The sequence below is a fragment of the Molossus molossus genome, unplaced genomic scaffold, assembly GCF_014108415.1.
Source record: "Molossus molossus isolate mMolMol1 unplaced genomic scaffold, mMolMol1.p scaffold_m16_p_9, whole genome shotgun sequence".
Classification (NCBI taxonomy): Eukaryota; Metazoa; Chordata; class Mammalia; order Chiroptera; family Molossidae; genus Molossus; species Molossus molossus.
Window position 1 is genome coordinate 108,244,043 of NW_023425403.1, and position 72,089 is coordinate 108,316,131.

General features: G+C 44.4%; 2 pseudogenes; both read right to left on the reverse strand.

Moving 5' to 3' along the window:
• Positions 1-5,970: 5,970 nt before the first annotated feature.
• LOC118622489 lies at positions 5,971-11,180 on the reverse strand (annotated as a pseudogene).
• A 13,407-nt stretch (positions 11,181-24,587) lies between these two features.
• LOC118622490 lies at positions 24,588-50,212 on the reverse strand (annotated as a pseudogene).
• Positions 50,213-72,089: the final 21,877 nt, after the last annotated feature.

The following is a 72,089-nucleotide window of genomic DNA, read 5'->3' on the forward strand; positions in this document are numbered from 1 at the left end:
AAAATATACTGGGTAGTGCAAACAACAGATCATACATTACAAAAGGAGAAGTTATTGAACAAGACAGGAAATTAGCAAATAAAAAAGATGAATTAAATAATACTATCAATCAACTTGACCTAATTCATGGAACACTCCACCCAAAGGCATCAGAATACACATTCTTTTCAGGTGCATGCACAGTATTTACCAAGATAAATATATTCTGGGTCATAAAAAGGTCAATAAAGAAAACAATTCAAGACATACAAAGTATGTGCTCTAACATTAGAAATTAAGTTAGAAATTAAAACAGAAAAATTCTCCAAGTATTTGGAAACAAAGTAACATATTTTAAAATAACTTATAGGTCAAAGAAGAATATTATTAGAAAGTATTTTTAACTGAATGAACATGAAAACACAACATATCAGATTTTGTGGAGTACCACAAAAACAGTACTTCAGGGGAAATATAATTCCATATATAGAAAATCCCAAGGAATCCACAAAGAAACTATAAGAGTTAATAAACAAATTCAGGAAAGTTGCATGATACAATATCAACACATAATCAGTTGTGTTTCTTCAACAAATGATTTGCAAAAAAAATTAAGGAAAGTATTCCATTTACAACAGTATCCAAAAGAATAAAATACCTGGGAGTAAATTTAACTAAGGAAGTTAAAAATGTGTACATGGAAAACTGCAAAACGTCACTGAAAGATATTAAAGAAGACCTAAATAAATGGAGAGACATCTCATGTTCATGGATAGGAAGACTTAATATTATTAAGATGGCAATACTATTCATCATAATCTATAGATTCAATGCAATCTCTATCAAAATCCCAACACACTTTATTTGCAGAAATGAAAATACTAATCCTCAAATTCATATGGGTCTGAAAAGGGCTCTGAAGAGCCACACAACCTTGGAAAAGAAGAACAAAGGAACAAAGTTGGAGAACTCATATATCCTGGTTTTAAAACCTGCTTCAAAGCTATCATCATCAAAACAAGTGGTGGTATTGACATAAGAATAGACAAATAGATCAACAGTGTACAACTGAAGATCCGGAAATACACCCATACCTGTATATCAAATTGACTTTTGACAAGGGCACTGAAAACCGTCTGTGGAGATGCATCCGTCTCTCCAACAGATGGGCAGAGACAGCTGGATGTCCACCTGCAAACTGATAATTGGTGATAAGGGAGAATACTCAGTACGTCCGTTGTTCAGTTCAGTGTCTTAACCAGATAACCTCAATAAATATTATGTTTAAAAGCTCGTTTGCCATACTTGACATGCATCTTAAGTTTGATGGGAACTCTCCAAAAGCCAAAATATTAACGTTCCCAAACCAGAACACTGAACATACATCAGTTCAGCATGAAACGTATTTTCATATCTTAGACTGAATTCAAGTCTGGAAGCCAAGACTTGAATCCGATTTCTACCAGGTGCACCTGAACTTGCCTTTCAAACCTCACTTCCTGGTCTCTACCGGGCATGATGCACCCTGTCCTGCCCACATAATGCCCGCCCCTTTCTCCTCTTCTTTCGACCAGAAATGCCCTTACTTCTCACCTCTGACCCTCACTTCTTAGCCAGAGTTCTCCCTGTCACCTCCGGGAGGACCTTTCTTCTTTTTTAAAATATGTTTTTATTGATTTTTTAGAGAGAGAGGAAGGGACAGAGAGAGAGAAACATCCAGTGGCCGCCTCCTGCACGTCCCCTACTGGGGATCGAGCCTGCAACCCGGGCGTGTGCCCTCACCAGGAATCGAACTGGGACCTCTCAGTCCATGGGACGACACTCCATCCACTGAGCCACACCGGTCCGGCCGGAGGAACTTTCTCTAATGCCGGTCCCTGGCTGTCCCTGTCTGCACTGCTCTCTGGAGGCCCCCCAGACGGCTGCTGTCTGGAGGTGTGACTGTTGCCCTGCCCGCAGGGCTGGGGCTTCGCGTGTGTTCAGTGCGCCAGGCTCTGGCAGCGCGCTCTGCTCCGACAGCAGTAGGTGTTCCACAGACGTCTACGGAATTTCGGACACAAATGGGTAACCGGCTGAGACCCCGGGACAGAAGTGTGAACTGCTTCCTGCGGCCCTTACCTCGAACCAGAGAGGCTCTGCCCTCTGCGTCGGCGTGAGGTCCATCCACACCAAACTGGACGTCACAGACGTGCCAGGGGCCAGTGCGGCTGGTTTGCGACTTATAGACAAGTCACCACTTTTCACTCCCGATCGCCAGCCGGACCCCTCAGGTGCTCATGTTCACGGAGCTCTTCTCAGTCACGGAGTCCGGCCTCCGCGTCGCTGGGCACTGGGGGTTTCCTGTGTATGTGGGGGACCCGGAGGCGATGGTGCAAGATTCACGACGAGTCACGTTCCTTGCTCTGCTTTGTCGATTCTCCAGTCTGACATTTAAATAATGAGAGGTCTCACTAGGGACTAGAAAACTGATTTTTCTTGCACATGTTAATTTTATGCAGAGATAAATGAGGGCAGACCAACGGGGCAGGCGTTCTAGGGTGCCCAAGCAGTGCTGTGTTTTCAAATGATGCCTCTTAACTCACGTTTCTGGTGAGCTATAACTTGCCTTATTTTCTCTGAGCTACATGGCACCCGTAGATTAAGTAATAATAGAAATAATAACAATAAGTAGAAAGAATAGTACTAGAACCAGTACTAATGGAGTAGAAATAATAATATTATTTTCTCTGAGCTACATGGCACCCGTAGATTAAGTAATAATAGAAATAATAACAATAAATAGAAAGAATAGTACTAGAGCTAGTACCAGTGGAGTAGAAATACTAATAATATTATTATTAATGTGATATTAGTAATTATTGAGTATTGACCTCCTTCTCTGCAGGCTGCCGTCTTACCGGCAGGTGACAGCCACCACCCATGCTGACAGTTGACTCGGGTGTTTTGCAGCTGTGGTCCAGCAGAATTTGGAAGCCAGGCAGTAACTCAGCCCGTGCTGTTTACTGGAGATGATGTATTTATTTTAATATCTAAAGTTAAAAACTTTTCCTAAGCCTTCTGAGCTATTATTGGATTCCAAAGCTAGCAAGAGAAAGTCGAAGAGAGTGTTAGTGCAAGAGAGCCAGAAAGAAGCCTGAAATGTGTTTTGAGTAAACGTTGAACCTACGGTCGGTCATGTGACCTTCATCAGCGAGCTGATGGACCCAGGCTACAAAGAAGCCCAGGTTCCTGGGAAGTGTGTGGGCTCCCACGTCAGACCTGCATCTTTCAACCCCCAATCCTCTTCGTGGGAGGAACGAGGTGTGTACTGGGGCGCTGACAATACCTAAGTCTCAGCTTCTTCATTGGGACATTGGGGACAATAATGGTGGCCGCCGTGTGCAACCCTAGAGAATGAAATGAGACCATTTGTGTAAGGGAACCAGTACTCGGCATATCGCAGGCACCGAAATCTGTGGGGTGACTCCACGTGTTTCTTCGTCTTTTTATTTCTATATTATCATTTTGTATATAATCTTCTCTTTATTGTTTTAGATTTCACTTTGTTTCTTCTTGCTTATCTCTCTCATATCCCTTCATTCTCTGTCCCCTTTTCTCTGTCTGTCTTTCTTTAACTTTGCTCATTTTATTTTTTCCATTTTTTCTTTCTATTCCATGTATTATTTTATTCATTTTTATTACTTTTTTTCTTTATTGATTTTAGAGAGAGAGAAAGGGAGGGGGAGAGAGATAGAAACATGGATGAGAGAGAACATCGATTGACTGCCTCCTGCACACCCCCCACTGGGGATCAGGCCCACAACCTGGGCATGTGCCCTGACCGGGAATCGAACCGGCAACCTCTTGGTGCAGGGTCAACGCTCAACAACTGAGCCACAACAACTGGACCATTTTATTACTTTTTAAAATTATTATTATTATTTTATATACATATATATTTTTCTTCTCTTCTATTCTTATTTTGTTTCTTTCTCTTCTCCACCGTCTTTTCTTTCACATTCTCCTCTTTCATCTCCTCCTTTCTGCTTTAATTATTTTGGTCTCTTGTATTATAGTATTCTTTATTTTCCCTTTCTTCCTCTTCGCTTTTCTTATTACTTTTCATTGGTGGTGGCGTTGTATTTGTTCTAATTATTAGCTCTTACTCTGTGTGTGTGTGTGTGTGTGTGTGTGTGTGTGTGTGTTGCTTTTGGTTTTGTCTTGCGTTGTTCTGTCCACCTGTATAACAGTTGCCATAACATGATGGGTGTTGAGCCTCGTAGCCACCCAGCATGAACTCCAAGCCCACCCATGAAAGAGACAATGATCACGAGTCAGTTACACCTGGGCAGCGTGGCTCAGTTGGTTGAGCATTGTCTCGTGCACCAAGAAGTTACCGGTTCGATACCTGGTCAGGGCATATGCCCAGGTTTCGAGCTTGATCCCCAATAGGAGGCATGCAGGAGGCAGCCAATGTCTCATCAATTTATTCTCTCTCTCTTTTCCTCTCCCTAAAATCAATAAAAAGTATTTTATAAAGAGCCAATTACAGCAGAAAGGCCTGTATAACCCACACAAGGGACACTCCCGGAGCACCCAGCTCAGGTCAAGGACACTGCACCACTGCGCCCACAAGACGCCCACTGCTGAGAGCCAGCACATCAGAGCTGCAGTCACAGCAGACCTACCCCGTAAACAGAAGCACAAAGAGGGAGCCAAAACGGGGAGCCAGAGAAAAAGGTCCTACAGAACAAGGTAATTCTTCAGAAAAAGAGCTAAATAAAATGGAGATAAATAACTTATCAGATATGGAGTTCAGAGTAAGAATTATAAGGGTGCTCAAGAGCATGAAAAAATACATAGAAGCCATGAAAAACAACCAGTCAGAAATGAAGAAGGACATAGCTGAAATACAAAAACACACCGGAAGGAATAAACAGTAGATTCAAGAAGGCAGAGGATGGGATGAGTGGATTAGAAGGCAGGGTAGAAAAAAATCACTCAATCAGGAAACAAATAAACAAAAAAACCCACAAAATACTTAAAAAGAAGGAGGACAGATTAAGGAAGCTTCGGCACAATACGTAATGTAACAATATCCACATCATAGGAGCACCAGAAAGAGAAGAAAGTGAGCGAGGATTAGAGAACCTGTTTGAAGAAATAATGACAGAAAACTTTCCTAACTTGGTGAGGAAAAAAACTACACATGTTCAGGAAGCACAGAGTCCCAAGCAAGAAGAACCCAGAGAGATTCACACCCAGACAAATCATAATTAAAATATCAAAAATTAAAAACAAAGATAGAATCTTAAAAGGCAATAAGAGAAAAGCAATTTATATCTAGTCTATTTTATCAGATATGAATATTCGAGCCGTGTTAAAACTTTCAGCTCTGGATGATAGTTCTATGAAACAAAAGCAAGTGCATTATGGATACAATAACACCATTTTCAGTGGACTCCCAAAGGTGATAATGGGCTTTCATTAAACATAATAAATAATGCAACCTAGAAACAAAGTACAGACAGAATTGTACTGTACGCATTAATAATGCAATGTTTCTGTCCTTGAACTACATGAAGTTTCCGGGGACAATAAGTAGTCTAAGACAACACTGAGGATCTCTGGTTTCCTCAAAAGAAGTTCTCTTTCCATGTGTTAGCCCAGAAGACAGAAATGCAATTAATAATCTAAAACACATTCCCAGATCTTTCCTGAGCGTTGAATAAAAAACAAATTGAGGCATGTTCAAGGTACATTTTTCTAATGTTCAAAATACGTATTTACGAAATCACTTTCAAGTTGATTTATGTAAGATAATTGAAACAAAAGGTTTAATGAAAACTTGTGGTATACAATGTACTTGTCTCTAGAAAAAAACTTATTTACAAGTTCTTTTAAGTAAATGTAGGTTTTAAAACATTCATTATGCACTGCTAGCATAATAAAAATGGGTTTTTGAAGAATAGCTCAAGCACCCAATAAAATCTTATGAGGTGAACAAAATTTTTAAAAATAATATTCAGAAAATTGAATATGCTTACTTGCTTGTTGAGTCATTGAGTGTCTAATCTTTTCAGCTTTGGTGATTAACTTCTCCTTTCTCCTCTTCTCATCGTGAGGCTGGTTCAGGTTCACGTGCCCATCTACCAGAATCTTCTGCCAATGTCTCTGTTAGTGATCCCAGGAAGAATAGGAGTTCCCAGCAGTGTCCCTTGTTAATTCCCACATATGCACTTACTACAGCTCGAGCATCCTCAAGAGATTTAAATCTCTCGTGGCATCCCGTTCCTCCTCCTACAAATCAACGTGACGACCTCTGAGACTGCTTCCAAAGCATCCCCGACCTTTTCCCTGCAGGGTAGAGGCTCAGTGGCAATGAGCTTCACAGTCATGCTGCTCGAAAACGGCCCAGCGCTGCATTAGTCCTCTCCAAGGGGCAGGTGTATCCCAGAGTTATCAGCTACTCCATGGTCTATTTCCATTTCTGACTCCAGTTTTATTGGTGTTTTTTTTAAGGAAGTCATACTGGCTTTCTGCAGTAATAAATCATTTTTTCTCAAATCCATTCGTTTGCTCTTGGATTGTACTCTCAGTAGAATAACCTCTTCTCCCGTCCTGCACCTCTCCTTGCGTTTTTTCTTTTTGCTTTTAAGAGTGATCTTTGATATCTCCCGTCTTCTTTTCCTCTTCAGTGGAGACTTCTAAATCGACGTTTTATTTGGTCACTGCCGAGACTTTTTCAGGTTCTCTTTCTGGGTTGTTTCTCTGACTTTGGATCTTGAGTTGGGCATCCTGTATCCCCAGGGCTATTTTGTTTCTTCCTCCCCGCTCTGACCAAAGGTAGACAGTCACTTCAGCTCCAACTGCTTTTTTTCTTCTAAGGTGCCTTTGGGTTCAGCACCCTCCTCTTTGGAGCCTCAGACATGGTCCTGGGTCTTTCACTTTGGCATGGGCACTGTCTTTCTTCTTCACCTGGGCTTTCTTTCTTTCTTATTCTTTTCTTCAGCTACTCTGAAGGGTAGGATAGGCATATTTTTCACTGTTTTAAGAAATATCCTAGGTTTCCTTGGTATTTCTTATGATGGGTTGTTAAGAAATTCAATAGCTTTTGTGGCTTGTTCTTTTCTTTCAAATCCCACAAAGGCAAATCCCTCTGAATCTCCAGTAGACTTGCAGCGTGGTACACTTATATAAACAGCATTGCGATATTTCCCCAACAGGCCATCCATCCAGCGGTGCTTAGGGTTGTTGGGATGTAACCCCATATACACAGTCTGTTTATCCTTATCTTTTGGTCTTTCTGAAAAGGTTAGTAACGTTTTTAAAGGGTAAAGGTAAAAGCTTGCAAAAGGCAGAAACTGCAAAAAAATGCTTTGCTTGCAGGACCTTGGCTCAGCCTTCTGTTGAGTGAGGATTATTGGATTATGTGCAAGACAATGGATCACCCAGCAGATGCAGGACAAGGTACCAGACCAGTCCAACTGCAAAGCAGACAATGAGCCAGGCAGAGTAATTCAGCAGGAACTGCTGGAAGCTAAAAGCAGAGTATGTAACCTCCACCCAAACTGTTATTCAAGGCTGACCCCTTTTGAGGGTCATTCGGCCTGCACCCAGGTTCATGCAGTAAAATAATTTTGCTCTATATTTGCCTTGCATTTTGGATATGATCTCCCAGGGCTCAGACCTTTTACTTTAACCAAGAAGCTTTTTCCTCCTGATTCTTGTGCCTTCTAAATCCACCTCTAAAACAGCTTACATTTTCAGTGCTCTGGCTATTAACTTTTCATCGGTGGTCAGTTTCTTCATTTTGTTAGAAGACCAGATATCAACATATCCATCTCTCGATTTTTAAATCTGCTCTTGAGTATATCTATCCCTGTGAAGATTTGCATCTTCAAACCAGAAGTCTACTTGCTCAGTGATACCTGCAAACACCAGTTTAACTCAAGGATGCTTCTTGTTCTCTACCTCTTTTTTATCTTCAGGACTTTCCTCTTCCATTGCCTTTTCTTGATTTCCTCTTTCCGTCCAGGTCCCAAGAGACTGTGTCCTTGAGCCTGTTCATCTCCTGAGTCTTAACCGCCGTGGCTGTGATTACGTCATAGGATAAATGACAAAGCTCTCTAGGATGCTGCAGAAACACCCAATGTACATTTGAGTTCAATTTCCTTAGTTTTGTGTTCTGTTTGAAAAAGGGGGGAACCAGTGTACATCATAAGGTCAAGGGCTTATAACAAATAATGCCCCATGTCTAGAGACTTGAGCACCGATGTGTCAGGTGCACTGACACGGCCATTTGAGAGGAACGTGGCATGAGAGACCCTCTTGACCTCTTCCCTCGAACGATTTGAACAGTTATAACTCAACGAAGGATTTCCTGCTCAGTGCACACATACACCCGAGGGATCTGCACGTAGACGTTTCTAAAGGTGGAAAAATTGGAACCAACTGGGGAGGCAGGTAGAGAGAAGGGCTGAGATGAGCTCGGCACACAGCCCTGAGGCCAGGAGCTCATGGCGGACTCGGGAATTCAGCTGTGGCAGGTGAGCATCCCGCAAGAATGAGCAGTACCAGTGGCCGATGAGCCTGCAGACCTGGGCGGTGCCATGGCACTGGGTGCTGCTGCATTAGTAGCGTGGTTGGCATTCCAGCAGAGAAACAGAGCTTGCCACCCTTTGCCTGGCGTTGGGTTAAGAAGCATGTTAGCCGCAAACCCAATAACTGGTACTAGAGAATCACTATTTTCCCTGAATTCCTCTGTAATTGGTTCCTGGTGGGGATGTAGGGAGCAGCCTGCAGAGGCCTGAGGTCATCATTACCAGGAGGAAAAAACAAAGAAGACTTCTGGGGTCCCCCAGCCCATCCCTCCGTGCCCCACAACATTATGGCAACATTGACAGCAGCCAGAGACACTGTGGTGGTCAGCATTGTGATTTCACAGAGTTTAAAAGTTGTGATTCAATGCCACCTACTAGAAAATAATGAAAATATCTCTTCATATTAATCTGGTAGAGAAATGCCACTCATACATAGATGCCTAGACAGAGAGGAAATCCATCAAACCCATGAATAACCAAGGTGGTGAGGCAGCTCAGAAAGAAAATGAAAAGTCTCCAGAAACCAAACTGGAACACACGGAAATATGTGATACAAATGACGGAGAATTCAAGGTTGCAGTTCTGAAAATACTCCACGAGATACAAGAAAATGCAGTCAGAAAATTTAATGCACTCTGAAAACAAACCCATGGACAAAATGAGTGCTTTGCCAAAGATATTAAAACTTTTAAAAAGAACCAAACAAAAATTCTGGAGAGCTGGAACTCAGTAAGAGAGATCAAGAATGAGCTAGTGAGCACGGGAAGTGGAGCTGACCAGATGGACCAAAGAACTGATGACACCGACGATGGGAATCTAGAGATGATGCGGAGGAAAGAGAGAGACCGGAGCCTAAAAGAATGAGAAAGCTCTATGAGAACCATCTGACTCCACGAGAAAGAGAAATATAAGAACAGACATAACAGAAAAAGAAGAGAGAGAAGGGAATAGGGAGCCTATCAAACAAATAGTTGATGAGACGTCCCAAATCTATGGAAAAATCCTTAGATCCAAGAAGCAAACGAACACCTAATTCCCTCAATCTGAAAAGGCCTTCTCAAATGCACGGTGTGCTAAAACTGTCCATAACCAATGGCAAAGAAAGAATTCTCAAGGCAGGTGGTGAAAAGAAGAAAGTAACCTAGAAAGGTCAGCCCGTTATGTTATCATCAGACTTCTTCACAGGACTCTACAAGCCAGAAGACAGTGGAACCAAATATTAAGCTACTGAAAGAGAGAAATTACCAGCCAAGAATAATATATTCAGCAAAGTTATCTTATAAATACGAATGAAAAATAAAGACATGTTCAGACATAGAGAAGCTGAGGGAATTTATCACCAGGAGACCTCCATTGCAGAAAGTACTCAAGGGGGTTATTCTATCTGAAACAAAGAGCAAATGGTCACAAAACTACAAGATCACCAACTAACCTACAGCATAAGCAGGGATAATTTGTGACAACAGAGCATAACAGGGAGGGGAAAAGGTCTGAATTTGCCAAGGAGGATGGAGATCAGATGCATTAAAAGAAAAAACTACTGTATATATGAAATTTTCTTTTATATAAACCTAATGATAACTGCGCGCACACACACACACACACACACACACACACACACACACACACACCTGAGACACATAGCTCAAATGAAGAGGAAAGAAGTGTGCAATACCACCAAACAACACACTGAAACACAAAGAACCAAAGGAGACACAGCTGCCAGAAAACAATGACAAAATGACTATGCAACTACTTATCTACCAACATGGCCATAATTTAAGCACCTAACAAACTTTGATGACCATGTGGAATAACTAGGATGCTTACACATTTTTGGTGGAGTATAACATGGCAGAATTACTTGGAAAAATTATTTGCATATTTCCATTAAAACTAAACATTACCTGCGCTATGAGCCAGCAATTCCACCACTAGATACATAAATAAGAGAAATAAGTGCTGACATTCACCATTGGAAAGATACAAAGATATTCAAAGTAGCTTTATTCAAAAATAACCCCAAACTGGAAGCAACCCAGCTGCAAATCAACGGGAGAATGAATGAATAAACTGTGATTGTGTAAGCACAGAACCAGCGTAAAATGGTCCTACCTGTTTCTCACAAGCACAGACCCAAACCACGAGTCATGTAGCGGAAGCATGGACAGAGAGAACGTGAACCCCCGTTGCACCCAGAACCAAAGTTCTGTCCCTCTCCACATGGAACCAAAAGACAGAGACACAACTAAAACTTTAATACTGAAAGCTTTTCAGAAGAGAAGGGTCCATTGTCCAAGAAGATTGGGTGCTGATGCCTTTTATCACAAAGGGCCAGGTTCCAAGGCCCCCCGTTGAAACCCGCCCCAGCAGTGCTTCTACAAACCTCCCTCTAACCTCAGCATCCTGCCCTGGATCCTGGACCCAAGGGCAGATCTGGGCTTTCTCCTCGTCTCCCGTTTGGCTTCCTCTGGAAATGAGCTCTTTCCCTGCTGCATGCTCAGGGATTTTACCGCACGCTGAGTACACGCGCTTGGGTGTGGCTGCAACGTGTTCGTACAGAGAAATACTGCTATACAGTGAGGCGAATGGGTGAACTCTTGGGATGCACAGCAACATGGACGAATGTCACCGATACTGTGCTGAGTAGAAGAATCAGACACCAAACATATGTATGGTTCCCTTTAGTTCAATGGCAGGCCCAATTAATCAATAATGATAGAAGTCATAACAGGGGTTACCTCTTGGAGGGTGTGCCTTGGGAAGGGACACAAGAGAACCTTATGTGATGTGGGAAAAGTCCTATATCTTGTTTGGGATATGGGTATATGACTGTATGTATGGGTTTAAGAAATCAAACAATACATTACACATGACTGAATTTTACATATTTTACTATATGCACATTATACATAAATTTTAAAACTCCATTGGAACCTCTAAATCCATTAGATATCTTCTGCTGAAATAATTGGAAAGATATCAATAAGAATATACAATACATTTATTATTTTTTAATGAAACAAAATGTTTATCTCAGATTCAGGTGGAAAAAATTCTCAAGTAATATTTGGATGCCAGAATCCCCCTGCAGTGACTAAAGTTTCCAAAACACCAATCAGAAAGAATGCACCCCTATGTACATAGCAGCACTATTTACAATAACTTAGATCTGGAAACAGCCCAAGAGCCCATCAGTAGACAAATGGATAAAAAAGCTGTGGTACATGAACACAATGGAGTACTATGCAGCTGTGAGAAAGAAAGATCTCTTATCCTTTGAGACGACATGGAGGGACCTGGAGGGTATTATGCTGAGTGAAATAAGCCAGTCAGAGAAAGACAAATATCAAATGATCTCACTTACAGATGAAATCTAATGAACAAAATACACTGATGAACAAAATAGGTGCAGAGGCATGGATGCAGGGAACAGAATGGCAGATCTCAGTGGAGCGGTGGGGGAGGGGATGGGAAGAGATTAAGCAAAGAACATGTAATGCATGTATGTATAACCTGTGGACACAGACAATAGTGTGGGGAGGGCTTGGGGTAGGCAGGGGCTGGGTGGAAAGGGAGGGGGTAAATGGGGACATCTGTAACACTGTCAACAATAAATTTTTTTTAATCAAGTTATTAGTCTTTATCGAAGCTATCTTGTTCCACTTATGTTCCCACAACCTTCTTTCTTCCTTTGAAATCCTTGATGAGTTTAATGTGTTTTCTTCAAGGTGACCGGCGCCTTGTCTCGAAATAACTGTCTTCTCTGCTGGGACGTGGAAGATCACTTCGTAAGCAAAGCTGACAGATGGGAACAGCAGTTCTAACCCACGAGAGACGGCGGGTACTTGGGAATTCAGTCCCGGTCTTAGCCGAGACCTGCCGGAGCCTGGGGAAGGAGAGCAGATGGAGCGAACGGACTTCTGCCGATGAAGTGCTCAGAGGCCGCGCTGGTGCTAACCCGGCCCGCTCTGCAGAGAGACGGGGACGCGGTGCCCTTGGGGTCTCAGCGCGACAGACGCTCATCCGAGCGCAGGGCAGACACCTCCTCCGCTTCCCTACCAGGTTTCCAGGGCAGGACCCATGTCACAAAGTCGCTGATCGGCGCTATCCTGGGGACTTCATCGGCAACAAGCAAATAAGGGTCGGACACGTACTACCTGCCCCAAACATTGCTGTTACTGCCCAAATGGGAAGAGAATGAGCGAGAAGGGCGCAGAGCAAAGGGTTGCTGGCTGGGGACGCAGAAACGCGGTCAACGTTTTCCTTAAGTACCGGGGTTCTTTCGTGAAACAGGACACCTGTCCCTAAAGAAAATGGCAGATCTCATACATTACGGTTATTTTGTGGCTCTTCTCAAGAAAAGTACTGTAGTCTAATTGCTACTATGTCCAGCTTACCAAGGACAAAGGCTGCAGAGAAGCCAGGACGCACACACTCCATGCGGTGTTTCCAGCATGGTCCGGGGTGGTGGTGTTATTAGCAACGTTCTACGTTGAAAAAATCCAATTGATTCTACATCGAAAAGGAAGTAACCCCAGGTGTATGATTTACCAATATAGAACAAAATACACAAGGGGTCTCTCTAATCAAGATTACAAACTGCACCGGCTGGTGTGCTCAGTGGTTGAGTGTTGACCCTGCACCAAGAGGTGGCTGGTTCGATTCCCGGTCAGGGCACATGCCCAGGATGTGGGCCTGATCCCCAGAGGGGGGCGTGCAGGAGGTGGCCAGTCGATGTTCTCGCTCATCAATGTTTCTATCTCTCTCTCCCTCTCCCTTTCTCTCTCTCTAAAATCAATAAAGGGAAAAAAATTTTAAAAGATTACAAGTTGCGCCCTGGCCGGTTTGGCTCAGCAGTTAGAGCGTCGGCCTGCGGTCCAGAGAGACCCGGGTTCAGTTCCCGCTAAGGGCATGTACCTCGGTTGCAGTTTGTCCCCGGCCCTGGTTGGGTCGTGCGGGTGGCAGCCACTCGATGTGTCCCTTTCACATCGATGTTTCTCTCTCTCTTCCTCTCTCTCCCTCCCTCTCTATCAGAATAAAAAATGGAAAATTGTCCTCGGGTGAGGATAAAAAAAAAAAAAGATTACAAGCTGCATTTGTTAGTCCTTGTATTTAATCAGCCACAGTGTTGCAGAGAGTAAAAGATGTATGAGCAACCTTTACCCCGGAGAAACTGACATTTGCAAAGTAAATTTTACTCTGATGCTCCTCAATTCATGAGAAAACTATACATATTGGTCAAATAATGTCACAGCCAATTCTTTTAGCTGTCCTCATCCTTGGGGACGATTTAAATTCTGAGTTTCTGGGTTCAGTAACAACATTATAAAATGCAGTTATGCTTTGAACTATGGGAGGCTAGAATCTAGTTGTGTCATGTTTGATACAAGAATGAAATAAACTTTGTCCGCGTCAAACGAGTTGCTTATACATGGAAATATTGGCTGGAGCGGATCACTTCGTTGGTACGAAAGTCTGAATGTAGAATGAGGTCCCCGGAAGGAACCCGTGGTGATTCCTGACTCTCTGCTTCCATACAAGGGTTCCCTCGTCATCCACACTGAAGCAAAAATGTCCGGGCTCCCCACCAAAAGCTGCCCTTTCTCCAATGAACGCATCTGCTTGGGAGACAGTCCTGACTTATAAGCCGAAATCTGCGTGTTCTGCGCTTTCCCGTCTTTTTGTATATAATTGCCTGTTCCTGTGCATCCCCTTAAAACGTCTCCCAGTCCCCTGGTTCCCTGAATTACCCACTGAACACGTTTTTCTTTCTTGGCCTTCTGTCTTGAGGCACTGAAGTCAGGACCATCTCAAAGCGGGCGTCCAAGATTCAGAACAACATTCCGGAGGTCACCAGGCCTGTGAGACACCCAGAGGGGTTATCCCTTTCTGTGGTTTGGACACCACCAGCCTATTCATTCCATCAGGAACTTTTTTTCGTAACGACATCCAATTGTTGGCTTACGATATGGACAAGCAAAACCCTCCTATCTTTCTCACCGTTGCCAAATCACCTCTACCCATTCTGTCCTCAGGCTGGTCAGTTTTTTGTTTTGCTTTTAATTTTAATTTTTTTTATTAACTTATTTTTGTTACAGATGTTTCTCCTTTTTCCCCATTGATACCCTCCTCCCAATCCACCTCCCCCCACCCCCATCCCCAGCATCGTTGTTGTCTATGTCCATGGTCATGCATACATGCATATACGTTCTGTGGTTTATCTCTTCCCCCCACCCCAACCCCCTCTTCGGAGGTTTGTCAGTCTGCACCCTATTTCTATGTCTCTGGGTCTATTTTATTCATCAGTTTGTTTTGTTCATTATATTCCACAAATAGGTGAGATCATGTGATATTTGTCTTTCTCTGCTTGGCTTGTTTTGCTTAGGACAATACTCTCCAGGTCCCTCCATGTCGTCTTAAAGGCTGCTCGGTTTTGTTTGTTTTTTTAATCCAAACTCAAGGACTTTTTTTCAATTTTTGTTCAGATAGAGTGGGAGGGAGAGAGAGGATAAGACAGAGGGAGAGAGAACATTGATGTGACAGAGACACATCAACTGGCTACCTCTTGTGTGACCCCAACCAGGGCCGGGGACAAATCGCAACCAAGGTACTGCCCTTGACTGGAATTGAACCTGAGACTCATTGGTCCACAGGCCAACTCTCTAACTGCTGAGCCAAACCGGCCAGGGCAGGCTGTTCAGTTTTTAAAGGTAAACACGGAGGAGAACAGTTGGCTTTGCCTGTCACGTCTGCCTGTCAAGACTACTTTGAATCTTGGTTTACCATCGATGATATTCACCCCCATTTCCTGCTGTCACCATCTCCAGACTTGATAAGCATGTCTTCAAGTCTTCATGAAGTCACTGATGAAAACACAGAGCTCATCTCTGAAGATTGTTTTCCCAGTTCAGGTGCTTCTTCACCCAGTATTTCCGAGTACCTGCTATGTACCAGAAACCATGTCAAGAAAAAACAATGGAAAAATGTATTAACATATAGTCTGTGAAACAAATAAGATAGGACCTGGGACTGCAGAGAATTATCCTATTTAATAGATCATACAGCGTTGCTGATATTTCAGGGGGAGAATGTGTAAGCAGCAATCATTCTATGAAACTTTGATGTTTTCCATTATATTTTACACAAGAGTGCCCTGGGAGACTTGCTCTCTGGTAGATCGTCGTACCTGAAACATTACCAAAAGATAAAGGGAAGTTAGCACGACCAACATTATCTTAGTAAAACCGCATGGACCCTTAGTGGGCATCACACTATTTGTAAATGGGGCAGGAATACAGTCCAGGGTTCAAATCCTAGCTCGTTCCAGCATCTTCTAGCTGTGTGACCTTGAACAAGTTCTGATTTCTCTGACACCGAGTTCCTTTATCTGTGGGAAGAGCAATGAACACCTCACACAATTGGGATGCGGATGGAATGAGGTAAATATGTGAATTATTGTTTAAAATTAGTTTCCTTTTTCCTAAAAGTTCATTCACCATTTGACAGTCTCTTTAATGATTTTTCAGACCTAAATATTGTTGGTCTGTGTTCTGAGGTCAACCACTTCCTTGTTTGCAGATTAGGATGACCTGTCTTCCTCTCTGGTGTTTGGCCCCTCCCCATCCTCCTTGATTTTGCTGACATGTGCTGTGGTCCCTCTTGGCCCTGGGGTCTTCTTTGTCTAGATCTAGAAATGAGAGTGACCAAGACCTTTTCTACAACTCCTTGGTTAAGTTAGGCTACAGTGTCTTTTTCTTTATTGATTTGAGTGAGAGAGGAAGGGAGAAGGAGAAAGAGATAGAAACATGGATGAGAGAGAACATCGATTGGCCGCCTCCTGCATGCTCCCCACTGGGGATCAGGCCCACAACTGGGCATGTGCCCTGACCGGGAATCGAACCAGCGACCTCTTGGTGCAGGGTTGACGCTCAACCACTGAGCCACACCAGCCGGGCTACAGTTTCTTTGTTGTATGTGTTCTCTACTTTTCTATTCAAATTCCTCTTTCCTCTCTAAAAACCATGAAAATAAAAACAGTAACGAAGTTGTTCTGTCTTCTGAGAGTCACTAACTCAGATTAGCCACACTCACTTTACAGCTAGGGGCGTGTTAGCCTCGTTGATGCAAAGGCGAGTGAATCTACACGTGCGGGTTTGATTTTCAGCCATTTGTGAGGGAATAAAGTCTCCCAGCTGGTGCCCCCCAATCTTTTCAAAGTTTGGTGGAGGGAGGTGACGTGTTTGACAGACGATGTACAATTTATCCAGTCCTCTGTTCCTTTCTCGGGTTGTGTTTGCATATTCTTACTCAACATTGTTCAAGTCGATAATATTTACACGTTGCTCAGAAAACATAATTTTCCCGGTGACTGAATGATCCTTCACCAAGGAAATAAATGTAGTGCTCATTGCGGACCCCCAACCCTCATAGTCTCTCTGTGTCTGAGTTGTTCTTTTTAAACTTTTTTTATTGTCTGGATTTCGTCAGTTTGTTTTTCCAAGAAAATGACTCACGTACTGAGCTCTGAGCTTTTTTCCTGAGGCCTGTCTGTTATCCGTCTTTCCGCGTCTTCACTTAAAATGTGCCTCTGGGATCAGCATGAAGAAGAGTCTAAGTCCCGCTGGATTGAGCTCTCCCTACAGGCTTATTTACTTGTTTATTTCTGCTTTCTCCTTGAAGTTTAATAGCTCAGCTACAACAGGTATCACTGTTGACATTCTCTATAAAATTTTGTACAGAATCCACTCATTTTTCAAACTGTGAAGTTTTCATTTTGGGGAGTTCTCTTGTATTTTTTCTTTGAATGCATTTTTTGTTTGACTTTTTTGGCTTTTCTCCTTCAAGGCTATCGGGGATCTTTAGGTAGGACCCTCCTGTCTGTGTCCTGTATCGAGTAGCTCCTTTCTGATTGCACACTCTGTTTTTCATCTCAGTTTATTGTGATCATCTCCAGCTGTTCCTCTGATTTTCAGGAGTTAATTTGGATATGTTCTTTCTTTTCCTTGGTGGTTTAATTTTAGTTATCAGCCATTGTCATACATTTTTCTTTACTTTGCAGCCGGGTCTTCATCTCATTCAGTTCTTTTGACCTCTCTGTCTTCCAGCTTTTAATGTTTTCCTTAAGTTGTTCGGGGGCAAGAAGCAGTTGGGTTATATTTCCACCTGTCCCTTGATCTATGTTTTATTCCGGGTCCCGTGTTTTGTGGTGTATATCATGTGTTTGGGATTTTTGTTCAATTTTACCAGGTGCTGTAGCAACTTTGCATCTTTGCTTTGCTTTTCCACCCCGCTCGTTTTGGGACGTTTCTAAGCATTCTGTTGCTCTTGTCTCTCCCACCCTCACCCTACTAGAACGTTTTCTGCTCGCAACCCAGGACTTAACGTACTGTATTCTAATCACTCTTCTACGCCCGAGGCGGTGACGGGAGGATGAGGAACTCAGTCTGCATTCAGACGGTGTTAGCCACCGACACAGGTCTGTGCCCTGGAGCTGGAGAGAGTCTGACCCTGAGGAGAGCATCCTCAAGCTTTTCATTCTGCCTGCGGTGCCTCCCTGCTCCTTACACTGGTCTGCTCTCCACACCTTGTCTCTTCCCGCCGGTCACTTCCTAAGTCCTCTGAAGACGGCAGACAGAGGAGGCTGTGGCCTCACTCTGCTTCCTTCCCGCTCTGGGGGCGCTGGCGTGTCATCGCGGGTCTCCCCAGCATGCCCACGGCCACCGGAGGAGGGGGTACGTTACGGAGCTAGGTCCACTGCCCCCTGCGCTCTGCTCCCAAACCGGCCTCTTGCCTTAGTTGCCAAGTTTCAAAGTTCACTGCCTTTTCCTCCCCAGTCCCTGTTAGGATGCCACCAGGAATTCTGTTGTCAGAGTTGGCTCATTCGTTTAGCTATTGGGAAAGAAAGAAGCTGGGTGCTACTTCAACCCGCATTTACCGGGAAGGCCCCAGAGCTGGGTGTCGGGGACACAGCAGACATCTCGCCCTGGCCCCGGAGACTGGAGAGGGGGGACTGCGGCTCCCAGAGCCCAGATCTGTCCGGAGCCCGCGGAGCCCGCGGCCTGAGCCCCCAGCTGTGCTGGTCGCTTGGAAACTGATTGGAGGCCCATTTTAGCAAAGTGAACAGATCACCGGGTATGTCTTTGGGTACTTTATGCACATCTAGCTTCGTCTTATTTTTCTTACCCTTGTTTCTCTTTATTTTTTCACTTTTTAAAAGATCTTGCTTTAGCTGGCCAGTGTGGCTCAGTGGTTGAGCATTGACCCGTGTACCAGGAGGTCGCCAGTTCGATTCCCGGTCAGGGCACATGCCCAGGCTGTGGGCCCGATCCCCGGGGGGGGGGGGGGGCATGCAGGAGGCGGCCCATCAGTGTTCTCTCTCATAGATGTTTCTATCTCTCTCTCCTTCTCCCTTCCTCTCCCTGAAATCAATAAGGAAAAAATATTTTTAAAATAAAAATACCAGATCTTGCTTCACAGTGTCTGTGAGTAACCTCCGCTCCTTTGCGGAAGGGGTGAGGCCAGCTGTCAGCCGCTGCACCCCTATCCCTCCTCTCTCTGCCGGAGGTCCGAGGCCTCGCCTGGTTCTTCTGACTGACGGGCCTGGGCACCGCTGCTCCGCCCTCGCCGGCCGCTCCTTGGAGGTCCAGGCAAGCGTGAGCTCTGCGGTTATTCTCAGGGCTGATGCCTGATGCTGCTCTTGGTCACCGGCCCTTCCTTCCACCTCTTTGCAACGCCCCTCCTCTGACACCTGTTCCCTCTGCACCCCAGTCGCAGCTCCCCCGCAGCCGAGGCCCTGCCTGCTGCTGCAAACCATCGACACACAGGACCGCAGCGATCAGAGACTCCACGTCGCCGGGCTTCGAGGACGAAGGCTGTGTGAGGGTTTGACATGGTATCTGAAACCCGGCACTGAACAGGAGCCTAAACATCATTTTAAAGTTCTGACATTTGCATCATTTTTTCTTTAAATAAAAGGAAACATGGCAGAGAAGGTTAAAATCCCTTCCACAGAGTCTTCGCCGCCGCCCCTCCCTTGGCTCGGACCCCACTGGCATGGATCTGGTGTGTACACGTGAGTCGGTTCACAGTTTCGTGGATGTAGACGTGCCCGGGGCCGCGCGCAAACCCCTAACCCGCAGGTCAGCTCCCCTGCCCCCTGTGCGAGGCTCCGTTGCTCCTACCAGCCTCAGCCTGGGTGCTGGCTCCGCCCTTTCTCGCCTTATCCCCAAGCAATTCTTTCTTTGTGTCCCCACAGCATCAAAGTTTTCCTCTGTCGGTTGTCCCCACGGCAAATGCGCTCAAACTTTTCTCTGCGAACAACAACCCTGATCCACACCCACGCCCTCCCCATCCCTCTGTTCTCCTGTCTGCTCGGCCGCCCCCTCCCATCTGTCTAATTCCTCTCCTGCTGTGCCGTCCAGGCCCCTCCCCTCCCCTCCCTCCAGCTCTCAGGGAGCAGCGCCCCGATGCCTCATCGAGCCTGGACCCGTCCCCTTCGACTCAACCCACCGGAGGCATCTCACATCGACCACCCTGCGCGGCCTGACACCTTCCTCACCTGGCTTTGGGGACACCGCTCTTCCTTCCCTGAGTCCTTTCTTCTCCTCACTGGCCGCTTCCCTGGCACCCCCGACCTCTGAACAAGGGGCGCCGGGCTCCCTCCCTCTGTCTTTATCTATATGGGTCCCTCAGTAATTGCACCCAGTCTGACGGTCTCTACCAGCCGTGCGCCAGGAACTCCCCCGAAGTGCACACAGCTCTCCGTCCTCACGTCTCTGCTGGACGTGAGACCTCTCCCCCGGGACACTTCGGCACCCGGGTCCCCTGGCGCCGTCCTCCGAGCGACTCCTCGCCACTCCCGCGTGGGCCCATGTTCCCCGAGGTCGGCTCTTTCCCTTCTCTCCGCCGCTGGAAGTCCTGTTTCGGGGTCACACGCTTGTCACTGCCTCGTGGCACTCCCCGCCTGCGTGAGCACAGTCCAGCCGCTCTCCGAATGGTGTTCGTAAACTTTCATCAGATCCCGACTGGGGATCGCGTGCTTCAGTCGTCCCTGCCTCCTACATTTTAAAAACTCTGGACGTGGTATTAAATCCTAAGAAAGGAGCCTTAAATATTAGACAAGGACTGTGGAGTTATCCATTTATTCCTTCCTTCTGTCCATTTTTGCTTCATGTGATCTCAAGCTCCGTTAGGGGCTCATACACATTATAATTGTGTGCAGCTGGGGACTTACCCATTTTCTTGCAACAAATGTCAGCAGAGGTAAAGATGGCTATTTGGTTGCACTCGGGCACCAGAAGTCTTTACTTCAGCTTTTTGTTTATACTTTTTTTCTTTATTGATTTTAGAGGGAGGAAGGGAGAGGGAGAGAGAGAGAGAAACATCGATGAGAGAGAACATCAATGGGCCGCCTCCTGCACGCCCCCCACTGGGGATCGGCCCACAACCTGGACATGTGTCCTGACCGGGAATCAAACCGGCAACCTCTTGGTGCAGGGTCAATGCTCAACCACTGAACCGCACCAGATGGGCTACTTCAGCTTTTTAAATCTATGAAATTAGAAAAACAGGACCTGCTCAGAAAGCTTAACGATAGCTTTCAGAATGGTACCCCACTCTGCTACAACTTTTCCAGTGACGTCTGTCCACAAACTTAGATGTGATGAGATCTGTCATTAGGACCCCATTACTGAATGTAGTTTGGTTGGAACGGCCTGGGAGGCGGGAACCTTCGGTCCCTGCTGTACTCCAGGAGCAGCCATGACCCTTAGGTCACTGCCGGGGATCCAGCAGCATCCTCTGGCCTTCAGGCCTCATCTGGCCTGGGGTCAGGCTCTGCGCTGCGGTTCCTGTTGCCGGTGACCCCAGTGGGCGTGATTTCTGGTGTATCACCTTAGCGAGGGTGAGACCCAGCTCCTGCCCTCCTGGGCCTGGTGCACGGCCCTCGGGGAAACACCGACCTCTGCTCAAAGGGTCATGGTGGAAAACCTCTAATTCTCCAGTTTTTACAACCTCTAATTCTCCAGTTTTTAAAACCTCTAATTCTCCAGTTTTTAAAACCTCTAATTCTCCAGTTTTTTTCTTTGAAAAAAAATAAAGTGCTACTTTTACAAATTAACCATTGGCTTTTTGTTGCTTTGGATTTAAATGTTATGCACGAGTGTGGACATGATGTCAAACACTGGACCCTTTGTTTACAGTGGGTGTCCGTCTGTCCGTGTGGCGCAGGAAGCCTGGCTGTCGCTCTGTAGGTAAACTAGATCTTTTACTGTAGCCTGTGCAAGAGCTCCAAGTGAGAGGAATAGACGGCGTCAATCAGAATTTCAAAATAGTGTCCAATGACACTTTGTTTATATTATATAAGCCTGCTAGATATATTACATCATATTAGAATGAGGACATTTTTGCATTTATCTTCAGATAGAGTGAGAGGGAGAGAGGGAGGAAGAGAGAGAGAGAAACATCGACGTGAGAGAGACACATGGACTGGCTGCCACCCACACGACCCCAACCAGGGCCGAGAACAAACTGCAACTGAGGTCCGTGCCCTTGGCGGGAACCGAACCAGGGTCTCTCCGGACCGCAGGCGGACGCTCTAACCGCTGAGCCAAACCGGCCAGGGCAGAACTTAAAGGTCTTGTGAAGACGACGTGGTGCCTCCATTTAGCAGCAAAGGGGACACCACCCTTTCCCGACCTGCACTGGTGGCCCTGAAGCTTGAAGGACATCGCAGAAACAGGGCGCAGACGGCTCCTTCCCGCTGAAGGGGTTCCGCAGGGAACATTCGGGCAAGCCCGCCCCGCACAGCCTGCTCTGTGCAGCTTCTCACAAGTCACATCGCCAGCGACGGAGGTTTGCTCCCACGTCCAGGGAACGAGGACACGGCCAGGGCGGCGGAAGGACAGGCCTCCTGCAGCCGGCTGCGTCCCCCCATCCTCGGCCGGGCACTGGGCGCCCAGAGCAGGGCGGGAGGACGCGGGCGGAAGGACGCTGACATCTGGGGCGCGGGACGGGCCGCTGCTCACCCGCCGGGCTGCAGGTGGGCGCTGGCTGCAGGTGGGGGAGAAGGGACTACCCCCTGAGGGCGCATCGCCCCCCAGCATCGGTGCTGAGCACCCCCGGGCATTGCCTAGGACGGGATTAAAGCGGCTCAGGTGGAAACCAGCGGTGCCGGGATGCGTCCTGCCCACAGGCAGCTGGACTTGGTGGAGACTCGGACCCTGGCCTGCTCCTTGAAGCAGTTTGGCTCCGGGAGCAGAGAACAGGGCGGGGGGTGGACGAGTGTCGCGGGGAGGCCTGCCGGTGGCCAGGGCCGCAGGTGGCGCTGGGCTGCTTGGGGTCCAGGTCTGCTTCTCCTTTCCTGTGAAGCAGCCCAGCGCCGGGCGGGGCCGGGACATCTGTGTGTGGGGAGCTTGTGGGTCCGAGGGCTGAGGGGTGGCTGCTGAGAGATTTCAGGGATTTCACACTCCGCCTCGCCCCCTGCCCCGCTCCCCACGCGCGGATCTTTTCCTAAATAGAGTCAGTGCTCATTTCTCTGTTATGTACTGAGGCCCTGCTCTGTGCCAGGCGTTGGGAGCACAAAGATCTCCAAGGCACAGACCCTGGGTGCTGTGCAGCCGAACCAGCAGCCACTGCCCCGGGTGGGCAGGGCCGGGTGGGAGTGTGCGTGCACCCCGCTGATGCCCCGGAGCACCGCGAGCCGCCTGTGACGTCAGGAAGAAGGGAGCTGGACCTCAAAGGGGGCTTGGGGCCTGGAAAAACGCACCACGAGGAAACCCGGTTATTCACAGTCGATTTAATTTCTTTTATGGCTGAAAGAATGACAGACACCCCCCCCCTTTTCACGGTCGTGATTGAAGAAAACGAAACCCTTTCTGAGGATGGAAATGTGTCACAGAAAGTGTGACTATGAAATGGGCTCACTCAGCTTTCAAACGCACAGAAACTCGCTTGGGGAGGAACAGAATGTAACTTACGCTCAAGAATATACGAATATTTTGTACCTGAGTGACACCCTGAGAGGGACACTAAGACTGCTGAGGCGCCCTGGCCGATTTGGCTCAGCGGTTAGAGCGTCAGCCTGCGGTCCGGAGAGACCCGGGTTCGGTTCCCGCTAAGGGCATGTGCTTCCGTTGCAGTTTGTCCCCGGCCCTGGATGGTCGTGCGGTGGCGGCCACTCGATGTGTCCCTTCACGTCGATGTTTCTCTCTCTCTATCTCTTCCTCTCTCCCTCCCACTCTATCTGTACAAAAAATGGAAAAATGTCCTCGGGTGAGGATTAAAAAAAAATAATAATAAATAAATAAATAAATAAAAAGACTGCTGAGGACATTCTATGCTGTATGGCTTACAGTTTCGTCTCTTTAGTTTTTATTGATTTTAGAGAGAGAGGAAGGAAGAGAGAAAGAAATAGAAACATTGATGAGAGAACATGATTGGCCGCCTCCTGCACGCCCCCCACTGGGGATCAGGCCCACAACCTGAGCCCTGACCGGGAATCAAACTGGCGCCCTCTTGGTGCAGGGTCGATGCTCACCCACTGAGCCACGCCGGCCAGGCACATTGTCATCTTTTTAAGGGAGGGAAAGATGGGCTTCTACCACCAGGCTTAGGAAACACCACTTTGCAGTTCATTTCCTCTGGAAATGTGTTAGTGCGGAAACAGCCCCCTCACTAACACTGATCACAAACTACACTCTGCAAACAAACGCAGACAGCAAAGAATCTACCATAGCTCAGAAGCAACAGCCCCTCCCAGTAGCACACAGACAGGTCCCGTATTTCCCGTTCAGGGTGTGAGGAGTGTCAGTCATTCTCTGTCAGTTTTCCCGAGACCTGGCGCGCAAGCTTGGTCCCGTTCTCCGCGGATGGAGTGTGTGGTCTCACTTTGCCCCGTGGATCATGGATCAGAAACTGGGCCAACAGTGCAGGGGGTGCTGGAGCCACACATCTCCTGCACTCAGCTCCACTCCAGGGGTTCTGTCGAGTCACCTAGGTGAGGCCCCCCTACATCTGAAACTCACCCTACTTGCGTGTGGGGCCCAGAAGGCTCCGCCTCGTCACTCCTTGGAGAATGATGTCATCTAGCAAAGGAGTCGCCGGTTCTTCTCCATCTTCCTTGTCCAGTCAAGGAAAAGATTCCTAGTTCCCAGGTCCCTTCTCAGATGACCCTCCCACAGAGCGCAGGACCGTCATCCACTGCTTCACACTGAGCAAAACGACACCAGCCACGACTCCCTCCCACCGGGCAACCCCGAGCCCACCCTGCCAGGCTCTTACAAACTTCAGATTGGCCCACCGGGACACTGGATTTAAGGTCTCCCTCGAAAAGTGAGATCCCACTGGGCTCAGGGTCACAAAGACCATGGCTTTGGTGGCCTCCTGACTCCAAAAGATGGCTCAGGTCCAGCGAGTGCGGGACGGAGATACAGACGAGCAGATGTCAGTATGGGACTCGGTCCCTTTTCTAACCTTTACTGTGGAGAATATTACAAATGTCCCCCATCCCCCCACTGCCCCCTCCACCCAGTTCTTGCCCCTCACCAGGCCTCCCCCCCTCATTGTCTGAGTGCATGAGCAATGTGCACATGCACGTAAGTTCTTCGATTAATCTCTTCCCGCCCCTGAGATTCGTCAGCCTGTGCCCTGCTTCCCGTCTGTGCTTCTATTTTATTCATCAGTTCATTTTGTCAATTATAGTCCACAAATAAGTGAGATCATGTGATACTTGTCTTTCTGTTTGGCTTGTTGCACTCAGCATAATACTCTCCAGGTCCCTCCATGTCGTCTCAAAGGACAAGAGATCTTTCTTTCTTACAGCTGCATAGTACTCCATTGTGTAGATGTACCACTGCTTTTTGATCCATTTGTCTACTGATGGACACTTGGGCTGTTTCCAGACCTTAGCTGTTGTAAATAGTGCTGCTACAAACATGGGGGTACATATATTCTTTCTGATTGGTGTTTCAGGCTTCGTAGGGTATATTCCTAGAAGTGGGATCACTGGGTCAAATGGCAGTTCCATTTTTAATGTTTTAAGGTAACACCATATTGTTTTCCATAGTGGCTGCACCAGTCTGCATTCCCACCAGCAGTGCACTAGAGTCCCCTTTTCTCCACACCCTCGCCAGCACTTGTTGTTTGATGATTTGTTGATGGCGGCCATTCTGACAGGTGTGAGGTGATACCTCATTGTGGTTTTAATCTGCATCTCTCTGATGATTAGTGATGTTGAGCATTTCTTCCTATGCCTCTTAGCCATTTATATGTCCTGTTTGGAGAGGTGTCTATTTAGTTCCTCTGCCCATTTTTTAATTGGATTGTTTGTCTTTTCTTGATCTAACTTCACAAGCTCTTGAAGACATTCCGAAAGCTCTTTCGTGTGAAATCCCAGCAAAGCTGCCCTCGGAGCGGATCGGCGCGTTCTGTCCATGGTGAGGTTTGGCTGAAAGAGTCCACTTTTATCATCTGCTCCTCCAAATGCCTTCCTCCCTCCAAGGCAGAGCCGGTGAGCTAGGCAGCAATGCAGGCTTTGAAAAGGCTTGACATGTGGTTTCTCCCATCCAGACTCTGAGGGCCACTTGGCTGTCAACATGGGATCCGTGGAAAAGTTTCCAAACCTGCAGTGTTTGGGTCTAGTTTCTCCTTTCAAATGGTGGCTGGTGTGATCATTAGGTCTTTCGCCTTCAAAGTTGCCATGACCACATTGGGTTCTGCTTCTCCGGCACAGTCTTCCAAGCGTCCGTTCCCGTGGTCCTTCCTTGTCCCTGGAGCCGAGCGGGGGACACACCCGGCTGTTCTAGGACCTCGGCCTTCCGGGCGCAGGAACCCCTGGGGCAGCGGCGGGTACCCAGAGGACACGCCTCCACCTGGAGTTGAAAAGTGTCGATTCTCCAGAAAGCAGTTTGAGGGGAGGGCAGGACACCCTGTTGTACCCAGTTGTGAGGGGTGGACCTTGGCACTGTACCAAGCAAACCTAAAAATAAACACATCGGTTTATTTGGAGATGCTTGTCTGAGTGAGCAGGGGCGGTGTAGAGATGAACACTCTCTAAATTTCATTTGGGGAAATTTACCCCCTTGGTCTCTCCAGACTGTGACCTCCGGGGACCTCCCCGATGGGCGTGGGCTCATGGCAACCCACTGGGGAGGGGCAGCAGCCTTGAAAGCTTGTCCAAGCGGAGGCAGCCTGGGGGCGTCCCACCCCTTCTTCTTCACCCTCAGTAGGCGCCCCTAGGTCACCCCGACAAGGAGAGGCAGGCGCAGCTGCTCCCAGGGAGAGACACCGCCTCGTCCGCCACCGGGGTGGGAGCCGCCGATGCTCCCCAGCCCCCTTCCAGGCGAGCACCCTCGGGACTAGCGCCCTCTGATGGCCCCTCTCCCGGGGCCGTCTGTCTGTCCCTGCTGCTCGGTCTCGTCAGCACAGCCCGCTCCTTCCGGTCCTGTGTTCTCACCTCCTCGGTGCAGCCGTCCCCAGGGCTGGCACCCCGCCACAGTCACCTGGAGCCCAGGTGCTTCCCGTTGTTCCCTTCCTGCTCTTCAAGGAGCACCCCCTCTTTCTCGGTTTCTTCGCGATGAACCCGGGGCCCTGGCTGTCTGTGCCTAGCCAGTGTCTCCCGACGCTGGACCGGGTCGGGCTCACTGTTCTCCTTCTCAAGCTTGGCAATGAGATGAGGTGGAAGCAAAATCGGTTTTGAACTAAATCCATTTGCAAGTCGGATGAGTTTGGAAACGTCCCAAAGTCAGTTTCTCATGGGCGAACTGAGCCTTTGAACAATGACTAAGTGCCTGTCACGGGGCCAGCGGGCCAGGTATACAGGCACCACTTAAGTGCTAGATTCTCTTCCTTCCCAAAACACATTTGTTCCAGAAAATGTCACGGTTCTTTCCCTGAAGTCTGTCCTCACAGCCCAACACGCGAGACCACGTTTGTGCTGAGCGGGGCTTGCAGAGAGGTTCCGGCAGAACAACACGCAGGCTCCGGGTCCCGGGGGCACCCTCTCCCACGCATCCGTCCCGGCCTCGGGGAATAACTTCAGTCACCTGCCTGTCAATAAAGTCCTTTCCATAAGAAGTCCTATTTCAAAAGAACCATTCCTGGTTTTGAAAATGGGTTGATCACTGGGGTGAAGACGACACCACGGCCACGTTTTACTCTCCGATTCCTTCTCCCCATCCTCGATGACAGCTTCCCTGTCACTGACGGCGACTTTCTTGCAAACATCTGGTTTCATACCTACCTGGCTGGAGGCTCGTCAGAGGGCTGATCCCGCGTGTTCGAACAGGAAGCGAACGGCCAACTCGCAGCTTCCCCTCTGCCCTCCACCAGCTCAGGTTGCCCTTGGCTCCGAGCCCCAAAGTGCGGAAGAGTAGTTGTGCTGAGTCTTGTTCTTTCTCCACGTTGTCTCCTGGCTCCTCAAATCTGGGGTAAGAGAGGAGAGGGAGGCAGGCAGAGACGAACGTCACTGGTGGTCTCTGGGGGGTGCTGGTTGGGTGCCCCCCCCAGCGGGCAGGCATACAAGTGCAGGTTTTGACACGGGTCATTGCAGGTTCTTGGGAGCTGCCCCTTGTCCCAACCCCACGCCTCCAGGGTGCTCTCGTCTCCTGAGCCGGACAGCGCGCTCTTCAGAGACCTTTAGAGGTCTCGGTCTCCCTTCGCCCCCGCTCCTGGAAGCCCCCCCCAGCGCCTCTCGGGGCTGCAGCTGCTCCGCTTAGTGGTCAGCCCCAGAGCAAGGTCCCTTTGGGACTGTTCCAGCGGTGACCACCTTCGGTCCTTGAGGGACATGCATCTTAGCACAGAAAATGGGGAGGAGCTAGCTCTCTACGTGCCCCACCTCTGTGGGTTAGCGGCTTCCCCAGCGGCTGCCTCCCTTCCGAGTGCTCCAGACCGGAGCGTCACCAGCCTCTGCATCCGCACATGTCCCCTCCTGTGGGAACCAGGCCAACCTCCGCTGCGCGTCCTCACCTAGGGCGTCTGGGGCCCAGGAGCGTCCCGGCCCAGCGAGAGTAGGGCCAGGGGTGAGATGCCAACATCTCTCCCGGCAGGCGCCCCACCTCAGTGCGCATGGGTCTCAGATCCATAAACCAGGTTGGAGGGTTGGCGACGCCTCGCTGAGCCCACCGGGCTGACAGCTGTCTCCCGGAGGACCACCCTCTCTTCCACAGGCTGACTGTGGCCGCAGGTGAGCGGTGGCTTTCATGTTTTCTGACCTGCATCTCTGAGTAGGTCAGCCTTTAGGAGGTAGAGGCATCCTTTGCTTATTTCTCAGGTGTAGGACTTCCACTGAAACTACACGAGAACAAACACAAACAAATAGTCCCCTTCAACAGTATGTTGTAAATTTGAGCAATACCTAACATCATAATCACTACTTCTACACAATGTACAAACTCTATTTTAATTGTCCTAAGAAAGCTAAAGCAAGCCTTTAAGACAGAACCCAATTCTCTGTCTTCCTTCAATCTTTTTCAGTTACTACTTTTTGAAAAGTTGCCTTTAATTTCTAATAGAATAATTTGAAGCCTCCTGTATATGACACAAGGGAAGAGTCCTTTAGTTCATCAGCTGCTGCAAGGTGGTCAGGACATAATCCCTTTGATTCGGTAACAGGTTCACGTCAGGCATATATTAGATGCTTGACGGACGCCTCTAATTTTTTTTTTTCCATTTTTTGTACAGATAGAGTGGGGGGGAGAGAGAGACAGAAACATCGGGGACACATCGAGTGGCTGCCACCCGCACGACCAACCAGGGCCGGGGACAAACTGCAACCGAGGTACATGCCCTTAGCGGAACCGAACCCGGGTCTCTCCGGACCGCAGGCCGACGCTCTAACCGCTGAGCCACACCGGCCAGGGCGGACGCCTGTAATTTTTAAACACAACATTACAAAGTGGGTATTCTTCCATTTATTCCATTTCCCAGATGAGGAAATGAGACTCCGAGTAATAACTGGACGAAGGTAACACAGTAAATACCCAGCACAGCATTCTGCTTGCCTGACCCCAGCAGGTGTGGTCTTTCCACATCTACCTTACAGCCCAAACAGCTCCTCACAGCTTTGCCTATTTTTTAAGTCATAAAATAAAAGCTTTTTAAACAAATATGTTTCCCCCAAATGGGATCCACCCAACACTATTCATTAAGAAGTAAAAAGCGGGGCCTGGGAGGGGGAGGGTATTCCAGGGCTCGATGAGTCTGAGAAATGATGGATGAATAAAATTAAGTAGTTCTGTTTATTGTACCATTTCTTAGAGACTTTGCTTTGCAACAGCCTTGTTGAGATCTCTTTGACATGTAAACATTGTATGCATTTAAGATGTACTGCTTGATATAAGTACACATTATAAAAAGATCACCACAGTCAAGCTAAATAATTGTCCATCACCCTGCATGGCCTGTGTCTATGTGTGTGTGGGTGTGGAAGATCTATCCCCTTAGCAAATTTCAACTACACAATACTGTATTGTTAACTAGCACCACCATGCTGTCATTAGATCTTGCATACCTGACACTTTGTATCCTTTGAACAATATTTCCTCACCCCCCCCCCCCTCTTTCTCTCAGACACTTTAATATGCAGCTGGTTGTTTTGACTGTTTTGACTGTTACAAGGGGTTGAGGAGGAGATAAGCGGTAAACTGTAATTTTTCCCAGGCTTATAGTCCACATAACCCCTTCTCAGTGAGATCCTGTTGACCTCTCCCGGAAAGAACTCTGTGCCCAGGGACCCACTCGTTCTGTGCAGTGGTCGGTGGGAGACAGACAGTTGGACTTGGACACCTTCTGCCATGTGGCTCCAGTGGTACCCCATGATTTTCCAAGGGCTGTTTATTTTTTATCGGATTTATTGGGGTGACATGGGTTCACGAAACCATAGAAGTTTCAAGAGCGCAACTCAGTAAAACAGAGTCTGCACGCTGTGTCATGCACCCACCACCCCAAGCAAAGTTTCTGTCCACCCCCATTTCCCACCTCCTTTGCCCGCATCCCCGTACCCACAGTGCCTCTCTCCCTCTGGCCACCGCACTGCATCTGAGTGTAAGTATACTTGTTTTCTGGTTAATCCCTCACCTTCTTTCATCCAGTCCCCCAGTGTCTGTCCACTGGTGAGAGCTGTCAGTCTGGTCCATGTGTCCATGCCTCTGGTTCTGTTTTGTTCATCAATTTACTTTGTTCATTAGATTCCACATATAAGTGAAATCATACAATATTTGTCTTTCTCTGACTGGTTTATTTCACTTAGCATAGTAATCTCCAGGTTCATCTATGCTGTCACAAAAGAAAAGATTTCCTCTTTTCTTTTTTTTTTAGTAGATAGCCAAGTAGTACTCCATTGTGTAACTACACCCAGCTTTTTAGCCCTTCGTCCACTCATGGACGCGTGGGCTGTTTCCAGATCTTGGCTACTGGAAGTCGCACTGCTGTGAGCTTATGTTCTTTCAATGAGTGTTTCCGGTTTCTTTGGGTATATTCCCAGAAGTGGGACCACTGGGACAAAACATAGCTCCATTTTTTAATGTTGTTGAGAGTTTTACAGATGTCCCCCCTTTTCTCTCCCTTTGCCCCCTCCTCCTGATTCCTGCTGCACCCTGGGCCTTCCATTTCTAACTCTTTGAGGAAACTCCACACTGCATTCCAGGGGCTGCACCAGGCTGCATTCCCACCAGCAGTCACTGGGCTCCCTTCCCTCACCCCCTCCCCGGCACTTGTCATTTGCCGTTTGCTGATCTATCGAGGATAGTGTCCTGGCAGGTGTGAGGTAACAAACGTATCATTGTGGTTTCAATGGACATCTCTCTGACCCTTAGTGATCTTGAGCATTTTTCATATGTCTGTTGGGCATCTGCATGTCCTCTTTGGAGAAGTGTCTGTTTAGGTTCTTTGCCCATTTTTTCAGTTGGATGATTTGTTTTCTTGGTACCGAGTTGAATAAGTTCTTCCTATATTCTGGAGATTGACCTGGGAAGAGATGTATCATTGGTAAAAATGGCCTCCCATTCAGTGGGTTCCCTTTTCATTTTGCTGATGGTTTCTTTTGCTGAGAAAAAGCCTTTCAGTTTGATGCACCCAATTTATTTATTTTTCTTTGTTTCCCTTGCTCAAGGAGGAATAACATAAAAAATATGGCCAAGAGAGATGCCTGAGATTTTACGGCATGTTTTCTTCTAGGAGTGTTATGGTATTGAGTCCGACATTGAAGTCTTTTGTCCATTTGAGTTTATTCTTGTGTATGGTACAAATCGGCAGTCTACTTGCATTGTTTTGGCATGTACCTGACTAATTTTCTCAACACCATTTATTGAAGAGACTGTCCTGACTCCATTGTATGCTCTTGCTACCACTGTCGAATATTAATTGATCATAAAGGAATGGGTTGATTTCCGGGTTCTCTTTTCTGTTCTATTGATCTATATGCCTGTTCTTATGCCAATACCAGGCTGTTTTGATTACAATGGTCTTGCAGTTTAGTTAGATATCAGGTATGATACCTCTAACTTTGTTTTCTTTCTCAAGATTGCTGAAGCTATTCAGGATATATATTTTTTTCCATATAAGTTTTTGGAATGTTTGTTCTACATCAGTGAAATATGTCATTGCCATTTTAGTAGGAATTGCATTGAATCTATAGATTGCTTTAGGTAGTATGGAGATTTTAATAACATTAATTCTTCCCATCCATGGATAAAGTATATGCTTTCACTTTTTTATAATTTCCCAAATACAGGTCTTTTACCTTCTTGGTTAAATGTGTTCTAGGCACCATTTTTGTTGTTGTTTCTGCAATAGTGAATGGGATTGTTTTCTTAATTTCCCTTTCTGATAGTTCATTATTGGTGTATAAAAGTGCCACCAATTTCTGAATTTTGCATCCTACTATTTTTGCCAGATTCATTTATTAGATCTGATAGTTTTGTGTTTTTTTCCCCCGTGGGGTCTTAAGGGTTTTTTTGTGTACAATATCATGTCCTTAGAATAATGACTGTTTTTCTTCCTCCTTTCCAGTTTGAATGCCTCTTATTTTTTCTCCTCTTCTTATTGCTGTGGCTAGTATTTACAGTACTATCTTGAGAAAGAGTTTTGAAGGAGGACCTCTTTTTCTTATTCTTCATGTTAAGGGAAACAATTTTGTTTTTTTCCCATTGAGTATGATGTTAGCTGTTGGTTTGTCATATGAGGTCGTTAATATGTTGAGGTAAGATCCCTCTATTCCCACTTTGCTGAGAGTCTTTATCATAAATGTGTTATGGTTTTTATCAAATGCTTTTTCTGCATCTATTGATATAATCATGTGATTTTAATCCTTCATTTTGTTTATGTGATGTATCATATTTATTGATTTGCAAATATTGAAACAACCTTGTATCCCTGGAATAAATCTCTGTTGATCATTGTGTATAATCTTTTTAATGTATTGCTGGATCAGGTTTAGATTATAATATATATATGTGTGTGTGTGTGTATATATATTATATATATATATAACTTTTCTATTATATATATATAATATATATTTTTTAACAAAATATTGCTAAACCATTTATATATATATATATATATATAAATGAGAATTTTAGCATCTATATTCATCAGGGATATTGTCCTAAAATTTTCTTTCTTTGTAGTGTCTTTATTTGGTTTTGAAATTAGGATAATGCTGGCCTTGTAAAGAGCTTGGAAGTCTTCCTTCATCTCAAATTTTTTGAAATAGTTTAGAAGGATAGATGTTAGTTCTTCTTTGAATGTTTGGTAAAATTCACCTGTGAGGCTACCCTGTTCAGGAGTCTTGTTTGCTGGCAGTTTCTTGATTACTATTTCAATTTCATTAGTTGCAATCATTCTATTCGGGTTTTCTGCTTCTTCTTGATTTAGTTCTGAAAGGTTGTATGTTTCTAGGAATTTGTTGATTTTGTTCGGGTTGTTCAATTTGTTGTCATAGAGTTGTCTGTAATATTTTTTTTATAATCTTTTGTATTTTTGTGGTGTCAGTTGTTACTTGTTCTCATTTCTGATTCTATTTATTTGGGTCATGTCTCTTTTTCTCTTTATGAGACTGATTAGAGTTTTGTCTGTCTTGTTTAACTTTTCAAATAACCAGCTTGTGTATTGTTGTGCAGTCTCTATGTCATTTATTTCTGTTCTAATCTTTACCATTTCCATACTTATACTTACTTCATGCTTTGTTTGTTGTTCTTTCTCTACTTCTTTTAGGTTGAGATTTTTCTTTTTGCTTGAGTTAGGCCTGTAATGCTATGAGCTTCCTTCTTGGGACTGCTTTTGCTGAGTCACATAGATTTTGGGTTGTTCTGTGTTCATTTTCATTGGTTTCCTGGTAACTTTTGATTTCTCCCCTCTTAACCCATCCATCCATTGTTAAATAATATGCTATTTAGCCTCCATGTGTTTGAATGTTTTTTAGTTTTTTTACTATGGTTGATTTATAGTTTCATATCATTGTGGTCAGAGAAGATGCTTGATATGATTTCAATCTTTCAAAATTTATTAAAACTTATTTTTGTGTCCTAACATGTGCTCTATCTAGAATATTCCATGTGCACTTGAGAAGAATGTATATTCTGCTGCTTTGGGATGAACTGTTCTGTACATATAAATTAAACCCATGTGATCCAGTGTGTCATTTAAAATTGGTGCTGCCTTATTGATTTTTTTGTCTGGAAGATCTATCCACTGATGTCAGTGGTGTGTTAAAACCCATTACTAAGACTGTATTACTATCCATCTCTCCCTGAATGTACACTAAAACTTACTTTATATATTTGGGTGATCCTATATTGGGTGCATATATGTTTATAAGAGTTATATCCTCTAGTTTGATCAATTTCTTTAGTATTATGTAGTAATTATGTCCTCTGTTTTGAACTCTATTTTGTCAGATATAAGTATTGCTACCCAGCTTTTTATGTTTGTTTGTTTCCATTTGCAGGGAATATTTTTTTCCATCCTTTACTTTCAGACTGTGTGCATGTTTTATTCTGAGGTGGGTCTCTTGTAGACAGCATGTATATGGGTCATGTTTTCTTATTCATTCAGCGGCCCTGTGTCTTTTGAATGGATCATTTAATCCATTTACATTTAACATTATTATTGATAGGTTCTTATTTATTGCCATTTTATTCTTTGTGTGTGTGTGTGTGTGTGTGTGTGTGTGTGTGTCTGTGGTACGTGCCCCTAATGGGAACCAAACCCAGGACTCTCTGGTCCACAGGCCAATGTTCAACCACTGAGCCAAACTGCCCAGGGTGCCATTTTATTCTTTATACCTCTCTTCCTCTTTCTCTTGATATTATTATTTCTTTTCTCTGTCTTCTTAAAGCAGGCCTTTAACATTTCTTACAATACTGGTTTGGTGATAGTGAACAACTTACCTTTTTCTTTCTTTTTTTTTTTAATCTGGAAAGTTCTTTATTTCACCCTCCATTTAAAATAATAGCCTTACTGGATAAGAGCAGTCTTGGTTTTAAGTCATTGCTTTTCATCACTTTGAATATTTCATGCCAATCTCTTTTGTCCTGAAGTGTTATGTTGAGAAATCAGCTGACAGTCTTATGGGAGCTCCTTTGTAGGTAACTAATTGCTTTTCCCTTTCTACTTGTAAGATTCTCTTTGTCTTTAAACTTTGGCACTTTAATTATAATATATCTTGGTGTGATTTTTTTGGTTTCATCTTGATTGCAACTCTCTGTGCTTCCTGAATTTGTGTGACTTTTTCTTTCACCAGGTTAGGGAAGTTTTCAGCCGTTATTTCTTGAAACAGATTTTCTCTCCTTTGCTGACTCTTTTCTCATTCTGGTTCTCCTATGATGCAGATGTTGTTATGCTTGACGTTGTCCCAGCGGTCCCTTAGCCTCTCCTCACTTAAAAAAAAAAAAATTATCTTTTCTTCTTGATGCTCTGCTTGGGTGCTTACCATTATCTTGTCCTCTAAATCGCTGATCTGATCTTCTGCTTCATCTAACCTGTTCTTGATACCTTCTGGTGTAGTTTTTATTTTAGATATTGTATTATTTAATTCTGACTGGTTCTCTATTATGATTTTTATGTATTTTTTAATGCTTACTCTCTCTTTAAGTTCTCACTGAGACAATCCATTCTTCTCATAAGATCCTTGACCATCCTTATAACCATTGTTTTAAACTCTGCATCTGGTATTTTGGTTGCTTCCTTCATTTAATTATTTTTCTGGGGATTTCTCTTGTTCTTTCATTTGGGGCATATTTCTCTGTTTTCCCATTTTGTCTCTGTGTATTGGGTAGTTCTTCTCTGACTCTGAAACTTGTTATAATGGTTTTATGATGACAATGTCTTGTTGGGATCAGTGGCACCATCTTACAGATCACCCGAGCTCTGTGGTCCAGGAATGTTTCTTGTGGGTTATGTGCACCTCCTGCTGTAGTTGAGTATTAAATGCTGTTGGCCCTTTTGCAGGTGCAGTTAACCCTTCAGGGTGGCTGACTATAAGGACAAACATGGATCACCACGTATGAGATGCTGTGGAGGGGCTGCCCCCCAAGGCAGAGTTGTTTCCAGCAGGGTCTCGTGCCTGCCAGAGTCCTCCTTTGGGTGAACCACTTGTATCGCTAGTTTGGTCGAGCTCTGGTGTTGTCCGAAGACCACCACTGGTTGTGTTAGTTCTGGGCTCACCTGGACAGGGTTTAGGTACAGGTCAATGTCAAACGTTGTGTGTAACTGGCCTTGTGCCACCTGTCTGGAGCTACTTCACTATTCATTGTGTGTTGCTGCGTCTCCGGGCCTGGGTGTGCATGGTATGGGCCAATCAATGAACAAGGGTCCCCAGCTTAAAGCCAGGGACGGATTTGTAAAAGGTAAAAGCCTCGTGACATCCTCCACCTGTCAACTACTCTGCCCCTCCCTGGTGTTACCTGGTTACTCCAGAGCCTTCTGAAGAAAGACCATAGAGTGGGCCCAGGTTGGCCATGACCCACAGACTTTCCACAAGGTGTGATCTCAGAAGGATGGGGCAGCTGGGGTTGGGAAGATAGGACTAGTGGGTCCCCTTCTTGGCGGCCTTATAGTCAGGCACTTGATGAGGGGAAAGTGGACCCTACTCCAAGCCAAACCTCTCCATCTCTGCGAGTCTCCAACTCCAGCTCACCCAAGCAGTGTGTGCTGCAGGTTCAGGTTGGGTCCAACCACTGTCCCCCCTGCAGGAGAAGACTCCAGGCTCAGGAGGACAGATCACAAGAGTCTCTGATTTGAGGTGATGCCAGCCCAGCCTGAAAGAGGGGCCAAGCACTTCACCTTGGTCCCAGACAATAGCCTTCGCGGGACACACCCCCTGAACACTCCAGCTCCCAGCAGCTCTCCCTTCCCCTGCAGGACTGAGCTTTAGGGGAGACAGGTGTGGCCCTGTCCGTGATGTAGTCACACAACCTTGCACCCGCCTGTCTGGTTCCTGGACAAAAGCCTCCATGGGAGACATGCTCCGGAAGTCCCCACTCTGCCTGGTGCTCTGCATTCTCCAACATCGTGCTCATTTTCCCTGTCACTTCTCTCGTGAATCTGTGCCCTGCCTCACACTGCTTCACTTAGAATTGCAGATCCTATGGTAATTAGTGTTTTTGAGACTGCTCCAGTAATCTTTAATGTTAATGAATCTTAATTTAGAGAAGATAAGAAACATATTAATTATGAATTAATTATACAGCCAATTATAAACTATATATGGGTGGAGAAAAAAGATAAGCCAGAGTCGTTTCTGTTTCACTTGAAATAGACACCCACAGAAAACTTTTTAAAAAGCGGTGGGTCTGCTTATCTCTGTCCTGAGTTCTGGCTGAACAGGAACCGAGGAAGGCCTGGGTTTCTCCAAAGGCTCTATAAAACAAACACGCAAGAGTTGCTGAGGAATGAAACTTCAAAAAGTAAGGTTACTGCAAAAACACAGCCTAGTTTGTTCCATTTCTTTAATTTTAAAATATTTTTTTATTGATTTTTTTAAAGAGAGAAAGAGACATCGATGGGGTAGAGAAACACTGATCAGCTGCCTCCTAACACCCACCCGTGGGGATCTAGCCCACAGCCTGGGCATGTGCCCTGACCGGGAGTCAAACCAGGACCTTCCAGTCCATGGGAGGACACTCAGTCCACTAAGCCACATTGGGTGGGCTGTTCAATTTATTTAAAATCATCTGGTTTTCAGCTGGTGGGGCTCAGTGGTTGAGCATCGACCCTGCACCAAGAGGTCGCTGGTTCGATTCTGGGTCAGGACACATGCCCAGGTTGTGGGCCCGATCCCCAGTGAGGGGCGTGCAGGAGGCAGCCAATCGATGTTCTCTCTCATCAATCTTTCTCTCTCTTTCATTTCTGCTCTCTCTTAAAAAAAAAGAAAAATCAATAAAAACATATGGTAGTCAGGCTATGAAATCTTTGGTTTCACACATAAAGTTAAAATAGAGCATTTCTTACTATCTCTACACCAACCTTAAACTTTTCCCCTTGAGCACAAGTTTTCATAAAAAGGTTTATCAGTATGATGATAAAGAATTCAGTGGACCATGAAATCTGATGGTCAACAATTGATTGAAAGTCAGGAAACTGTAATTCTTTTGGTGATTTAATATATGTGGCAGATTAAGAACATATTAAGAGTCAACATTATACTGTAAGAAAAAAATGAAAGACTTCTTTAAGAATATTTTTATTTTCTAAGAAAATGGAATTATGTGAAATATTGTGCCTCTACTAGAGAGAAAGATCCAATAAACGTATGATATGTAATGGTTTCAAAAGAAAAAAGGTCTACTCCCAATGATGGTCTGAAAAACAAATGAGTTATACCAAGTATTATAAAACCATAGATATCATTGCAAGCAATGGACCCCTACATTTAATAAGTTTATAGAATTGTTATCTATATCCAGTTAATATTCTTGTTTTGAGGGGAGTATATTTTACAACTAACCAATTCCATTTGAATCATTGGTAAGTTATATATAACCCTGTCTATCAAGCAAGTATGTCTTGGCAGACAGAATCACAAAGCAACTTAATTCTGCTTTCATTCTAATTTTATTCAGTTGAGGTGGTTTTTTACCTCTTCAGAATGAAAACTCCAGCAATCTCATAACTTTCTGTTTACTCTCAACATTACCAAGTCCTTCTGTTAGTGGTGAACAGCACCAGATGTTACACCTTGATCCTTCACCTTGGGCTAAGAAAGAATTCAGAGGCAAGACTCAAATACAAGCAAAAGTTTATTTAGAAAGTCACAGAGGCAGAAGAAGTGAGCCCGTTGGTCTGTTTAGATTCAAGAAGCAAACTACAGAGGCAAAAGAAGGGCCCTTGTTGCTGAGGAGAACGAAAGGCAAAGAAAACACCCCTGGGGGTGGGAGAGGGGAGAGGTCAGGTGTACTCCAGCCAGAGTGTGTCTGGGGAAGGAAGGGTGGTAAAAGTTGCTGGTATACTCAAGAGAGAGAGAGAGAGCATGCACTGGGCCCTTCATCTTAAGTGCTTTTATTTGGAGATCTCAGGGGAGGAGCTCAATAGAATATTCATTAACTTTCCAGGTGTGTCCATTCCGGCTCATGGTCTCTATCGATTGGTCGGCACCAGGGCAGGGGACCATGAGTTATCTCAGCTGGTCCTGAGGTCAGCCACGGCAGTGCCCTGTCTGGCCTTGATACTTTTCTGGGCCAGTAGCTGAAATACAACCAAGGCCTACATGTTATCTCTAGTTTGACCAACTCTCTGCCTCTGTGTTAAACAGACCCCTGGCTTTGTTCCTAAGATTATGTGATATGGGTCAGAACACGATTGTCTCCAGGGCTTAAGGCTTAAGGGAGTGGTTGTGCAAGGGTTTATATGGGAGTTGTATGAGGCTTTTCTCCAGCCTTGTTTCTTCTCTAAGGGGGTTTACTGCATGATATGCCAGGGGAGGAACCAAACCACATGATCAGTGATATGAAAGGTTGGGGGTCTAAATCACATGACCAGCAATATGGTGGGTGGGAAAGGTCATGCTGGGGCAAGGTTTCACACTACAATTATCTGTTGCTAGGCACCTGGCGCTTTCTGCCCTGGGGACCCTCTGTACCCGGAAACTCGTTCCTGCTCTGCTCGTGTCTGTCTGATTGCTTACTCTGTCACTTCAATCCCCTAGAGGTAAAACAACGTTTCACATCAGACATTATAAAGGTCACACTCATGCGTTCATCAAAGCTTCCAACTTCCAACGTGTAATTCAAGTTACAACCGTTTCCTCTCCCCGAAGCTGAGCCCTGTTCTAGGGGAGAAGCATGGCACCGGCTTCTCTTCTCCCCGATGCTGGTTCATAGCTTGAGGCTGGCGGGAAGAGAGAGACTAGGGAAGCAGCGATGTCCCTTCTTGCCTGGTGCTGTCTCAGCTGGCCCTGTTTGGAGCCCTTTCAAGGTGCTCGGCTTCAGCAAAACTTCCATCTCCCACAAAACTCAGTACAGGAAGACTTAATTATGACTTTTGCTGTAGGGATACACAAACGTACAATTTGAAATTCAAACATAACCAAAGGTTTTGTTACTCTGGCTGCATTTCTTCCCTTCTGAAGGTAGTGGGCACAGAAATATCGCTACTCCCCCAACTTAGAGAAGAAGCATAGTGGTTGCAAGGGTGCCAAAGAGAAGAAACCTTGGTTAATATCCCAAATTAAGTTAGGTGTTTCCTATAAACTGATCTTAAACCTTAACATAATCACATAATTAAACACTACATTAATAAGCCAACAAATAAATACATATACGTGCTACCTTGATTTCCTGGTATCAAATTGTGAGAAACTTTCTAATCAAGTGTGTAAGAATCAAGAAAAATTATTTCAATGTATTGCCTCAACAATTTACATTAAAGGATAATTTATATTTTCAGTGAGGAAACCTAGGATCAGATTCTGGATCCATAAATCACTGGCTGCATACTCTTCAGCAAATTACTTAAGTCCTCGAAGACTTATTTTTAATCTCATCTATGCAATAGATGGTATAAAAAATATCCCATACTGTTTTCATTAATATTAAATTACTAGTCAGCATTCTTATTGTTACTATAAAAATCCCAAGATTTGAAGGAAATGAGGTTATCTTCCAAATTACACTTGTCACAGAAGGAGAAGCTATGCAGGAGGCATGAGAGTTATGTTAATAAAAATTAAATTATTGTTAAAATGGTGATAAAATAATATAAACCTCAAATAGGTACTGAGAACAGAGATAAGAGAGCATAAAATTGGTGGAGAGGCAAGTGGAGGTGGGCCTGAGACTTGGTTTCGGTTCTGATGGGCTCACAGGCCAAACAAGCATCCTCCAGCCCTAACAGCTAAAAACACAAGGGTATGGATAGACTACAGTGAGACTCGAGTGGCTGACTAATTCCCCATATTACTTAGAATGCTTCTGGCTGTACAGAAAATCTCCACCCAACTGGCTTAAACAATATGGAATTTATGCTCTCATATGACATGATGTGATCTCAGCAGCAACATGATCTAAACATGGTCATGGCCATCCCCAGTCTGTCAAGGTCATGATCATCCCCGGTCTGTCAAAGTCATGATCATCTCCAGTCTGTCAAGGTCGTGGCCATCCCCAGTCTGTCAAGGTCGTGGCCATCCCCAGTCTGTCAAGGTCATGATCATCCCCAGTCTGTCAAGGTCATGGCCATGCCCAGTCTGTCAAGGTCATAGCCATGCCCAGTCTGTCAAGGTCATGATCAACCCCAGTCTGTCAAGGTCATGATCATCCCCAGTCTGTCAAGGTCATGATCATCCCCGGTCTGTCAAGGTCATGGCCATGCCCAGTCTGTCAAGGTCGTGGCCATCCCCAGTCTGTCAAGGTCATGATCATCCCCAGTCTGTCAAGGTCATAGCCATCCCCAGTCTGTCAAGGTCATGGCCATCCCCAGTCTGTCAAGGTCATGATCATCCCCGGTCTGTCAAGGTCATGGCCATGCCCAGTCTGTCAAGGTCGTGGCCATCCCCAGTCTGTCAAGGTCATGGCCATCCCCAGTCTGTCAAGGTCATGGCCATCCCCAGTCTGTCAAGGTCATGGCCATGCCCAGTCTGTCAAGGTCGTGGCCATCCCCAGTCTGTCAAGGTCATGATCATCCCCAGTCTATCAAGGTCATGGCCATCCCCAGTCTATCAAGGTCGTGGCCATCCCCAGTCTATCAAGGTCATGGCCATCCCCAGTCTATCAAGGTCATGGCCATCCCCGGTCTGTCAAAGTCATGATCATCCCCGGTCTGTCAAAGTCATGGCCATCCCCGGTCTGTCAAGGTCATGGCCATCCCCAGTCTGTCAAGGTCATGGCCATCCCCAGTCTGTCAAGGTCATGATCATCCCCAGTCTGTCAAGGTCATGGCCATCCCCAGTCTGTCAAGATCATGGCCATCCCCAGTCTGTCAAGGTCATGGCCATCCCCAGTCTATCAAGGTCATAGCCATCCCCAGTCTATCAAGGCCATGGCCATCCCCAGTCTGTCAAGGTCATGATCATCCCCAGTCTATCAAGGTCATGGCCATCCCCAGTCTATCAAGGTCATGGCCATCCCCAGTCTGTCAAGGTCATGGCCATCCCCAGTCTATCAAGGTCGTGGCCATCCCCAGTCTATCAAGGTCGTGGCCATCCTCAGTCTGTCAAGGTCATGGCCATGCCCAGTCTGTCAAGGTCATGGCCATCCCCAGTCTGTCAAGGTCATGGCCATCCCCAGTCTATCAAGGTCAAGGCCATCCCCAGTCTGTCAAGGTCGTGGCCATCCCCAGTCTGTCAAGGTCGTGGCCATCCCCAGTCTATCAAGGTCATGGCCATCCTCAGTCTGTCAAGGTCATGGCCATCCTCAGTCTGTCAAGGTCATGGCCATCCCCAGTGTATCAGCCTTGGCCTCGGCTGGGCTTCAGGTATCACATCCTTTTTACAACATCAGAGGCAGGAGGAAGAACCTCTCTCCTTAGGTCTCCTTTTAAGATCAAGAAGGAAACGTTTCCCAGAAGGTACCTGAACGGTTTCTCCACCTGAGCATCACACCCCCACGCCCTGAGCATCACACCCCCACGCCCTGAGCATCACACCCCCACGCCCTGAGCATCACACCCCCACACCCTGAGTATCACACCCCCACGCCCTGAGCATCACAGCCCATCGCTGGCGAGAATTCTGACTCCTCTGGAGCAGTGAGGGGACCAGCCTTCCAGGAAGCAGAGGCCGCGCAGGGAAGGGCAGAAAGCTGGACAAGGACCCGTGGCTCTGGTGGCGGAATGCTTTGAAGAGAAGGGGATTTCCACCGAGAGAAGGAAGAAGTGCTTAAAGGGAGACCAGGGATGGGAAATGCCTCTTGTTGAGCGTTCATCCTGTTTCTTCCATTGTGGTGGCACATTCTGCTCATCCGACTGCACTGAGGTCATCAGACTTTTATAAAGTCATGGACGGTACACATTTGTGCACCTACATGGCTCATCTTAGGGCTACATCCAAGGCCTTCTTTCTTTTTTTTTAATTTGTTTTTTCTTTATTGATTTGAGAGAAAGAGGAAGGGAGAGGGAGAGAGAGAGAGAGAAACATCGATGAGAGAGAACATCGATTGGCTGACTCCTGCGTGCCCCCCACTAAGGATCAGGTCCACAACCCGGGCATGTGTCCTGACAGGGAATTGAACCGGTGACCTCTTGGTGCATGGTCAGCGCTCAACCACTGAGCCACACCGGCTGAGCAATCCCAGGCGTTCTTTTCTTCACTCCATATATTAACCCTAGTCCTTCTTCTTCCCTGGGTTAATTTATCAACCCTCTTAGCTTCGGTTCTCATTTATCTGCTGAGGGCTCCTAATTTGTATATCCAGCTAACCCAAACCTCTCTCCTGGACTCTAGACTCATCTATCCAACCACTGCCTGGTGGCTTCTTGGGAAGGGGGTGGACAGAAAGGTGGTTTAAATGATTTTATTGTGTTTGTCTTTATTTTCCAAATTGTCTATAATAAGCATGTATTATCTAAATAGACGTGCCAGATGTTAAGTTACTCTGTATTTTCTAAATGCTTTATGACCATTACGATGCTAAAGTGCCAACATTCTACTCTGACATTTAGTCTCCTCTGTCATGGCAAACGAATTGGGCCTTATTACCTTCGTGTAACAGATGAGGAGCTAAGGCTCAGAGAAGTCCTGGTCTCACAGCTGACCAATCCCGGAGCTTCCATTAGAACCTAGAAACGTCTGGCTTCAGAAGCTTTGTTCTTTCTAACGCATGTCCTCCCCCAGCAACAGTGCCAACTGGGGGGCGGGGAACAGAACAAAAACAAAGGAAAAGAACGTGTCTCAATTATGCACACCTTTCTTCAAGTCTTACTGACAGAGCTCATATTCAGTGCCCTTCCTTGTCTGTCTTCACAAGTGGTGTCAGCCTCCTAAGCTCACCTAAACATCAGTCCGAATGGGCTTGAATACCACAGTAGGCCTCTTAAATCTATTTTTTAAATATTTTTATTGATTTTTAGAGGGAGAAAAAGTGGGAGGGAAAGAGAAAAACATCACTGTGAGAGAGAAACATCGACTGGTGGCCACCTGCACGCCCCCTAACGGGGATCAAGCCCACAACCCGGGCATGTGCCCTGACGGGGACCAAACCCCCAACCTTTAGGTGCCTGGGCAGCCACTTATCTTTGTAAGCAAAGCCATAGACTCAATCTTTACTGTTCAGTCTTAAACCATATGATTATTTTTTTCTTTATCCTCCATTTTATTACTTTTTCCTCTTCTTTCCTTGCTTACCTTCTTTCTTCAAATAGGCATGCGTATACCTCTCTTTTGTGAGACAGTCCTTTCTCTTATCAGAAAAATTAAAATTGATGATAACTCCTAGTTTGATGCTCTAAAGGTTCCCAACATAATACTGTGTTAAGTGAGTGTGCCGACCTTCCCTGAGTGTCGTCCTCTGTCCCTGGAAGTGCTCTGCTGAGGATTTTCAGCAGATTCACTCACTTCTGCGTGATCCACTTTGTGGTTTATTTTGTTTTGTTTTGTTTCTGTCTTTCATTGAAGTGGTTTTTTTTATGCTGAACTTAATTTTTATTACACTTTCATGAACTATATTCCCTATGCTGTGCTTTACATCCCCATTACAATTTTCTCATTACCGATGTGTATTTCTTAATCCCTTCAACTTTTTCACCCAGGCTCCCATCCCCCTCCTCTCTGGCATACATCAGCCTGTTCTCTGTATCTGTGAGTCTGTTTCCATTTTCTTGTTTATTTATTTTGTTGTTTAGATTCCACATATAAGTGAAACCATATGGCACTAGTCTTTAGCTGGCTGACTTATTTCACTTATCATATTGTCTAGGTCCATTCGTGTTGCTATAAGTGGTAAGATTTTATTTTTATGGCTGAGTAATATTCCACTGTATATATATGTACCACGATTTTTTTATCCACCTGTCTTTTAATGTTTAATTATTATTTTTAACTTTAAAAAATACCTATCTATCCCATATTTCAAATATCTAGACTACTTGCTTTTTGTTGTTGTTGTTGATACTCAAGGATATTTTTCCATTAACTTTTTAGATAGAGTCGAAGGGAGAAAATAAGAGGAGGAAAGAGAGAGAGAGAGAGAGATCAGTGTGAGAGAGCCTCCTGCATGACCACGACGGGAGCCAAGGTGTGTGCCCTTGACTGAAAATCGAACCCACAACCAGCTCATGGATCTGCGGGCCAACACTCCAGCTGCTGAGCCTAACCAGCAAGGGCTGCATGGACTACTTGCATAAAACTATACTAACTATCGATATGGGGATTGCTAGACCCAAACCTGTATTTCCAGGTGCCCTACAATAATTCTAAACATTCACTGAAACTTCAGTAGGTAATTTTGATGGGTAGAGCAGCTATAAAAACCTTTCACAGTTAAAAAATACTGAGTATCTGATTTATGTCAAACAAAGCACGTTTTTTCATGAGATGGGGTACATACATAGATCATTGTGATATAACTTGGTAAACGATTACATTAGGGTAGGCCTGAGGAAAGACTCAAGCCCTGATGTTCAGTGAAACCTCCTGTAGAAAATTATTGCTGAGCCAAGTCCTGAAGTCTGAGGACCGTGAGGATGTACCTCTAGAGACTTCAACAGAGAGGTCACTGTAGAAGCCATGACTAGACCAGGTGGCCCAAGGAGGCTATGTGGATGGACAAGTCCAGTAGTTGAGAAAGAAATTTCAGATAGAACAAGGACTGGGGTGACCAGAAGAACAGGGGCTCTGGAGAGGTCACTGAGGGCGGGGAGAGAGCAGAAGGGAGATTGACAGGCGAGTGTCTCCAACCACCACGGGAGTAGAAAACTCCAAGGAAGGGAATTGCCAACCATCTCAAATGCAGCAGAGATTTAATAACAAAAGAACTAAAAATTATCCTTCAAATTGGGCATTACACACTCATTCATGGTCTCTGCAAGAAATTTCAGTCTGTAGGCAAAGACAAAAGGCAGGTTACAGGATGGGTAAGAGTGACCATGGAGATCAGGAACTGGACGTTGTCACTGTGATTAACCTTCGAGAAGCTTGGTTGTGAAGAGAAGGATCCAGGCTCAAGGGAGTGTGTTTTGAGTTTGAAAAACTTTAAATGCACTTCTATGACCTGGGGAGAAATTGCCAGTGATGAGAAACAGGGTTGAAAATATAAGCTTCAGGAAGGTGGCTGATAGAACAGTGGCACTCAGAGAGCAGGAGGGTCTGGCTTGTCCGGAGTGAAGAGACATCCTTGGGAACGAGAGAGCCAAGGCAGGGTGAGCACGTGTGATGCAAATGGGGCAGCAAAGAGAAAGTAAAGAATCCCGGGAGAGAGAGCTAAAGGCTTGTGAGTTGGGTGCAGATGCCAAGGGGAAACAGCGAGAGAGCAGGGCTAACTCTGGGAAGACTTAGAGGTGTGATGGCAACAGTCTCTGAAGCTCCGTGACTTTTTTCTAGCAGGTACCGAGCGCCCAGGGCAGGTGTGGGGAAGGCTGTGTGAGTGATCTAGAGGTGGTGTTGTACCATAGAGGGAAAGACAGTCAAGACTAGTGGTGAGGGCCCGGCCGGTGTGGCTCAGTGGTTGAGCGTGGACCCCTGCACCAGGAGGTCACTGGTTTGATTCCCGGTCAGGACACATGCCCAGGTTGTGGGCCCAATCCCCAGTGGGGGGCATGCAGGAGGCGGCCCATCGATGTTCTCTCTTATCAATGTTTCTATCTCTCTCTCCCTCTCCCTTCCTCCCTCTCTAAAATCAATAAAGAAAAATTGAAGAAAAATAAAAAATAAAAGATTATTGATGAGGAAATGATTCAGGTCATCAACCACACTGTCTGGTCTGAGTAGGGACACAAATGAGGCCCGATGGGCCTTGAACCGTCTGTATCAGATGACCTTTCGTAGGGAACGTCAGAACCGGGAGTAATGCATCTATGATACTCAACAGTATCATAGTAATCACTCTCCCTAATTTATTAAAGGCCTTTAGCAATCCCCCCAAATCAATCTTAACCAACCTTGCCTGTATATCAGAATCACACAGGAAGCCCCTAAAAAAGACAATATGCAAATTCCAAAGACAATGATCTGGAACGAGGCCCGGGTAAAGGTGTTTTTCAAACTATCCTGATGATTCCAGTGTGTACACAGAGCTTTGAAAATGGTTTGGATCGCCAGTCTCCAATTATCCGCGTGGAAAGACATGCAGGGCCGGGGGGCAGGGGACCCAGATAACTGAGCCCCTCACCTCCTCGTCACTAATGGCTTCAGCCATTTCATTTCGCAGCTGGGCAGTAACTAGTACCCAAATTGACCGGCTTGATTTTCCCCCTTTATTCCTGTCCCTCGTCAGATAGAGGTGCTAATTAACAGTGAAATGGCCCGACGGCCGCCGAAAGGCAAGAGGAGACGGAGAAGGGACAGTGCGGTCACATAAACGGACCTTTGTCCCTGTGCTGCAGCACAAACAGGCCGGAGAAGGTGGCAGGCTCCGTTCGGAGAACCCAGCAGATATCTCGTCTCTTCTCACAACCACCCCCCGGGGCAGGCGGTCCACTGTGCCCACTGGCAGCTGCGCAGTGTGGTGCAGAGCCGACTCGTCCGTCGGGCGATGGGAAGCAGGGGAGGGTGGGGTAAATGGATCGGGCCATGTGATTCCACAGTCCTCTCTTGACCACGACTCATGTGTGTTCCGGGACCTAGCGAAGTCCCTGAGGAAGAGGGAGCCCGGCTGGGTTGGCTCAGCGGTCACCGTGTTGGCCCGCAGACCAGAGGATCCCGGGTTTGATTCCAGTCAAGAGCACTTACCTGGGGTGCAGGCTGGATCCCCAGACCTGAACGGGGTTGTGCGGGAGGCACCCATCAATGTGTCTCCCTGTCACACTCCTCACTCTCTCTTTCCCTCCCTTCCACTCGGTCTAAAATCACTAAAAAAATAACCTCAGATGAGGATTAAAAAAAAAAAGAAAAAAGAAAAAGAGGTGAGCATATTTAAAAAAGGAAAAGTGAGCGTACTTTGTAGTTATTGTTTAGAAAGTCTAAGAAATATTATTTCTGAATGAATCTTCAATGTTACTTATGTGTGCCTTTATGCATGTATTTACTTGGTTATATTGCTGATTCACAACATACCATCAGTTCCTGAGTGTATACTTTATTTATTTATTTGTTTAATTTATTTTTATTTTTTAATTCTCACTTGAGGATATTTTTCCATTTACCTTCAGATAGAGCGGGAGGAAGGGAGAGAGGAAGAGAAGGAGAGGAACGTCGATGTGAGAGGGACACATCGACTGGTTGCCTCCCGCACAACCCCAACCAGGGCCAGGGATGAACTGCACCCACCGTACGTGCCCTTGGCCAGGATCAAACCCGGGACTCTTTCATCCAAGGGCCGATGCTCCACCGCTGAGCCAGACCGGCCAGGGCTTGAGTGTACACGTTAAAGAAACTACATTTTCAGATGAAAAGCTAGGTGTTCGTTCAATATCTAGTGCCCGAAAGGTTATACAGTCTACCTTGAAGTGAATCCCTCGTTCAAATGGTTGATAGATTATCTCTACTATCCCAATGTGAAGCCAAAAAGAAAAGAAGTGGAATCACAGCAAAGGGGAACCGTGGGGGGCTTGGGGGCTCACGCGCCCACGCCCGGGAGGACCCGCAGCAGCTGCGGGGCCCTGAGGCGCTGCCCTGACTCGGTACCGGCTTCCGAGCAGGGTCGGCAGGCGCAGGGACAGCGGCGTGGAGGATGCGTTGAAGTGAGTCCTGGGGAAGCGGAGTAAAGTCACAGGGACTGTTACAGTAACCCCGCAGGAAGGAGGGCTCCGTGGGGCTCCGCGGGAAGGGGAAGGGGGTGTTACTGTTAGGAAGAGATGGGGTGGAGGACTGAAGATGAGTGGGAGGGGACGGGCGGTTCTTGGACGGCTGCTGACCTAGGCGAAGTGGTCAGTCCTCAAGGCAGGGAGTGCGGGAGGAGGACCAGGCCGGGAGGGAACACACCTCACACGGCCAAGTCTGAGTGGCTTGTGGGAGGTAAATGAAGATGCCCACGGGCAGTTATGCCCCTGGGTGTGCAGCTCAACAGAGTGATGTGCTAAATTCACCCCCACACAGTGGCAGCAAAATGTCACCATGTGAGAGAAGTCACCCCGAGAAAGAAAACAGGGAAAATTGACGGTGGTGGATGGATTCCCTAGGAAATCCTGACTCTGCGTGAGTAGGTGAGGCTGCAGAGAGACAGTGCAGAGACACAGTGCAGAGAGACAGTGCAGAGAGACAGTGCAGAGACAATGCAGAGAGACAGTGCAGAGACAATGCAGAGAGACAGTGCAGAGAGACAATGCAGAGAGACAGTGCAGAGACAATGCAGAGAGACAGTACAGAGAGACAATGCAGAGAGACAGTGCAGAGAGACAGTGCAGAGAGACAGTGCAGAGACAATGCAGAGAGACAGTACAGAGAGACAATGCAGAGAGACAGTGCAGAGAGACAGTGCAGAGACAATGCGGAGAGACAGTGCAGAGACAATGCAGAGAGACAGTGCAGAGAGACAGTGCAGAGAGACAATGCAGAGACAATGCAGAGAGACAGTGCAGAGAGACAGTGCAGAGACAGTGCAGAGAGACAGTACAGAGACAATGCAGAGAGACAATGCATGATCTGTAAAAGCCACATCTGTGAACCTCTCAGGACATGGAGAACTCCCTCCACAGAGTGCTCTGCTGTTCTTCAGAACCTGCAGTTCCACTGAGCTCAGGCAGTTTGGGAGCGTGAGGAAAAGACCTTCTCCTGCAGGCTCCCCATGCTGCAGATGGAGACGTCAGCAGTGGCTCCCAGATGCACAGGCGGCAGAATACGTGGGAGGCTTGAAGCTCAGGATGCGGAGCAGTCCTGGGAAAAGACTGTGAGCTCTACTTTTGACCAAAAAACTGGCCCTGGTCAAGGGCAGGACCACAAAGAAAGTTATTATTTTTATCACACGCTGCTACTGGGCATGACTTGTACAGATCTCAACATGGACTCTCCCAAGGAATCTCTTCTTCCTTTCATAAGCTGTGTCCCACCTGCGGTGAGTGAGCTCGGCCTTCCCGTGTTCAGAAAACTTCACATCACCTACCAGCAGGTACGTGGTCAGGGGGTTAAACATGCCAACGTGTGTGTGTCAACCCATTTGATTGGCTGCCTTCTGAAACAATTCTATAGGTTTTCACTGCACAGATCAGACCGGGTGGTTATAAGACTGGTGGCCTTTCAGCCACTTATTGGACACTTATTTCTTAGGAAGTACAGCGACACTGACAAGTCTTAGAAAGTGTCACTCGGGCCTCGACGTCTCTGCCCAGCTGTCTTGACAGTGCCGGCCCAGTGATGCACGGGACTGTCTGTTGACACAGAGGAATCGGAAACAATGAACTAATACACTAAGTAGGATGCATTGCTGTCAATAAGGAGGACGGTCACATGCTCTGTCCTAAAATTACGTGGTGTAAATTTAGCTTCAGGTGTGAGGCTAAAGCAGTAACCTCGAGGACATGAATAAGGAACTCTGTTCTTGTCCTAATTTAACTGGCACATGGTATAACCTGGGGTCAATCATTCTTCTCGTTCGTAAAACCAGAGTTATTCTAAAATAAGAATAATATTAACATTGACCCTGTTCAAAGGAAGGGTGATAGGATTAATCTAGAAATGATCAGAAAATGCTTTTAAAATATTGTATTAGATCAGAATGCCTAACTCCGGGAAACACGTCTTTGCTGCTGAAATAAAGTTTGAAATTTCTTTGACTGTTCATTATTGCCATTAAAAAAAAAATGAATACAAATACACTAGTGAATATGAAAGTCACCTTTAATGAGTTAATTTGCATTAATAGATTACATTACTCACATAACCAAATTTCACAAATTATACAAATTTCACACAGCCACACAAATCAACAAAGCTCCAAGGTCACATGCCCAATTCAGAGAAATTTTAAAAAGATATTTGATGGTTGCCATCAAGCTAATGAGCATCAATTTTAGAATTCAGGTATAAGAATACTGTATCAGAGAGAGTCCTGGCAGAAAACAAAGTTTAACTTCTCAGGTGGTTCAAGGAAATGTCACTAAAATGTAGTCCAAGAAAAGGATTGATGAAGAGACTACCCACAGAACAGGTGGTTACCACCCTCAGACCTAAAGGGCAAGGGGGAAAATGAGACATTTCAGGTTCTGGGGGAGAACAAAGCTATGGGAGAGTCTGCAGGGAGCAGTGTGGTTGAGGAATCCAGATGTTGCCAGATACCAGCTCCAAGCAGGGAGGGAGCAGGGAAGATGCAGCCCGACCTCTTACCTTATTCACAATTGATTCAGCATTGCTGTTTGATTTTAAAACCTCTGCTGATTCAGATCACTAAATCCGAGTACTGCTGCCCTTGCATGACCATCAGTAGATCACACTCTTACACAATCAATGCAGAATTAGGTATGTTTGGAAATTAAATACTAATTCAAGTTATCAACAGAATTGGGATAATTTTGAGAAGCAAATACATTAGCATTAAGACATTGGACTCAGAAACTCAAAAGGAAACTTTAGTTATTCTAAAAAGGAAACTTTTGTTATTACATCGAAGTATTCCTTTTTACACCTCCTAACCTCCAAGCTTCTACTGGTGCTTCCCACTGGTTGAACACAACAGAGGCCAGAGGGCCAGGAGATTCAGTTCATACGGTCATTCTCCCAGGACATGGAGGAAGGTTGAGAAGGGCATGCACGGATCTCAAGAGTGGTAAATGGAGAGTAGCCAGCATAAACATAACCCCCAGAATTCTGAATACTTCCTACAAGCCTAGCTTTAAAAATAAGTTTTGTGCCTTCCTTTTAACTCAATCATGGGTCACTAAAATATCTTACACCACATTGTTCTTTTTTCTTAGAAGTAATTGCTATTTCAAATTTACTCCAATCTTGCATGAATGAGACTCTAGCCCTTGCTTGCTGCAAATTTATGGATTTCCATGCCCCTAGAAACAGAATTACCTCAAAGGGCATAACTTAAAAGCAACCCCAGAATTTATTTCCCCTACCCTCTACTGAGGTATGCATCCAGTTCAACAAATGCTTGCTAAGCACTTATTTTGAGTCAGATACCCTCAAATCTGGTGACATGGTGTTACTGTAGACAGTCTGAGCACTGGGAAGCCTCCCCATTGTCCAAGATACACAGGGGTAGGTTCTTACACTTAGTGTGCAAACGGAATTATGAAAGGACACGACTGCAGTGCACTGACAACTAGAAAGATGAATGGATGGGGCCCCGAGCACGCCAAAATCTAGCTAGGATTTGGAATAGAAAAAGAAGCATCTCCCACCCCATCCCTATAAGAACTGTAGGTTTGAGCAGAAAGATAGATGATCTTTGAGACAGAGGGAGATGAGATTGGTTTTTGAGACTGGAGTCCACCATTCTCCCAGGTCGTGTTGCTCCTGAAATAAACCTCTTTCCTTTTACACCAGCACCTGTCTTACAAGTTAGATTTCCATTGCAGAAGGCAGCCAAACCCCCCACCCAACCTTTTGTTGTTTAGGTCATTTAGTTTTTGGCAATCCTGGTAGGACAGCATGGAGCTCAGTAAATCCTGGATGTAAATCCTGGTGGGCTCGGGCTGGGGTCCCAGCTGCCTGTGACAACCCCAGAAGAGTGGGAATATGGGGATCTACCAGCAGTTGCCAAGAGCTTTTCTCAGGGAATTTATCTGCTCCTCAAGATGTCAGCTGGTCAAATGTAACTGGTTTGGGGGGAGAAGATGAACTTCAAGATTGGCTAAGTCAAACTGGTGTGCATATGGGGGTCCTCTATCCCTGCTGCTGGCGCTTTGTGCCATTTGGGTCCAGTTAGGACCATTTGTGGTACCAATTGCCATGCTATCCCTACTTCTTGGACATTGTGCCACTTGGGCTTCATGTCATTTGGGTCCAGTTAGGACCACTTGTGGTATCAGTTAGCAGGAGATATGATGCTAAGACTTGCCTGTGAGCACTTGTTTGAAATAATAAAATTATAGATCAAAGTATTGTTTACATATGTCCACTTTGTCTGGGGTCTTGCCAGGGTTATGGAGTTGGGTTTTCACTTTTGTGCCATGAGGGGTTGTTCTGTTGCAACTCCTGAAGGGAGCCCATTGGGCCAAATTGTAGCTGATGATTGGTCCATGGACAACTATGATCCAATGACTAAGAAGGAGCTGGTTTTCTGCTGTAACACTGTTTGGCCTATGTATACTTTAGAGTATGGGGAAAATGGTTCCCTAAATTACTGCACCTTCATACAGTCGGAATTGTTTTCCCAATAGTCAGGGAAATTGGATGAAATCCCTTAAGTCCAGGTATTTATGTCTTTATATAATAAGGACTCAGCAAAGAAAGAGAATAACCTCATGATGCAGAAAAGAGAATTGGATTCAAAACTCCTTTCTGATACTAAGGCACTGAAATAAAATTTAGAAAAAAAATTTAAAAAGGAGTTCCTTTAATGCCCTGGATCTGGGGGAATCTAGGGTTAGCAGCACAAAAAATGTCCTATCCACCACTCTGGCTGCTCGTTGTCCCTGAGATAGAGCCAGAAGGGCAACAGCCCCACCCCTGTATGACGAAGGAATGGCCTCTTCCTCAAAGACCTGGCAGGGCACCCCATTTGGCCAGAGAGTATCCCCATCTGAAGCAGGACAATTGCCCCTGAGGCAGTACCCTGTAGGTGAAATAAACCAGGAAGGCCAACTTGCTGGCTACTGTGGGCCCACACTCCATTGTACACTTCAGATTTACTGAATTCGAAGAGTTCTAGCCCCACATATAGGAAGGATCCTCAGAAAATGGAAGATCTCATCACCTTCATTTTTGCTACTCACCGTCCAAACTGGGCAGACGTACAAGCTCTCCCTAACATCCTGCCAGTGGCAGATGAGAGGTGGCTAGTTATAGATAAGGCTAAGGAAGAGGCCCATCTCCTCCACCAAGGGAAACCCAATGGGACCCCCAACCCAGCAGGGCAATTCCTTTGACATACCCAGCTGGGACTCAAATAGCGGGGACCTAGCCTTCCTAGAACATCACTAAAGGTGCATGTTAGGGCCTAAGAAAGGAGTGTCTAAACAGTGTTCCTCTCCCCATCCCCCCACTCTATCTGAAGGTAAATAGAAAGATATCCTCGGGTGAGGATTAAAAAAAAAATTAAAAGAGCCCGAATGTGATATGCGCCATTCAACAGAAACCAAACGAGGGTCCTTCTGAATTTGTAGAAAGGACCAATCAGGCCTAGGGAAGCACACTGATGCTGACCCGGAGGCCAAGGAATGTCCAGATGATAAACATGACTTTTATTGGACAAAGTGCCCTGGCTAGCAGAAGGAAGTTCCAACACTTGGATGGCATGCTGGGAATATGATCCTACCAGCTGGAGGTCACAACCTTTAATGTTCACCATGCCCAGGAACAAGGCCCAGGGCACCAGAAGGGTGGTTCCCAAGCAAGTCAGGGAAACAGAATTGAGGACCCATAATGGGGCTTAAATTTTCTACCTGGAGTTGTCAGAACTTAAACCCCATTACACAGAACAAGATGAGGAGTGGGCCCATGAATGGGGATCTGCTAACACTGACCCTAATTCTACATGGAAGATCAACACCCATGGTATGATTTTTCTCTCTGAAGCTCTAGCATATTCCATCTTTGGACACCTACATGAAGGGACCCATATGGAAGGGATGCTTTCATGGACCTCATTAGGTCACATTTGGGGCCTTCATTTACAAAGGACCATTCAGATTATCCAAGCCTGTTGGACATGTGCTGAAAACAATCCTAAGACCGAACATGCCCCAGCAGAAAGGAGAGTCCAATATAGAGGGACGCCCTCATTTGAGGACTGGCAAGTTGACTTTGCAGAGATGCCTAAAACCATAGACCACTTTAAATTTTTAGTAGTTTTGTAGACACCTTTACAGAATGAGCAGAAGCATGCTCCTCTAGAACTGGGACGGCACCGAGGTAGCAGAACTTTTACTCAAAGAAATAATCCCTAGGTTTGAACTTCGTTGTAGCATTCAAAGTGGTAGTGGGTCATCCTTCACTTCAGAAATCTCCCAGAACGTAGGACCAGCACTGCAAATGTGATGGAACTTACATGCATCTTTGAGACCCCAATCTTTGGGGCAGACTGAGAAAATGAGCCACAATAAAGACGACCCTAGGGAAGATACACCAGAAAACACATTTGAAATGGCACCAGGCAGGACCTATTACCTTGTTCCGGTTTAGGGTAGCCTCTAGAAGCAGGTTTAAATTAAGCCCTTTTGCAATAGTTTATGGGAGATGCTTTCAAGTTTCTGTTTTAGAAACATCCTCTTCAGATTTAGAACATGAATAAAAAACCAAACAATGTATACACTATCTAGAGAAAACACTAACAATGTTGCCCAACTTTGCTCATTGCAGGTCCAATACTCATTTGATGAGCCCTTATGATGAGCCCACTGTTCCATCTGGGAGTCCAGGTCTTTCTATTCCCATTTTCCCACCAACCCCCCTTTGGAAACCATCAGCTTTCTCTCCGTATCTACATGTCTGTTTTTATTTTGTTCATTTGTTTGTTCTCAGATTCACATGTAAGTGGAATTATAATGTATTTGTTTTTCTCTGTCTGACTTATTTTACTTAGTATAGGTTCACACATGTTGCAAATGGCAAGATTCAATTGATTTTTATTGCTGAATAAAATTCATAGATAGATAGATAGATGATTGATAGATGATAGATAGATGATGATGATAGATAGATAGATATCTCCTTCTTAACCCAGTCATATATTGATAAAGATCTAGTTTACTTCCATATCTTGGCTATTAATAGTAATGCTGCAATGAGTATAGGGTGAATATGTCTTTTTGAACTAGTTTTTTTTTTATTACTTTGGGTAAATACCCAGAAGTGAAGTTACTGAATTTTATGGCAGCTCAACTTTTAATTTTTTGAGGACTCTTCACACTGTTTTATTTTTTTAATTTTTATTAATTTATTTTTGTAACAGATGTTTCTCCCTTTCCCCCAGACAACCTACTCCCCATCCTGCCCCCACCCCCCTGCATTGTTGTCTGTGTCCATTGGCTATGCATATGTTCTTTGGTTCATCTCCTCCACGCCCTTCCCCTCCTACTCTGAGGTTTGTCAGTCTGAACCATACTCCTTTCTACATCTCTAGATCTATTTCATTCCTCAGCCCACCTTGTTCATTATATTCCACAAATAAGTGAGATCATGTGGTATTTCTGTTTCTCTGATTAGCTTATTTCTTTCAGCATAATACTCTTGAGGTCCCTTCATGTTGTCTCAAAGGATAAGAGATATTTCTTTCTTACAGCTGCATAGTACTCCTTTGTGTACATGTACCACAGCTTTTTTATCCACTCATCTATTGATGGACACTTGGGCTGTTTCCAGATCTTAGCCATTGTATATAGTGCTGCTATGAACATAGGGGACATGTATTCTTTCTGATTGGGGTTTCAGGTTTCTTAGGGTATATACTGCACACTGTTTTCTACAGTGGTTGCACTGATTTACAATCCCATCAGCAGTGCACACTGGCCCCCTTTCTCCACAGCCCCTCCACATTAGCTATTTGTTGACGTATTGATGACAGCCATTCTCACAGGTGAGAAGTGATATCTTGTTGTGGTTTTAATTTGCATCTCCCTGAAGATTGATGATGTTGACCATCTTTTCATATGTCTGTTGGCCATCTGTGTCCTCTTTGGACAAATGTCTATCCTGGCCCTTTGACCATTTCTTAATTGAATTTTTTTTTTTTTTTGGGGGGGGGGGGTTAATTTGTATGAGTTCCTTATATATTTTGGATATTAAACCCTTATCACTTATATTATTTATAAATATCTTCTTCCATTCAGTAAGTTGTCTTTTCATTTTGTTGATGGTTACCTTCACCGTGCAAAATTTTTTAGTTTTATGTAGTCCTATTTATTAATATTTTTCTTTTGTTGACCTTGCCCAAGGAGACATATTCAAAAAGATATTGCAAAGAACAATGTAAGTTTACTGCCTATGTTTTCTTCTAGGGGTTTTATGATTTCAGTAAAGTCTTTAAGTCTTTAATTCATTTTGAGTTTATTCTTGTAGATAGTGTAAGAATGTGCTCCAGCCCAGCCAGTGTGGCTTAGTGGTTGAGCATCAGCTCATGCACCAGGAGGTCGCTGGTTCAATTCCCGGTCAGGACACATGCCCAGGTTGTGGGCCTGATCCCCAGTGGGGGGCGTGCAGGAGGCAGACAATTGGTGTTCTCTCTCATCAATGTTTGTATCTCTCTCTCCCTTTCCCTTCCTCTCTCTAAAATTAATAAAGAAAAAAATATTTAAAAAAATAAAGAATGTGTTCTCATTTTACTTTTGCATGTATCTGTCGTTTTTCTAGCTCCACTTATTGAAGAGACTGTTCTTACCTCATTGTATATCCTCGCCTCCTTTGTCATAGATTAATTGACCGACCTCACAGGTAAAGCCGGATATTAATAAATACAGTAAATCAGACATTTATAATCTACTACAAACATTTAAAAGAAAAAAGTATCAAATTCAACTAAACCTACAATAAGTAGTTAGGAGTTGCACAAGACAAAAATGTCTAAAACATAACATTAGCTTTAAATAGTATATACATAAACCTCATGGTTACAACAAACCAAAAACCTACAAATGATACACAAAAAATAGGCACAAACAAAACAGCAAAAGAACCCCAGCAAACCACAAAGAAGAGAGCAAACAGAAAAAGAACCAAGAACTATAAAATTGACCAAAAAACAATGAACAAAATGGCAATAAGTATATACTTATTAATAATTACTTTAAATATAAATGAATTAAATGCTTCAATAAAAAGACATTGAGTGGCTGAATGGATTAAAAACATAATCCTGGAGTACTATGCAGCTGTAAGAAAGAAAGATCTCTTATCCTTTGAGACGACATGGAGGGACCTGGAAAGTATTATCCTAAGTGAAACAAGCCAAGCAGAGAAAGAAAAACACCACATGATCTCACTTATTTATAGAATATAATGAACATAACAGTCTGAAGAATAGGGTAGACACAGAAACATAGAAGTAGGGTACAGACTGACAACCCTCAGAATAGGGGGTGGTGGGGGAAGGGAAGAGATAAACCACAGAACTTATATGCATGTACACATGACCAATGGACACAGACAACAAAGCTGAGGACGGGGCGGGGGATGGGGAGGAGGGTGTCAATGGGGTAAAAAAGGAGAAACATCTGTAACAAAAATAAAATTTAAAAAAAAAAAAAAGGCAAAAAAACCACAAAAAACCATGATCCATCTACATGCTGCTTTACAAAGAAAACATACCTGCTACAAGAAAAGGGTTGAGAGAAGATATGAGAGCTAATAGATATTTCAAAAAAGCTGGGATAGTGATACTTATATCAGACAAAATAGACTTTAAAACCAAATGCAAACAAAAAAGACAAACAAGGATATTACGTAATTATAAAACGCTCAATCCATGAGGAGGATGTAACAGTTATAAAGATTTAAGAACACAACTTAGGCTCACCTAAATGTAAGCAATTATTAATAGACATCAAGCAAGAATTCTTCAGTAAGGCAATACTAGTAGGGGATTTTACTATCCCACTCACATCAATGGATCAATTATCCAGGCAGAAAATAAGAAAATAATGGCCCTAACTGTTACATTATAACAGATTAACTTAATAAATATTTATAGAATGCTTCATCTAAAAACTGCAGAATATACATTTTTTAAGGGTATTTGGAATATTCTCCAGGACAGATCACATATAAGTCCACAAAATAAGTCTTCAATAAATTAAATGCAATTTAAATCATATTAAGTACCTTTTCTGACCACAGTGGCATAAAACTAGAAATCAACCACAGGAAGAAAACACAAATATAAGGAGAATAAACAACATGCTACTGAACAATCAATACATCTAAGAGGAACTCAAACAAAAAAATCAAAAAGTATTTTTAAACAAATAAAAAATAAAAACACAACTTTTTAAATTTTATGAGATCCAGCAAAAAGTTTCTACGAGAGAAGTTTATAGTTATACAAGACTACTTCAAGAGACATAAAATCCAAAACAAACAGTTGAACTCTATACTTAAAGATACTAAAACAGCAAACAAACAAAAAAAACATGCAAAGTAAATTATAGAAAAGAAATAGTTAAGATTGAAAAGAAAAGAAAATTTTTTTAAGTAATAGAAAAGATCAATAAAACTAAGAGCTCATTCTTTGAAAATACAAACAAATCTGGCCCAAATCATCCAAAACGGCAGGTCCAAATAAATGAAAGAGAAAAGGTTACAACCAACACCAGAGACCTAGAGTCATTAAAGAATACTATAAATAATATATCAAAAAATTTGACAATCTAAAAGAAATACATTTTTAGAAGCATATAAACTTCCAAGATTGAACCAATAAAAAATATGAAATATAAATAGAATGATTACTAGCAATAAAATTAAAGTAGTAATAAAAAAGAAAAAATCTAGCCCTGGAAAGTTTTGCTCAGTAGGTAGAGTGTTGGCCTGCAGTCCAGAGAGACCTGGGTTCGGTTCCCGCTAAGGGCATGTACCTCGGTTGTAGTTTGTTCCCGGTCCTGGTTGGGTCGTGTGGGTGGCAGGCACTTGATGTCTCTTTTACGTCGATGTTTCTCTCTCTCTCTCTCCTTCTCTCTCCCTCCCACTCTATCTGAACAAAACATGGAAAAATGTCCTCAGGTGAGGATTAAAAATAATACTAATTAAAAAAATAAAATAGAAGTCCAGGAACAGAAGCCTTCACATGTGAATTCTACGAAATATTCAGAGAAGAATTAATACCTAAACTTCTTAAACTATTTTCAAAAAATTGAAGGAAAAGGAAGGCTTTGAAACTCGTTCTATAAGCCAGCATTACCTTGACAACAAAACCAACTAAGACATCACAAAATAAATTACAGGACGATATCCTTGAAGGACAGAAACACAAATCTTCACAACAAAATATTAGCGAACTGGATTCAACAATACATTAAAAGAATGATACACTGTGACCACGTAGGGTTACTCTCAGGGATATAAGGATAGTTCAGCGTTCATAAATCCATGTGACGCATCGCATTAGCACAAGAAAGAAGAAAAACCGTATGATCAAAGATAATCCCAGCATGGCAGTGTGAAAGGTCCCCTTGGTCTCTCTCCTTGAACTTTCTTTTTTTTATCCTCACCTGAGGACATTTTTTCCATTTTTTGTTCAGATAGAGCGGGAGGGAGAGAGAGGAAGAGAGAGAGAGAAACATCGATGTGAAGGGACACATCGAGTGGCTGCCACCCGCACGACCGACCAGGGCCGGGGACAAACTGCAACCGAGGTACGCGCCCTTAGCGGGAACCAACCCGGGGTCTCTCTGGAGCGCAGGCCGACGCTCTAACCGCTGAGCCAAACCGGCCAGGGCTCTCTCCTTGAACTTTCAACAAGTGGAACAGCTGTGATCCAAAGCAAAGTTCCCTGCTCGGTGTGGAAGCATCTCTGGCACATCTGCATCGAAGCATCTGCAGGTGGGCAGGTGGCGGTGAGCTGGGTGTGGAAAGGGAGAGAAGCGGAGACGGTGCGAAGATGCTACCTGGAGCTCCCAGCTCAGAGCCCACTGGGGGGCTCAGCTGGAGCTCGCTGCAAGTCTGAGCCGGGGAAAGGAGGCGTTGGCTCGGGCGCTCCCCTCAGCAAGCAGAGGCAGAAAGACGCCGTGAGCATCCTGCGGGAGTGGACCGTGCGCACTGCAGCTGACCAGTGACTCGGCGGTGAGAAGGCGCAGCCACAGGTGTCTGGTGGATCCAGACAGCAGAACAAAGTCAGGACCTGACCACCCCCGCTCACCCTTCCTCAGCCAGCAGCAGGCACCAGGAGAAGCTGCAGCTGGGAGCGTCAGGTGACAGAGCAAACCTGAGAACTGGCCCTACAGACACGTTGTCACCTGAGTGCCAGGGACACTCTGGGATGAATCCCAGGGCCAGGTGGAAATAGAGCGAGGCTGCTGAGGTCTGCAGTCAGCATTCTTGGGAGAACAAAGCAACGAAGGCCTGGCCAGCTTCCCCAGCTCTCCCCCTCCCCCCTCACGACTGCACTGCCGACAACACCTGGGTGCAGGGGACAGCGCTTTAATTTCACAGATCTGAATCCCCATTGCTCACCACCGTCCCCTGCAGGACCAGTCCCCTGAGACCGAGGCACCTGAACACAGAGGAGATGCCCTTCCCCCGGGACACGAAGGACATAGCCCACCACGAGGCAGAGGTCTGAAAAGACAGAGCAATGCAACGGAACTAAAAACGCCAGGGATTCCGTTTCTCCTCTAGAAAACAACAGAAACTGTTTTTAATTAGTGTACTAGACAACTGCCATTCTTACGTGGATGCTTAGACAGAGAGAAAGTCCATCAAATACCGTGAAAGCCCACGGTTAATGAGGCTGCTCAAAAAGAGACGAAAACTCCCCGGAAAATAAACTGACAGCCGTGGAAATGTGTGGTTTAAGTGTCGGGGAATTCAAGACTGCAGTTCTGAAAAACTCAGTGAGTGACAAGGAAGCACAGGTAGGGAGTTCAGTGGGCTCGGAAACAAAATCAGTGAGCAAAATGAGTACTTTACCACAGAAACTGAAACTTTATAAAAAAAACAAACAAAAACACAAACAAATAGAATTTCTGGAGATTAAGAGCTCAGTTAAAGATACACAGAATGAACTAGTGAGCTTAGGAAATGGAGCTGACCAGGTGGAGGAAAAAATCAATTATATCAAAGATGGAAATTTAGAAATGACACAGAGCAAAGAAGAGAGACATTTGAGCATGAAAGAAAGAAAGAAAGAACTCTATGAGAACTGTGTAACTCCATCAGAAGAATACTATAAGAATAATGGGCATACCAGAAGAAGAATAACGAAGGAAGGAAACAGTCCAGCTGGCGTGGCTCGATGGATTGAGTGTGGTCTCGTGGACTGAGAGGTCCCAGTTCAATTCACAGTCAGGGCACCAGCCCGAGGTTGCAGGCTCCATCCCCAGTAGGGGGCGTGCAGGAGGCAACCGATAAATGTTTCTCTCTCACATCGATGCTTCTATCTCTCTCTCTCCCTTCCTCTCTCTCTCTAAAAAAAATCACATATTTAAAAAAAAAAAAAAGAAGAAGGAAGGAAACAGAGAGTCTGTTCAAACAAATAGTTGATGAGAACTTCCCAAATCTATGGAAAGAGCTAGCTTCTCAAATCCAAATAGCACCAGAACACCTAGTTATTTCAATCCCCCCAAAAAGAGCTTTTTCAAGGCACATTGCATTAAAATTGTTAAACATTAACAACAAAGAAAGAATTCTCCAGGCAGCAGGCAAAAGAGGACAGCAACCTACCGAGAAAACCAGATTCTCAGGAGAGAGTGGAATCAAATATTCAAGATACGGAGAGATGGAAATTACCAGCCAAGAATAATGTCTCCAGCAAAGTTCTCCTTTAACGATGAAGAAAAAATGAAGACTTTTCTAGACTTACAAAAGCTGAGAGAATGTACTACCAGAAGACCTGCCTTGCAAGAAATAATCAAGGGGGTTATTCTACCCGAAACAAAGATAAAAGGTCACACAACGATTAGTGAGATCGGCAACAGGCAGATAGAAGCAGGATTTACCACCCTATTTTGGAACAGGCTACCGCACACTGAAATATCACATAAAGGTTAAGGGAAGTAATAACATTAAAAAAGAGGAAGGAGATGATAGCTACTGCAATTCAGAAACAAATTCTCAGCATACAGAAGGATGATTTGTGACAACAGAAACATAAAAAAGGAAGGGTTAAGGTCTGAATTTGCAAAGAGGGGTGGAGATTAAATGCATTCAGAAGTAAAAAGAACTACAGTATATATGACTCTTTCTTTTGCTTAAACCTAAGGTAACCACACACACACATACACACACACACAAAACCTCAGACATAAGCTTTAAAAAGAGAAAAAAAGGAAAGAAGTATGAATACCATCAAACAAAAACAACAGACAGAAACACAAGGGGGAAAATCAGTGGAGGCCCAGAGCTATCAGAAAACGGATAAAGAAAATCATCATACAGCAATAGTTACTCTAAATGTTAATGGATTGAATTTACCAATAAAAGGCACAGAGCAGCAGATTGTATCAAAAAACCAAATCCAACCATATATTGCTTTCATGAGACACTTCTAAGCTATAAGGACAAGGTCTCACGGTGAAATGATTCTCCGAGCAAAGGGCATCCACAGGAAAGCAGGCGTAGCCATACTTACATCCGACAAAATAGATTCAAGATACAAAGACAACTAAAAACAGAGATGGACACTTTATAATGATAAAGGAGACACCACATCAAGCAGACAACTCTAGATAGATAGATAGATAGATAGATAGATAGATAGATAGATAGATAGATGATAGATAGATGATAGATAGATATAGATAGATGATAGATGATAGATAGATGATAGATAGTTGATAGAGAGATTAGATAGATAGATGATAGATAGATAGATGATAGATAGATAGATAGATAGATAGATATAGATAGATGATAGATTAGATAGATGATAGATAGATAGATAGATAGATAGATAGATAGATGATAGATAGATAGATAATAGATAGATAATAGATGATAGATAGATAGATAGATAATAGATAGATAGATGATAGTAGATAGATAATAGATAGATGATAGATAGATGATAGATAGTAGATAGATAGATAATAGATGATAGATAGATAGATAGATAGATAGATGATAGATAGATATAGATAGATGATAGATGATAGATGATAGATAGATGATAGATAGTTGATAGAGAGATTAGATAGATAGATGATAGATAGATAGATGATAGATAGATAGATAGATAGATATAGATAGATGATAGATTAGATAGATGATAGATAGATAGATAGATAGATGATAGATAGATAGATAATAGATAGATAATAGATGATAGATAGATAGATAGATAATAGATAGATAGATGATAGTAGATAGATGATAGATAGTAGATAGATAGATAATAGATGATAGATAGATAGATAGATAGATAGATAGATAGATAGATAGATAGATATAGATAGATGATAGATGATAGATAGATGATAGATAGTTGATAGAGAGATTAGATAGATAGATGATAGATAGATAGATGATAGATAGATAGATAGATAGATAGATAGATAGATAGATAGATATAGATAGATGATAGATTAGATAGATAGATGATAGATAGATAGATAGATAGATAGATAGATAGATAGATGATAGATAGATAGATAATAGATAGATAATAGATGATAGATAGATAGATAGATAATAGATAGATAGATGATAGTAGATAGATCATAGATAGATGATAGATAGATGATAGATAGTAGATAGATAGATAATAGATGATAGATAGATAGATGATAGATAGATAGATAGATAGATAGATAGATAGATAATCTTTCACAGAAGTCTTTTCAATATATAGGTATATATACACCCAATCAGAGAGCACCGAAATAGATAAAGCCATTACTAAGAGAACTAAAGGGAGAAACAGACAGAATCACAGAGCGGGGGATCTAGGTACCACATTGACTGCTATGGATAGATCATCCAAACAGAAAGTCAATAAAAAAAGTATCAGCCCTAAATGACACATTAGACCAAAAAGACATAACTGACACAGAGCCTGTCATCTCAGAACACCAGATTTTACAGTCTTTTCTCGTACACAGGGCACAGTCTCAAGGAAGACCAAGGTTGGGTCACATAATTAGCCTTAACAAAGTGAAGAAGACGGAAATCATACCACCCATATTCTCTAACCACAATGCTTTAAAATGAGAAATCAACTGCAAAAAGGAAACAAAAAACCCCACAAACATGTGAACATAAAATGACATGCTACTGAAAAACAACTGGTCCAAGAAAAACTGAAAGGCGAGGTTGAAAGTTGTGTGGAGACAACCGAGAACGAGGGCACAAACACCTCACTGCGGCAGACCGACCCCGGTGAAGGTGTGTCTGTCACAGAAAAGTGGGTTCTCTGAGTGGGTGTGCTGCAACATGGACGAACTGGTTTACCTGTCTTTACTGATGTAGACAAGCTCATGTAATTAAAACTCAATGTCTGTGGAAAGTTAGGTTTCACGGGAAAGTTCTCTATATGCACTACCATGATTTCAAACGTGCACTGAATCGGTCTGGGAAGTGCACCCGCCAGTCACCAGCAAACCAAGGCGCGTGGCTGGGGAGGTTTAGGCCGGGCTGCATCATCAGCTGGCGAGGGTAGGACCTGCTGCAGGAAGTCGGCCACGCAGCAGGAGAACCAGCGACCACGCGCGAGGTGGTCGGGTCATGTGCTCAGCACTCACGGAACACCGGTCAGGAGCGGTGACTCTGGGATGTAAATATATCGACTCTAGTGGTAGATATGGAATGCTATTCATGTTGGCAAAATTACGACAATGTTTGTTTATCCAATATATGGCCCATTTGCTAAAATTTGTTCAAAACCACAATGACTTAATAACAGAAACCACAATGACTTGATAACCCGTTGATTTAATTATAAGCAAACTTTTGGTTAAAAGCATTTTAAAATTAATAAGAGTGTTAATTTCACATGACATGCAGACTGGAAATGTTGTGTGTTAAGTCTGAAGCCTGTTAAATGGAGGTTCACAGAATCCAGGGGTTACTGTACGACATGTCAGTACCGCCAGGATGCAGTGACAACGATAAGAGAAAGTCTATGTCTTTATGGGCTCATCTCAAGAAACAAGAAAAAACTCAAGTAAACAGTCTAACATTGCTTCTTAAATAACTATTAAAAGAAGAACAAAAGCAACCCAAAGTCAGCAAAGGGAAATCATAGAAACTAGAAAAGAATGAAATGAAACATATATAACAAAAAAGACTATGCAGAAAAACTAATGCAACAAAAAGCTGGGTCTTTGAAAAGATCAATAAAATTGTGAAACCTCTAGCTAGACTCGCTAAGGAAAAACCAGACGAGACTCAAACAAACAACCTCAGAAATGAAAGAGAAGAATACATCAGAGATATCACAGAAGTACAAAGGATCATACAAGAATACTATGAAAGAACTGCACGCCACCAAATTTAATAATCCTGAAGAGTTGACTACGTTTCTAGAGATATATAACCTTCCTAGACTGAAACATGAAGAACTGGAAAATCTAAATAGAAACATCAACAGGGAGGAAATTGAAACAAACATCAAAAACCTTCCCCAAAGGAAAAGTCCAGGGCAAGATGACTTTACTAGTGAATTCTACCGAATAGTCTAAGAAGATTTTATATCTATCTTCTCAAACTCCTTCAGAAATTGAAGAAGAAGCAATACTTCCTAACACATCTTATGAAGCCAACATATAGCTGATACCCAGACCTGGCAAGGATAACACAGAAAAAGAAAAGAAAACTGCAGACCAATGTCTCTGATGAATACAGATTCAAAAATCCTAAATAAAATACTAGCAAATCAAATACAATACATTAAAAAAATAATACATTACAATCACATGGGGTTCTTTCCAGAGGCAAGAGATGGTCAACACATACAAATCAACCAATGTGATACACCACATTAATAATATAAAGAATAGAAATCATACAATCATGACAATAGGTACAGAAAAAGCATTTCACTTGGCCAGTGAGGCTCAGTGGTTGAGCGTCGACCCTGCACCGAGAGGTGGCTGGTTCAATTCCCGGTCAGGGCACATGCCCAGGTTGTGGGCCCCATCCCCAGTGGGGGGCGTGCAGGAGGCGGCCAATCAATGTTCTCTCTCACTGATGTTTCTATCTCTCTCTCTTCCAAAATCAATAAAGAAAAACTATTTTTAAAAAATCTTAATCGTTACTAGGGCTTAAATTTAGTACTGATATTTAATGCGATTATATTTGCTTCTCAAAATTAACCCAATTCTGCTGTTAATAAATTTGTTTTTAGTTCCCCAATATACCTAGTTCTGCATCAACTTGTCAGCGTACATAGCTAGTTATTTGTATAAGGACACTAGCTAGCTGTTAATGTAAGGAAGAAAGCAAAAGGGAACCAAATGACCTTGAACTGGGAAGCCTCCCTCCGGTGTACTGACAAGCAGACTCGCTCATACACCCCAGGAAGCGGCCGGGGCAGAGCTCAGAACTGACCAGAAAACACCGCCGGGTGCTGAAGGCCTGGTACCGAGGAGACACCTCTGCTGGGCACGGGCACCATCGAAGTGAAATTAGGTACTGGAACCTTGGGCCATGTGCGGTGAGAGTCAGGAGCATGAAACAGGGGGTCGGGGCCCCCCCGGGGGAAATCAGGAAGGCCATCAGATTGGACAGAAGACTTGAAACCCCGAGAGAATTTGCTGGGATGGCCCCTGCAGGTCTGGGAAAAGTGAGAAGTCTGAGGTGGATCATTTGAAGGGTGCTTTGTTCTTTCCCTGAACCTAGAGGCTGTAAGAAGAACTGACAAACAGCTCTCGGAAGAACTTCCCTGCCTGCCCAGCCTCCGCGTCCCTGAGGGTGTATTCGTTCCCTTTAATTTACAAGAAAATCTGGCGTCGCGTTTAAATTTCTCCACACGTGTGCCTTAGAAATTCTTCCCCCTACGACCCTGCAGAAGGACTCATTTTCACCGGCAACAGACTCTGAGGCATGGGGAGAGAGCAGCTCTAGAATTTGGACATTTTAATCAGCATGGGTTTTATTGCAATTAGAAATACTGAATAAGATGCCGCTAGAACAGAACATGCCATAGAGCAAGAGACAGTATACTGCAATTCTTTCCTTACATGCAGTGATCTTCCTGCCTGTGCCAATGACAGCCAACCAACAGCCATTCAACAGAGAGAGGGGCACAGAAACCACATTTCAGACTCCACCACGGCGGGGATCCATCCCCCTGGACATGCCCAGGACGACGTGTGACCCTGAGTTGCTGTCATTTCCGTGGATTTAATTATTTTTACCATTGTTTTATCCTGCATCCTGCTGCATTTATTATTCATGCGAACCCTGGGGCAAAACTAATCTTCCTGCAGCATCGCCTTGTTTTTCTGTCACAGGCCCTTTTTGGCCACTTCGCCCCCAGAGTGCTCTTGACGGAAGCATTTGTCATACAACCAGCCTGCAATGAAAACCACACCCCAGGGGCTGATCTTGACACTGGCTTGGAAAGGGAAAGGGAAATCATACTAGAGAATGCGGAGTTTAAAATCTAAGCGCTTCAGATACATCTGAAACACGGAGACAATGATGCTTCCCAGGCAGCCTCGTGCAAAGCGCTGAGTAATATTCAATTTAGTGATTCTGTATTTTGCTTTAGTTCATCAGCACCAATGAAATATAACAGAAAAAGATTTCATGATCTCAGTGAGCCACAGTAGACTAAAGGCAAAAACTATTATAATGCCTTAAAAATTAAAAGTTTGAGATGGGGAATATGAAGGTCAGTTCGTCATATATTATAGAAAAATGTCTCGTGGATTACCTGAGATGCTTCCTTAAAAGAGAGCCAGTCGGCAGGCCACTATTTGCCTTCTTTCCTTATCCCTTCCGCTATCTCACTGCTGGGAGCTTGGCTGGAGCTCTTGACCACGACTTGGATCGTGACAATGACGACCACACCTCAGGAAGAGTAGAGTAGTGAGCTGGCAGGGTGCCCAAGGACCTGGAGGACACGCTTCGGGCTTTCTGTTTGGGGATCTCTATGTGAAAGACAAACTAGCTTCTGTCTTGTCTAAGCCACTCCTGTTTGGATCTTTCTATTATCATCATTATTATTATTATTACTATTAATTGTAGAGAGAGAAGAAGGGAGAGGGAGACAGAGATAGAAACATTGATGAGAGAGAAGATTGATCAGCCGCCTCCTGCACGCCCTGCACTGGGAATTTGGCCCACAACCTGGGCATGTGTTCCGACTGGGAATTGAACCAATGATCTCTTGGTGCAGGGTCGACGCTCAACCACTGAGCCACACCGGTCAGACCTGTTGTGGGTCTTTGTTTTTCACTAACACAGTGGTAACAGATATAAGCTGAAGTGAAAACAGTACTACTAGGTAACTTTTATTGACCTCTTACTTTGTCAGATACTGTGCCGAGTCTTTATTTGCATTATCATATTTAATCTTCATACCATCTCTATGAGAGTACTAGTACTTTATAAAGGAGAAAACTGGCACTTGAGGAAGTCTGCTTACAAGGTGATGCAGTCAGTAGCTGATGGAAAATAAAATTCAGTCTCAGGCACCTGACTCCAGCACCCATGCTTGGAACACTAACCATGGTAAGAAATAGCTTTGATGTTGATGCCTGGTTCCTCCAGGCAGCACACCTATCTCATTTCAAGCAACATTTTTGCTTCATTTTTGGACCTTACCTACTTACAAGCACCCTACCTGTTAAACAAATACTATGGTGGGTTATAATACATGGTGTTATCCAAGGTTGAGGAATGGAGGAATGTCATTTATTCTGATGGAGCACATAGAAAATTGGCTTGTGTTTTGCCACAAAATGCATACCTTTATTTTACTTATTGATGTACAAAGGGTGAGAGACAGAGACAACGTCCTGAAGAGAGATTCAGTAAGAAGGTGTATGGTTAGAGAACAACCAGCAGCCAGTGCTGTTTCAGTGCAATCTTCTACAACGTGATATTTAAAGTACTTCACAGGAGGAAGAACATGGTGGTGGACAGGACTGGTGTGAGGGTGAGTGTGTGAGTGTGAGCCAGTGTGAGAGGGAGTGTGAGTGGATGTGAATGTGGTGAACCTCTGCACAGCAGGGTGAAAACTTAGGGCCAAAGGTTCCGCCGCTGTGGATGGAGCTGACTGACACTGTGCATCCCAGTCAAGATGAACCCAAAAAGAACCACACCGGGGCACATCATAATTAAAATGACAAAGTTTAAAGACAAAGAAAGAACCTTAAAGGCAACAAGAGAGAGACAAATAGTTACCTACAAGGGAGCTCCTACTAGGTTATGAGCTGATTTCTCAACAGAAACGCTGCAGGCCAGAAGGGAGTGAAACGAAGGATACAAAGTAAAGAACAGCAAGGGTGTGAAGCCAAGACTACTCTATCGAGCATGGCTGTCTTTCAAAATTGAAGGTGAAATAAAGAGCTACACAGGAAAAAAAGGGGGGGATTTACTACCACCAAACTAGCACTGCAAGAAATGCTAAAGGAACTGTTGTAAAAAGAAGAAGAAATAAAGTGAGAGAGAGGAACACAGGCATAAAGAATAAAAATGGCAACAAATAAGTACCTATCAATAATAACCTTAAATGTAAATGGCTTAAATGCTCCAATCAAAAGACATAGGGTAGCTGATTGGATAAGAAAACTTGACCCCGCCCTGGCCGGTTTGGCTCAGCAGTTAGAGCGTCGACCTGTGGTCCGGAGAGGCCCTGGTTTGGTTCCCGCTAAGGGCGCGTACCTCAGTTGCAGTTTGTCCCTGACCCTGGTTGGTCGTGCGGGTGGCAGCCACTCAATGTGTCCCTTCACATCGAGGTTTCTCTGTCTCTCTCTCTTCCTCTCTCTCCCTCCCACTCTACCTGAACAAAAAAATGGGAAAATGTCCTTGGGTGAGGATAAAAAACAAACAAACACTTGACCCCTATATATGCTATCTACAAAAGACCCACCTAAAAACCAAAGATTCACACAGGATGAAAGTGAAGGATGGAAAAAAAAAAAAAAAATCCAGGTAAATGGAAACAAAAAAAGCTAGTATAGCAATACTCATATCTGATAAGATAGACTTCAAAACAAGGGCCATAATAAGAGACAAAGAGGTCATTATATAATATTAAACAGATCAATTCAATAAGAGGATATAACTTTGATAAACATATATGTACCAAAAATAGGAGCACCTAAAGATATTAAAAACTTCTGGATGACTTCAAGGGAGAGATTGACAGCAATAAGTCATAGTGGTGGACTTTAACTTTAACACCCCTCCAACACAACAGATAGATCTTCTAGACAAAAACAAAAAAAAAGTGAATAAGAGAACAGAGAGGTTAAACAATGCACTAGATCATCTCGATTTAATTGAAATTTACAGAACATTTTACCCCAAAGCTGCAGAATATACATTCTTCTCAAGTGCACACAGGTCATTCTCAAAGAGAGACAACATGTTAGGATACAAACAAAGTCTCTACAGGTTCAAGAAGATTGAAATTATATCAAGCATTTTCTTGGATCAAAATGGCATGAAACTAGAAATCAACTACAATAAAAACACTCAAAAGAATTCAAACACATGGAGGCTAAATAGCATGTTATTAAACAATGAGTGGGTCACCAATGAGATCAAGAAATAAATAAAAAATATCCTTAAAACTAATGAAAATGAACACACAGCACAAAATCTATGAGACACAACGAAATTAGTCCCAAGAAAGAAGTCCACCGAAATACAGGCCTATCACAAAAAATGAGAAAAAATTTCTAATAGATTATCTAAACATTTAACTCAAATATTTAGAAAGAGAATAAAAAGAAAAACCCAGAGTTAGTAGAAGAAAGGAAATAATAAAAATCAGAGCAAAAATAAATGACATAAAGACTTAAAAAACATACAAAATATCAATGAAACCAAGAAGTGGTTGTTTGAAAAGATAAACAAGTTTGACCGATGTTTAGTCAGACTCACCAAAAAACAAAGAGAGAGGAACCAAATTAATAAAATCAGAAACAAAAGGAATAACAACTGACACCACAGAAATATAAATGTTTGTAAGAAAATATTTTGAACAATTGTATGCCGACAAATTCAACATCCAAGGTGAAATGGACAATTTTTTAGAATCATGCAGTCTTCCAAAACTCGATTGGGAAGAGTCAGAAAACCTG